Below are 65,531 nucleotides of genomic sequence, written 5' to 3'. Positions count from 1 at the left end.
AGATCTGAGTGGTGACTTTGTCAATCTTAAAATTTGGCGATCCAATTTTTTAGACATCCATAGATACGGGTGAGTGTTGTGATACTCCATCCGTTCCAAATTATAAGTCTTTTATTTTTGTACTAAGTCAAATTTATCCAGCTTCGACTATATTTTTATCACTTCATACAGTGATTAAAATTATAGCAGTTTAACTTAGGGGGCGTTTGGTTCCCTTTGCTTATTTTTAAGCAAGTGTCACATCAATATTTAGATACTAATTAGGAGTATTAAACGTGGGCTATTTACAAAACTCATTACATAAGTGGAGGCTAAACAGCGAGACGAACCTATTAAGCCTAATTAATCCATCATTAGCAAATGTTTACTGTAGCAACACATTGTCAAATCATGGACTAATTAGGTCTAATAGATTCGTCTCGCCGTTTAGCCTCCATTTATGTAATGGATTTTGTAAATAGTCTACGTTTAATACTCATAATTAGTATATAAACATTCGATGTGACGGGTAAGTAAACGAACCAAACCAGGCCTTAGTACAATACAAAACTAGAATGATGAACCTGCAAATCTGCAATCGAGATGTGCATCCATTTTTTAAGTATACACTGTATGTTTCCTCTAGTTTTTAAATAATTATTATTTCAGACAGCGAAACAATCACTGAGACACTACTTTAATCATTAGTAGTCTTAGACACATTCAAAATATAACGATAACGAACTACTATAAAGACGGACCTAATAAACGGCTAAACCGCGGACCCGCTCCCCAGCCGGCGCGCCGCAGCAGCTATTTTCTCCCCCGATTTCACCCCTTCCTCTCCGATCCGACCGTTGCGAAGCTACCCGCCTACCCCCGATTTAAAGCTCTACCCCCGATTCAACCCCCTTCCTCTCCGACCCGGAATCAAAAGTAGCCGTTGCCCGCTCCCCCTGCGCCGTGCACCTCGCGTCCCATGGACTCCGCCACCGTGGCTCTCGCCAGCCCCGCCTCCGACGACCGGCGGTTCTGGGACCGCCTCCGCAACCGCGTCGACACCATCCTCGAGGACCGCGGCGTGCTCCCACAACCCGCCGCTGCCGCCACTACGGTGATTGCTTATCTCTGATGACTCCTCTGTCGCTTTGTCTGTTATCGAATCGGATCTTGAGTTTCTCTGTATCGTGACTGGGGATCGGCGCAGCGCGGGGTGGAATCCGAGCGGGGGAAGCGCCTCCGGGAGGACTCGCTGATGCTCGTCCGTGGTCTGGACTCCGTCGCCGCGTCGCTGGCGCAGCTCTCCGACACCCTCACCGCCGCGCAGAAGGTCCGGATCCCATCCAGCTTCCTGACCTGAGAAATTGAGAATGTATTTTTAGATATCTGATGGTGCCCTGTGATCCTTGCCAGGGAGTGAGTGCTCTGGCCACGTGCTCTTCTCAGGCGAGGGAATGCGAGCGCCGCGCCGAATTAGATGAGGAAGAAGAGGAGCCAAAGGCAAAGCGGCTGTGTGGCGACTCGTTGGAGGCCGCGGGCCTGGATGGCGATTCTCCAGTCGCCGGAAAGGAAGCGTCTGCGGCTGCGGCTGCTGGTTCTGATGTAGAGGAAACAGCGGGCGTCAAACTGCGGCAGGGGACGGGGGGTGGGCAGGCCTCCGCGGAGGTCGCGCAGAGCACTAACCTGAAGCGGGCCAGAAATGTAGGTTGCCTGCAATAAAATTTTTCCTTTTTCTCATGTGGTTTCTACTTTCTATGGCTGATTGTTGCTCGATTTTGTAATTCAATCTGCAGCTGGCGGTTTCAATGGCAAGCAGAGCAGCTGCGCTCGCAAGGGAGCTCAAGAACATCAAGTCGGAGTTGCACTTCATGCAGGAGAGGTGTGGTTTGCTTGAGGAGGAGAATAAGAGACTCAGAGAGGGAAATGACAGCGGAGTCAGCCCTGAAGAAGATGACCTGGTAATGATGGAGTGATGCTGACTCAGTTCTTGATCTCTCTCTCGTTCACGAGCTTATCCACCAATTTCTTCATTTGAGCATCAAATAAATAGGCAGGCTAATTGCAACATCTTGTGCCACATTTCGTCTTATGATGGACTTGTTAGTCTTTTTGGATGGTATCTGTGGCTTTTCTTGCTTGTCTAGTAACTCACTTGCATAAACCTTGTACAGGTGAGACTACAATTGGAGGCTCTACTGGCAGAGAAGTCGCGGCTGGCGCAGGAGAACGCCAACCTGACGAGGGAGAACCAGAGCCTGATGCAGCTGGTGGAGTATCACCAGTTGACCTCCCAGGATCTGGAGGAGTCCTACGAGGATGTTATGCAGGGGATGCGGCTTGACTTCTCGTCGCCGTTGGGGAAGATTAGTGATGACGAAAAAGGCGAGTACGATGATGGAGTTCCGGTCACCCCGGCTGAGGTGTCGAGCTCCCCTGATGAGTAGATGGATGGATGGCAAAATAAGATGGGTTTTCCAATGGTGGAATTTTCCTGTGTACCAGGTGCCACAGCAGTATTCCATTATTACTGCTTTTGTATGTGCTCCTAACTGACCACTCTTGGTGGTGGTTTTGATTTTTTTTTTACTGGCAATAATACTTTATTTATTCCATTCAGTTTACACTTTAGATGCTTAAGCCTGCGTTTTTCAGACATGTTAGAAATCAATACATCCAGCGCTTGCAAATTAAGACTATGATGTGCATCTTGCATTAAGAGAAAATGCATGTTTCTGTGCTTTTATGAAGCCACGTCTATAGGAACAAATTTTTGGATAGTTGGATTGCAAATTAACTTTTGAGAGTGTATAAGGTCGATGCATTTGCATTTTTCATACATAAACCTTTAATCAGATGCTACCTCCTATCTCTAGAATTTGTCGTTACAAACAAGCAGTACAGTTTGTTTTGTGCTAATTCTCATTGTTTCAATGTCATCTTTTTCTGACGGGAGTTTGATGGAGAGAGAGGGTTATCATAACCTTACAATTGAATTTTTTTTCCATCCAATATTTTTCCTTTCTAGATCCAACACCAGACGAAGACAAGTCATGAAATTTTCTAGAAAAAGACAATGTACTTGTACTCAATTCAATGTTTATCATTTTCAGAAAAAAATGACAAGCATACAAAGAGCTTGAATTGACTTGGATTTACAGTTTTACACTGATACATAGCTGCAATTACACTGGAGAAATAATTATATAAATTTCAGACGACATCTTCAGTTTAAAGTAAACAACTAAACATGGCTATAACAAATATCCTGGCTCATAACTGCATATCTAGTTACTAAGTTCTTAGTCAGAAACTTTGATTGCTCTTGCTTTTGACCCTCTTTTTTTTGGCATCACATCTGGTATTTTCTCTCATTTTTTTTGTCTTGATTAGTTCAGTAACAAAATTAACAAAAAAACAAATTTTTTGCACTCCTTGTTCCAAGGAGTTTAAATAACCAATTGATGGTTACTTTCTGAACTCTAGACCAGCAAAGGTTCTGAAAACTGGGCAGCTTAGTGACCATAAACAGCAAATTTTCAAGGAGATCAAGCCTGTGTTTTTCCAGTTTTTCAGTTACAATGGGGGATGAAATATCTTCTGCCCAAGAAGAGAAAAATTCCAGAAGCGAACAACTGAATTCCAACTTCCTAGAGCATCGTAACGAAACATACACGGGATGAAACCGAAGCATACCATGCAGTTCATAATTCGTGCCTTACTGGCAGGCTGCCACAGTGTTCCTCTTGCTGTGTGATGGCTGTGTCGTGGAAAATGGGCTGCTGTATCAGTGGAAATTGTGCGCGCATGCACTGAGCTTTCGCTTAGCTTAGCTCAGCTGTCTGGTTGTTGGCGTTCGGCGCGGCGGCTTTGTTCTGCACCGGGGGATTTCTGGACAGTGGCGCGATGCGCGTCCGTATCTGCAACAGCGACGTGCCGCGTGCGTCGTCAGGAAGCAGATTCCTTGCACGCTGCGTTTTCCTTTGTCTCCGCGGCGGTTCGTGATTGATCAACGAGTATCTTCTCTGGCTGCTAAGCGAACGCCTGTGTGCCATTGTTCGTCTTGCTTTTAGTTTCCCATTTTTCAGGAGCTTCTACACGCACAAGAATGCCGTTCCGGCAAAAGAAATCGCTGCAGAAGCTGATACCAAGGTTGTGCACGTTTTAGTTATTCCATACCAGTTGAGATCAATGAACTAACACAAATTTCCTTTCGTAAACTATAGGGAAAAAAAGAAAAATGGAACCGTAGTGATGTGTTTCGTTGACGCCCCGCCGGGAGCAGCGCGCAGGAGTCGACAGCTTTCGCGGTCGCCTCCCGGTCCTAGACTCCTAGTCATTGCTCGGTCGCAGTCGTTGGCTCGTTGCCAGTGCCACTTGTCGGAGACTCGGAGCACGCGCAGGGTGGCCGAGCCGATCGACTCTCCCCAGCTCCGGAAGTGCTCGGCCGCATCTAATCCTGTCCGGACCTGACGAACTCGAGCGTGCCGAGGCCCGAGGGCTGTGCCGCCGCCGTCGAGAGGGACGGCACGGTGGGTGTCGTCGCCGTTCTTTTCCACGGCCGGGAACACCTCCTCCGTGCACGCGGTGCGTGCGACGGGTGGCGCATGCCGCGACACATATGTACAATCCGCAGTACATCCTACCATCCACCCTATTGCAATAATTGCCTCAAGGAAATCGTTAGGGTCGTTTTTTCAAAAAGAAATCTTCAGGGTCCACGACGAGGCCGGGCGCCATTTTGCAACTTTGAAATTTGAACACGCAGTAGCAGCAGGTGGTGAAAATGCAACACGTCCGCCGCCATAAAATCAGAAAAACAAAACGGGCTCACGGCCATTTCCCGCGGAGGGAGGCGGCGCCCAAGCCCAACCCAATGAAGAGGCCCACCATCCGGCCCTCTGGCATGCGGGCCCAACCCAGGAGGGCAGGATGAACAGCTCGGGAGCGCTGGTGGTTTGCCGAAACAAAACGAACCAAAAAAAGAGAGCGCGAAAAATCGTTTAAAAGTTGATTAATTTTAGGCAGCCGTTGCATGCTAAACATGCCATGAATAGGTATATAAGATTCGCGTAGGAGGCAGCCGTTGCGGTCCGCTTCGTCGCCTCCTGTTGTTTGTGGCCAACCCTTCACCTCTCATCCCGGGGGAAATTTTGCCCCAGAAACTCTAGCGCCTCGGATCTCAAGCAAGGGCAAAATTTTCTGCGACTCCGCCTGAAGGAAACTGCGATATCATGTCGGTGAGTGCAAGTCTCCTTTGCATAATGGAACCTTGCTGCTTTAAGCATCCGTCTAACTTTTCTTGTAGCAATTTGACAGTAATCATCTAGTTGCCACTTGCAATGATATGTACTCATCATATTTGCCAAATGGATAATTAATGATTATAACAACGCTTGTTCATAGGCCATCGATCCATCAACGAAACCAAATTGTTAAACATGTCATGATAAAACAAACAATACTGCCTGATCCCTCGAGTTTTTACATGAGCAATCCATGACAAACGATGCATACGGATGAGAAACTCAGAAACAGATGTTCGCATTGGGGGTGAACATGTGATCATCAAGCATCTGGATTTCTGCAAATTTTAGCCGCACAATTTGTTTCTCATTTACAATGGTGAATTTGTAATCAGGAGAGAGTAGCATTAGACATTCACATTAGCATCAACAGCGGTACTGATCAGCTGCCATGGTGTTTGTGAAGGACGACACCGGCCGCACTCTACCCAAGTTCGGCGAATGGGACGTCAACAACCCGGCGTCCGCCGACGGGTTCACGGTTATCTTCAGCAAAGCCAGGGATGAGAAGAAAGCCCCGACCAAAGGCCACATCAGCAACAGGTCGGCAGACAGCAAGGACAACAGCAGGGTCGACAACAAGGTGACCTCCTACAACTCCAGGAACAACGCATCGGTACGCATACCCATCTCCTAAAAATCTGGGCATTCCTTCCTTAGCTAGTCACCAACAATCATGGCGGTGTGATCTCTCCAATCTGCAGAAGAAATGGTTCTGCTGCGTCTCGCCCAGTCCCACACAATCCTGAGGAAGCCAAGCGCTGCGCAATGCAGGAGAGGAAGGCAAACGCTGCAGCCTGGTGTTGTTCTGTGATGGTTATGTGTAGCTCTGTTGCTGCCAGCCAGCGACACGGGCGCTATGTGTAGCCGTTTCATATAAGAAAATTACTCTGGTGGTGGGTATCTGCTTATGACGTTCTTAGATCTGTGTAACATCAGTTCAAGTTGATGTCTGCTTGTAATTTTCTTTTCTCGACCCTTTTCTATGGTGTAACCCCTTCCTCGACGTTATCAGTTGAATTACTCATAAAAAATGTCATGACCAATCCGGTCTCGGATTTGACACCGGACCAGGCCAACGAATTCTCAGACCACCCTGACAAACAAAATACACCGGCATTTTCAGAGATGCAGAGGAGCATATTGTTACATTTGACAATTGACCAACTTCATATCTGCATATTAGTGTATTTGTTACATTTGATCAACTTCATATCTCATATTGGTTGGCAGTATACAGAGTGGTAATACAACGCAGAATGAAACTAGACCGACAGAAGCTGGCAATCTGCCACTGTCCTTGCGAAGGAAGAGCGCTTCATAGACAGGGAAATTGATGACTACTACTAGCACACAGAGAACAACCTGCAGGAACAAAGCTCCCAAGCCTGTTGTGCCTTCATATAACAAAACTCTTGCCACTCCGAACACCATGCATGCCAGGTTGAGCAATGCGACTGTTGCAATGATCACAAACATCACGGAGAAGGATCCAAACTCCATCACCCCCTTCTTGTACCTCTCTGAGGCCTCCGAATCAGTCACCTTCGCTGTCAGGGCAAATCCTGACTCGGAGATGCCCATCATTCTGCGGATTGTGTCGATGGCTGCCAGGAGGTATGAGGAAATTCTTCTGAAAAGCCACATCCTTTGTGCATTCCACCACTCTACAGCAGTGTCACCACACTGCAATGACTCCACTAAGCTGCAGGAGTATGCAGCCACAACGATGTATGCAAATGGTAGAAACCAAGGGCTAGTCATCTGAGTTGAGTTGATTGCAGATGCAAATTTGTTTCAAAGTTAGCGCAAGTTAAAGTGCATATAATTATATAAATAAGCAACGGAATATACTTTAACGTACCTCAGGGAAAAGGGACATGCCATTGAGGAAACAAAGTGAAGGGATGGTGACGTAGTATAAGGTGGGGAAGCTGTTCAGAGCCCAAAACCCGCAGACAGAATAACCCATTTGAAGGCCTAGCTTGATCTTCCTGTGACCTAATAGAAAGGGGCTGTATTTTGAGAGGGAGATCTGGAGGAACCCTTCTGTCCATCTCTTGTGCTGAACCAGAATCTGTCCTAGTGAGGTGGGGGCCATCCCTAAGAAGCCCTTTCTTGCTGGATTGTAGTACACAGATTTCCATCCGCGACATTGGATTTGCAACCCTGTAATGACATCCTCCAGTGGGCAACCATATCTCACCCCCTTCTGCAATTCAGCAACTCGAATTCAGTAAAATACACGCATAAAATGAAGAAAATTTTGTAATCATATAAAGTCAGTGTAACACGGACAATTTTCAGGTATTTGTTCAAGGATGGAGACCTCGATTCCCCAAAGGGTGTTATGCTCATGTGTGCAAGTCGCAAGTGACTTGGCCAATCTTTCCAACTCATCGACTTCTTCTGTTTTCCTCACCATCCTCCAATCTTTGTTGTAGTCTTGACTATATATTCGCCCACATAGAGCCTCTCTACTATGGAAGCATCCTGTGCCATAGTAACACATTCCACCCCATCCGTCCAAGCAAGGATGATCCAGCTGGAGACCAATTCAGTCGAAAGGAAAACAGGGTTAGGCTTGGTGGTTCATGTAACACATTCCACCCCATCCGCCCAAGCAAGGATGATCCAGCTGGAGACCAATTCATTCGAAAGGAAAACAGGGTTAGGCTTAGTGGTTCATGTTTCAGCTCATCACATAGGTACGTCGTCCATTGAAATTCCAAGAAATGCATTGTCAAATTTTTAATTACCTCATTCACGGTGTTGATGGGATTGCCGTAGATGTCATCGTGCACCACATTTTCAAAGTTCTGAGGATACTGAACAAAAGCAATATCTTGGCCTTGCTCTTCATCTAGGAAGAAGCACAATGCATCTCTGATAGACCCTGAATTGTTGGAGTACATATCGCAGTCCACATTCATTATGATTGGGCTGTTGCTTATCACTGATGATACCCTAATCTGTGCAATCAACCTTAGTTAAGGAATTATGTAAACAAAGGGAAATTGGTTCTAGGACATAGGTGAAAATCGTGGACCATACTAAAGAGAAGCCAAAATACCCACCAAAGCATTCAGTGATCCAGCTTTGAAGTGATGATGTTCGTGAAGTCTCTTCTCACGTGCCATATACACAAGTGTTGGTAATGCATTTCCATCGATATCAGCTGTCTTTCGTTGGTTTCCATCAATTAAAATCTAGTGATCAAGAACCCTTTGGTCAGAACAAACCATAAAAAAGATGAAGACAGGAAAGACAAATTTCATACTACTTTCTTAATGGGTGTTTCATTATCAGCCATGCCAGGCTTGTCTTGCTAGACCCAAATATTTTAGATAATGGAATAAAACATTTTCCGAAGGGTGATCTACAGAAGTTGTTGGAAAATTAATCAATAGGTTAAATATAGTTTTGACATGAGTATTTCCAACTTCCCAAATATATCACATCAATTTATTGTTGTATTCAAACACCACATCCTCCTAGAAGTATGACTCTGATCAGACCACTTATGCCAAAACATTACCTGCACTATTGAAGGGTGATCTCTATAAGTTGTATCCTCATTCCACTGGGTGAAGCCCCTAACTTTGCATTCTGGAGCCTCCGGGATCTTGCCTGAATCTACAACTGAATTCACCCGATCAGTTAAATCTTTATGCATCTCCTGCAAAACATATAGATGGGGAAAAATAAGAAAGATAGTAAGCACGAGTTTGCTGGTTTGACAGTCTCAAAGAAGATATATGAAAGCCCATCACAGCAGAAAGTCAATGCGCCAGGTACTAGGAAAATAAAAATTAGGTTGAGATGAGCTACATAGAATTTTTTCACTCTACCTTCAAGGCGAACCACTCTTTCGGGTCGCACGTATCAGGAGGGCTATCTGCTCTGGCAAAGTAGGCAGCTGGTGACCTGGGCTCAACCTTGTACTTCTTGCAAAAAGGAATCCAGTGCTTTGCAAACTCAGATGCTTCATACAGTGCATATAATGTTGTAACGGAACCGGCATCGTCAGATAAATAGATGTTCAGCTTCTCGGGCGGGTAGCCATAAGCCATAACAGATAGGACAGTGGAGATGACGAGCATTGGTGGCTCAAGAGTTGGGTCTGCTGTGCACACAAATATGTCCACCCCGGGAAGCTCCTCCTCCTTATACCTGCTTGAAGTCAATGCTTTAGCGAAAATTTCACCATTGGCATAGATGCCATTTCAACGTCATGGAAAACATTACCATTGGCATTTCTACATAAGTGAGGGAGGATGCATAGTTAGCTTGATTGCCTGTATGGATATGGCAATCAAAATTCTAGCAGGTAAGCATCATATCCTACTCCCTCCGTCCCAAATTACTAATCGTTTTTAACTTTTCTAGATACATAGTTTGACTTTTCTAGATACATAGTTTTTGCTACGTATCTAGACAGACATAATATATATATAGGTGCATAGCAAAAGCTACGTACCTAGAAAACCTAAAATGAATAATAATTTGGGACGGAGGGAGTACTAAGTGGTTACTTCGTCTCCACAGCTCCAAAGTACCAACACATCAAACGAAGAGCATGTAGGCTACTACGGAGCGACTGAAATTGCACTAATTCAGTTTTTACTTTTTAGCCGCATGGCAAACAGCCGCTCCAGGTTGAGTACCTTCGGGTGAGCCGGTCGGGGAAGGCGCGGCGGTAGACGGGGCTCCACCGCACGGACAGCGTCAGCACCCAGTAGAAACCGAACCAGAGCTCGGCGGCGGAGAGCCCGATCCACGCCCACCACCGCGCGCCGCTGCTCCTCGGCGGCAGGTGCGTGGCCCTGTACAGCCATACCAGAAGGAGCCCCGCGAGGACCGTGCCCGCGAACAGCCGGTACGCGTACGCCGCCACCCGAGCTGGTTTCTCCGTCGCGAACAGCGGCGGCCGGCCGCCGCTGGATACGCTGCTCCCGGCCATGGCCACCGCTTGCTCCCTCGATTGCCTGCGCAGCGCCGGGAATGGAAGTATGTAACGTCTGGGCAGCAGGTAGATGGTCAACGGAGCTGGAGTTCAGTTCCGGAGTGATTGGCTAGCACCGTACCAGTGGTCAACAGAGCTGGAGTTCAGCCGCCTCTGCGGCGGCCGGCGGCGGCTAAAAATTTTGACATCTAGAGTGATCAGGAGTCGTCGTCTCCACTTCGTGTGCATGCTCTGCCATCTGACGTGCCGGACAGCAAACCATCATTTGTAGGCAGGCACAACTATTTTCAGCAGTTGCATATCACCATGGATTTACAGTTTGTACACGCATAACGCATAAACATCATATATGGACTAAAATAGCTGGGGCCAGCCGGCCAGGGGCAGAATATGACTGGCTAGCTCCTCTCGTAAACGCTACCTTACATACTAGTATATGACAAGCTCTGGGCTGTTCAATTACAATTCACAACTCTTTGTTGAACCTGCTCCCTTCTAGCATACAGACGCTGCTCCAGTCTCCAGATGAGAAATTTTCGGCTGAGACTGCAATGTGATTTGGTAAGAAACACATGAAGCTCCTGATGCAAGGTCAAAGCACCTGAAACTGAATGCTCAGTAAAAAACACCATTTCAGCAATTCAAAAGTGGTGCAAAAGATATTGTAAATTACCATGTTATCAGAGAAATCAAAACTATCCGATAGGATCCATTCCACCTAGAAATGTAGCCCATCCATTTATTTGAAGAGCTTTCTTAGCCCATTGAACAATGACAGAGCTCTAAGTTCGCCACCTCTCATGTCCCTCAATCTTCTACGCAATATCTGCGCAAGACAAATTGAGGACATGTAAGACGTTAAGAGTTGAAACATGGTGGACATGCAAAAGCAACAGCAGCACAAGCTTTGCTAACTTACATATTGTGTACGATACAAGATTCTCCGTTCACTGATGCATAGCTTGTTCGCTAGCTGTTTTAACAGTAATGTCCTGTTTGCTTGCTTAGCATTTATTGAAACTTGTGGAGAGCCATTGCCACCCTGAAATATTATGGATCCACTAACTGACATTGTCAACAAATACTCAGGATGGACAATATTATTTTGGCAAACCACATAATAGAGATTTGTGTATAAAAGAACTAATCACAGGGCAATAAAATTAATAGGATGGCACGGTGTTATAATCTCATGAGATTAAATAGTGTGTTCTGCAAGAAATGCCATGAAAAGGGTGTGTCACCTCTAGGTACTTCGTATACTTTGCTATATTAGATTCGCAGCAGTCCAGGATAAACTGAAGAGCCTGTTCTTCCAATTCAGGATAATTGAATCCAGGTTTGGATGAATTTTTATTCGACGCAGCAATAGCCATCTGCAAGAAACATTTGGATCATTACTAATACCTAACATAACCTCAATTTGTCTTGACTATCCTCCTAGCTCTATTGACAATTTTTTTTAACATTGGGTGAAAAATAACAGCAACAAACCTCCTCAAAGCGTTGACTCATGTCAGGAGGACTGACCACAAGGAAGGCATAAGCCATCAGCTCAACTGGCCATCCTGTAACCCGCAATGGGAAACTTTCAGATCTGTAAATGGTGACCAGAATCCACTTTTGTCAATACCAAGTATATAGATCTGATAGTATCAGAAATGTACACAGAATGATGATCATGTGGGAGTTAAATAAACAGAAAAGAGCGATATACATCGAACTGAACTGATGGTAGGTTCAGTTCCCCCAAAGAAAACAAAATGGCATGAATGGCGAATCATGCACAGGTCTATGGCAAGCTGTGCTTAACTATGAACTTATTTTATTCTGGTAAAAGATCTCGTTTCAGTCTCAATAAAATGCATTTTACACACAATATGCTATCATGATTTGTTTCCGCAATTTGTTCTCGGTAGTACTATATCGAAGTAACAATAATAAACCAAATGATGCCAAGGAATGTTCTAACCCAATCAGTAGTCATTTAGCAAGATTACAACAAGGGATGCAACAATTCAAAAAAAACATTTCTTGTCTTGACAGAATGATAATTGCATGTGAAGTTCCACACAGACGTAATAGGTAAGGTACACTTTTGCCCAGAAGTATAATGAGCACTTACGCTGACAAACCATTTCGCTTTAGGGCTTGTAGTTTCTCTTTGTAGCACTTATCAGATTTGTCAAGAGACACCAGCAACTCAACTGAATCATTTGGGTTTGTTCCCTCTTTTGGAACAAAACCATATGAAAGCAACAGCTCACCACTGGATTTCTTCCCATAAGATATAAAAACCTGAAGATTTTCCGAATTGAAACAGGCAGTTTAATAGAGTTGCCCCCAGACTAGAGTTTTCAAATAAAGAAGGATGGCCATTCATGTAAGTTTGCAGGAGCCAACTATGTGATTTATGTACTAAAGAAAATAGATAAATCGATGGGAGTGCTGACACAGCCTGAACTTATTATCAAGATTCAAGACTATAGATAACCCAACCCTTAAAATGCCAGTATATTGCTAGACAGGAATGTGCCCAATATGATAAAACAGTAACTGGATTTCAGCAAACCACGAATAACCATGCAGACTTTACTTTTGAAAACAGCAATAGCATACTAGTGCCACTGTGCCAGTGCAATTATCATCACTACCAGTAGAATTTTGATGATTAACTTGACTGATAAGATAACTGAGAATAGAGCTAAAAAGCATAAATGAAAAATGTTACCTGCTCACCTGGTTGATATGAGCGGTCAGTGGTGAAAACTATTCCTTGTGATGACTTATCGAAGTCCAAGAATGTTTCCACCTGGAAAATTTAATAAGTAACAAGTAGATGTCATGAGCAATGTAATGTTAGGAAGACATACAAGAGTGTAAAAAATAAATAATCTGGGAATAAGGGTCCTTAATTTTGAGCAGTATCAAGGATGGTTCTTAGTAAAAATATAATGCTGTACCTCAGGACTATGGTTAAGCATATCTGCCCAAGGAACTAATGCAACCCTTCCATCCATTGATGGCAAACGGACCTGCAAAATAGACCATGCACATTATTGTAGGCGAAAATGACAGCAATATCAAGCAAAGGAATTCGTACTCATCATGAAAAGGGCTACTAGAGATCTACGAGCTTAACAAGGTTTGAATCATATTAACTAGATCCAGCCTTACCAGGCGCGAGAAGAGAATGCCGAAGGACCATAGAAATGTCTCTATGTTATACACCTAAAACAAAGATTGAGATGTACCGATCAGGTTCAAGTATAAATGAAGAACTAATAAAAAGACTCAAATCGACATTCAAGGTGTAATCATATAAATATATGTAGTCAGTGACAGAGCTAGGGGGCCCTCATGTTCCAAAATTTTCCATTGGAGCCTAGAATCAGAGGAATTCTAGTTCATATTACCGTACTATAGGATGTGGTCCCTGCTATAAGGTCAATCACATGAATTAACTTTTCTGGCCCCCCTAATCTTCCGATCCTGGCTCCATCACTGTATATAGTTGTTAATATGTGACCCAGTACCACGACTTTGTTTCAATACCCAAAAGCCAAACACTAAGGTTTGAAGAATTGTATAACACTAAGCCAAACATACTCTTAATCCTCCTTTCTGGTATACTATAACCTCAAGGTTTGAAGAATTGTATCTATCTGTGCATAGGATTGAAATTGGCTAAGCAATCTTGTACTCTTAAAGTTGTAAGAGTAAACAAATAATATATAAATGTTTGCACAACATACCTCTTCAGGGAATAAATCTGAATGTTTAGAAAATATACGGTCTCGAAGGTCGTTGTATCTGCCAAAAACAAAAAAAGCAAAGTACCAGTGTGAGCTCCAACAATAGAGTAACATGATTTTGCTAAATTAACACTAGTAGAAGTATAGGTAGACAATCTTACGTCCCAATCACATCGGTTATCCTCTGAATTGCACGTTCCCTGATTGGCGAAGCCACCAGGTATGCATCTAGCTCTGCACGAGTCCTGCAATAACACATAAAGGCTGTACAAGATTGAGAATGCTAGGTCATAGCCTCTCTCTCCCTTCCACTCAATACAGCAATACACCTACTACAATCATGGGCCATACCAGTACAAAAGGGAGTAAGGCTGCCTTGGCAACGCTGCTATGTAGTTGCTCCACTTCGAGGAGCCCTCTAAACTGGCTTCACTTATGAGGTAAGTGGCGATAAGCGGCCAGTCCGGCACTGCGTTCTTCTTCATCACATCCCCCACCTCTGGGCGGCTCCATTCCTAGTAAACACGAAGTCACGAACACAATAGAGTACCAATTGTAACAGGATTTCTTGAACGAAGATAAACGCCCTCCGTGGGTAGTGAGAGGATAATGGTTTTGTTACCGAATCGGCGGTGATGACGAGGGAAGGCGGGACGAAGAGCAGCTTCTCCCCCTTGCGGATGTTCTTGAGCGCGACAAGGCCGCGCTCGCCGACGTCCACGCGCTGGATGGCCAGGCGTTGCTCTGGGAGGCCCGAGTCTATGAGCCATCGCTCCAGCGACGCCGCGCTCTCCAGGGACTCGATCTCGCAGCCCCACGGGACCCCCGCGACGGCCTCCTGCTGCACCGGCGCGGACGCGGACGCCGCTGAGGCCCGGACGGGAGTGCGAGGGCGAGCGCGGGCGAACGAGGAATACGAGGAGTGTGGAAGCGGGCGGAGACGGCCGGGAGCGCGCAGCGGCGGCCGGAATTGCGGGTGGAGCGCGGTGGTGGAGGTGGCCATGGCGGAGCCGCGAAACTGGCGTGGTCAGTGCGCCGTGTGCGTGCGCCGGGCGACGGCTCGGCTTATCCGCTTGCGTCGTGTGGCCCCAATCTCCAGTCTCCATGGGTCGTGGCGGGCTTGCATTTTTTTCGTTCGCGGATCTTTCATGTTGGGCTTCGAAGACTTTTGCTTAGCGGGCTGCACTGGGTGGTGGTGGTGTTGGCGATATGGGCCTGGGCCAAGATTCTCTTGTTCCTTTGAGAAGAGGGAGACTCTAATGACAATAGTGAGTCACTGACAGCTGCCTTTCAATTTCTCAAAAAAAAAAAACCCTGCCTTTCAAAAACATACCAAATCAAACCGAGTCACTGACTTTCAAAGCTACACTAAATCAAACTGAATCACTGACAGGTGCGCCCACTAATAACCACGAACCAATGCATCATTCTCCATGTCTCTGGCTTCCACAATTCACCCTCTCTAGTTGACGTCACCCTCTCGGTTGGGTCCCCATCAACAATTAATACTAAGGGTTGTTTATTTCTTCAGATGAAATGTTTAGATACTAATTAGATGTATTAAATATAAACTAATTACAAAACCAATTGCACAGATGGAGACTAATTTGCGAGATGAATCTATTAAGCCTAATCAGTCCATGATTTGACAATGTGATGCTACAGCAAACATGTGCTAATGATGGATTAATTAGGCTTAATAGATTTATCTCGTGAATTAGCCTCCATCTATGTAATTAGTTTTATAATTAGCTCATGTTTAATCCTCATAATTAGTCTCTGAATATTTGACATGACATGAATTTTTCCAAACACCCCCTGCAAAATCAAAATCAAAATCTCCCTGACAAGTGGGCTCACAAGTCACAGCTACGACGTGGTCCCGTGGCCGTGACTTTTCCCCTTGAGCAAGAACAACTCCCACCTCCTGCTGCCATAAAACCCCCGAGATGCTGGGCATTTTCCCCAAACTCCCCAAGCAATTTCCATTTCCACCACCACTCCGCTCCTCCTCGCAGCGCGCACCAACCCGCCGCCGTCTGCTACCACCCCGCCTCCTCATGGCCTCCCCGACGGCCGGCGACGCCTCCCTCGCGGCGCACGCGCCGGCGGCCGACGCGACGGACGCGGCCCCCGCCGCCGCGGCCGCGATGCCGGATCCGGACGCGGAGTTCGGGTTCCAGCGCCCGGAGCTCGGGAAGGAGAAGCTGGCCGGGACGGTGGGGTTCCACGAGCGCCAGGTGTTCCTCTGCTACAAGGGCCCGGAGGTGTGGCCGTCCCACCTCGAGGCCGCCGAGTCCGACCGCCTCCCCCGCCTCCTCGCCGCCGCAATCAAGGCCCGCAAGCCCAACCTGAAGAAGACCGTAAGCATCCGTCTATTTCCTCGCGTGTTTTTCGTTCGGCTCTGAAATTAGCTGGTTAGGTACTGTGATGTTGGTGTTTGGTACGCTTTTGGTTGGATTTTTGGTAGTCGATTTGTGTGAAGTGTGAACTGGAAGCTGGTGATTTCGATTTTCGAGCTTAGTGTTTTTTTCTTAAGTATTCAACTAGCTCGGGCTATCAGGTGATTCAGTGTGGTTTGTTTGTCACCTCATCTGCATACGGCGAGGCTAGTTTCATGTGGGGTTTTACAATCCTTGCTCACTAATGCGTCGATTTGATGAGTGCTTTGGCTGATGTGTTGTTTGCTTGTTATTATGATTTTCGTAGAATCTAGATGGATCTATCTCCAGGTAGTTTAGGGATGCTGATGTTTTGGCTCTTTATGCCAGTTATAAGTGCTACTTGTTGTCTGCATCTAGAAGGCCTCATATATAGCTAGTTAACTAGTGAAGATTGACTCTTATTGATGTTTCAGTATATTCTGTTTGATATCTGAATCGTGGCTTGGGGTTTAGACTTGGCACAGGATTCACGTTGTGCTATTGGGCTCTGCGAGTCTAGCTTTAGTTGCAGTTTGGCGTTTTTGTTTTAGATGTATATGTTCTAGTTTTGGTTTACTGGACACAAGTGCCCATGAATTAATTGATTTAATACATTATTTGTCTGGATCTCATATGCTATGCAATTTGGATTGTGCTTACATTCGTGTATCCATGTTTCAATTCAGATGCTAAAGTTAAATGTGCATTTGCACATGAAATTTATATGACTCCTCTGCTTGTTGTTAGGGTTGTGTATGGCTATTTGCTGATGTTATGGTTCCTTCTGGATCCTTTTCATGAATCGTGTTTTAGTAGTTTCTGTAGGACACCTGAATTATGTTTTGGGGATTTATGGACATGGCCCAGGAATTCACTGTGCACTATTGGCCTTTGTGAGTCTAGATTTTGTTCTGGTTTAGTGTTTATTCTTTAACTGTATATGTTCTGATTATGTTTGACTGGACTGAGCCCAAGTGCCCATGAATTTGGTACTGTAATTTAGTTTTTTGTATGGGTCCTCTCTTCCATGTAACTTACATTTTGCTTGCAAGTTCCGCAACCCTGATCCATTTCCGTGCTTAAGTTTAGGGGGTAGTTATACGGATGTTATATGTTTTTTTCTCCTTTTTTTAAGGTTCGCACACAGATACATGCACTCAACACAACACATCATGCACACATTTACATGTGATAATTATTCATATGCAATATTCTATTCTATGTCTGATGATACATGTGCACATGCTGATATGCCATCTATCTATGTGATGACTTACTTTAGTTGGTTTAAAAGCCACGCTCATTTTCTTTTGTGGGCATTGTTGATATTCCAAATTTTCTGTCCTAAACTGTTAATATGTTTCTATCCATGGTTTGAATGGGTTAACATATATTGGTTGAAAGCTAGGTTTTATTTTTTCCCTGATTGAATGCTGTTTTCACGTTCCCATTTAATTTGCTATGCCCTCTGCCTTTTTGTACTTGGTAGAATTTGTAACGTTCATATGAAACTTCACGATGTCTATGCATCAGGGTCTTTTTCATATTTCTTAGGATGTTACTCCTTGTGTGTCTATCAGTTTAGTCCAAACTATAAACATTCCTGTTATTGTTTTACAAAGTGTTACCATTGATCATATGACATGATGTACGTAGCTGATGTTTGGGAAAAAAAGGTAACAAACAAGTTTCATGTCTCTATAAGATGTTGCCGAATCCATTGTTACTGTGAAGGTGTTTAGGTTTCTGCTCTGTTATCCAATGTGAATGGTAGCATCTGAACTGTTTTAACTATGCAAGAAATTCATTGAAGTTTGTATCACTCCATATAATGATATAGGCACGTTTCATGTGATTGACATGTTATTGATAAGTGAACCAAAATGATTTTGACTATTGTTGTATCCCAAATAAGCAAATATTCCTTTTCCTATATAGGCTCCTTGAGTGGGTATTACTTAACTTATTGTTCTGAGCTAGTATCGCCCTTTGAAAGCATGTTATTCTTGAATAGTTGCAACTTTTGGGAGATATTATTCAATATTAAGAATATTGCTTTGCTTACTGTGTGTGGCTTGCTTATGTAAGTTGGGTAGGTTTTTACTAATTGATCCTTTTTATTGCTAATGACTGGTATATTTTACCATACTACAGACCAAATTGACCATCTGTGAAGGAGAAGATGGCACTGAGTCATCTAATGGAGATGTGTTGATCTTTCCAGATATGATCAGATACAAGTAAGCTGCAAGCCTGCTAACTAATAAGCTTGTCTAGGCTTTAAAGCCAACTGCTTCTTATTTTTCAATCTGTAACGTAATTTTTGCAGAGGTCTGACCCATTTTGACGTCGACAACTTTGTTGAAGAAGTACTTGTGAAAGATACTGAGTGGCTTCCTGGATCTCCTGAGGCTATCAGCGGTTCCTACGTCTTTGTTTGCAGCCATGGAAGCAGGGACAAAAGATGTGGTGTTTGTGGACCTGCTTTGATTAAAAGGTTCAAGGAAGAGATAAATGGTCTGGGACTTGATGGTAAGGTGGCTGTCAGTGCATGCTCACACGTGGGAGGTCACAAGTACGCAGGAAACGTCATCATTTTCAGATCTGATGACAAGGGAGAAGTAACTGGTCATTGGTAAGAACTGCTACTAAAGTAACATTAAATCCTTGTACCCTCTGCGTTGTGCAACTATTTGGTTTTACTTTTGTAGATGCACATTCTCGCTTTCTTATAAACCAATTTATACTTACTACAATGCTATCCTGATTCTAACTTCCAAACTTATAACTTTCTAGGTATGGTTATGTTGTTCCTGATGATGTGCCTGTCTTGCTGCATAAACATATTGCAGAAGGAGAAATTGTGGACCATCTATGGAGGTATGCTCCTTGAACTCTTGTTGTACACTTGTACTCCTTTCCGTACACCATGGGTTGAGAACTTGAATGGCTGTTATGTTTTACCCATCATTTATATCTTATGATGTATAGAGCCTTGAATGACTAGAAACATGTCAGTTCCCAGCCTATTATGTAGCTCTTTTTTTTATCCCGGGAAATACATGCTTTATGCAAACATGTGTTACAGATTAGTGTTCTAGTTTAATTGCAATCTTAAAGTTGTATTGTTAATAGTCTAATAGATATCATAGTAAGCCTTACTATTGAGTCTTCATTTGATTCATTTTTCTTGTGCATTAAACTAAAGTTGTTCAGCACAACTATCATTGCATGAAGAAGTTGTGTTCTTCTATAGTGGATTTTTTGTTCAGCCATGCTCATGGACAGGAATATGATTTTCTATATCATCTCGTTTGTATTTCAAGGCCTTACTAAATTATCCTTCCTTCTTAGTGTGAGTTTGTCAAGAATTCCAATATTTAATTTGTCTGCACTATGTCTAAGAACGCACTTTGTATGAGTTAATCTGCTCATGAGGATAGTGGTCAAGAATGATATTTCGCTAGTGCTTAACTGGAATTTCCCAATTGTGTGGTATATTGTAGCAAGTTTAGTTTCACGTTGAATTTATTGCATATGTAAATATCCTTGTACATCTAGTTGCAACAACTTAAGAATTTAAGAATGACCCTTACGTGGCATCTGTTCACATCTGTTGTTGCAATAGAATGGTGGTGTCTTCTGATTTCATTTATGCAAATTCCAAATCCCTGATATATCAACTTCAATGAATCTATATAATCCTGTAGTGTGTGATAACCCTGATTTCATTGACTGGAACTAAATTTGGCACGCATGCTAGGCGAGTATTCTTGAAACATTTGTCCTAACATATTCTTCTCTTGGTTCAGATTTGAACTAATTTCCTTGCAAATACACACAACCTAAACATTTTAGTTATATACCTTTTGACTCTTTGTACTTGTGCCACAAGGCATAGGGGTCACCAAACTGATGCTTTCTGCCTCAGTTGCTATGTTCAAGTGATCCTACAATGTATGGTTGAATGATAGCTGAATGGCCCTCCTTGACCTGGGGTTCTTATGTGTGCTATGGTTCCTTACAGAGGGCAGATGGGTTTATCTGAGGAGCAGCAGAAGCAAGCTCTCGAGCTTAGGAACATGACAAATGGTGCCAAAGAATCCCTTGAAGAAACTGGAACAGATGGTGCTTCTTGCATCCCACCTGCAACAGGTGGTGGATGCTGCCAGGGCAATGGTGGCTTTACTTGCTGCCAAACTGACCTGCCAAAGGAAAAGCAGGACAAGAGCGTTGCAGCTGAGCAGAACCAGAAGGGCTCTGAGAAGGAGAATGACAAGGAGAGCGGCGCCGGCAGCAAGAAGGGGCACACAAAGACATGCCCGATGCCCACCTGGTTCGAGACCTGGGAGAGGGCTGACACTTATGCCGCTCTTGCTGTTGTTGCAGCTGCTGCCTCGGTGTTTGTCGCTTTCAGAATCTACAAGAACCTCAACTGAACTTGAGATCCTTGAAGAAGTACCTGAAACAAGTCTACTGCGGTAAAACAGTCTGCGATGAGAATAATATACTTGTGCATAGTAATGCGAGGATTAGAACCTTAAAGTAGCATATCAGGGGATGGTGATGAAAAGGTGTTGCACCTACTGTTCTCGTGAAAACTCCAATGTGAAACTCCATTGCGACCAAAGTTTCGATTGCCTTAGCTGCCGTTTATCTTAAGCAAGGCAAGGCCTGGGTATCAAACATTTACTCTGATGTTATATTTTGTTTGGATTTTGGATGTTCTGGAGCATATGGGTTGCTAAAACTATTTGTCAGGTTGATTGGCAGATATGTTCGTCTTAATCTGAAGTTAACGACTTTCTTAACCTGTAGGCGTCAGGAACTTCTTTATCTGCGACCTTTGTGTGCATGTTTGATGTTTTCAATTTTCTATGGTGAACCCGGTGTTGTTGCTGCTCTGTTGCCTCTCTGGTGTGAGCTTTTCCGACTCAAAAGTATTCTCTTTATTATGCTTAATCGTGGTGATTTTGATGCGCATGGCTTGGATTCTTAAGAGTGAACAATCACGCAGGTCCAGAGAAGCTAAGGGGGTGTTTTTAGTACCCGGATGTTTGGATACTAATTAGAAGTATTAAATATAGATTATTTACAAAAGTCATTGCACAGATGGAGTCTAATTCGCGAGACGAATCTATTAAGCCTAATTAGTCCATGATTTGATAATGTGCTGCTACAGTAAACATGTGCTAATCATGGATTAATTAGGCTCAATAGATTCGTCTCGTGAATTAGTATAGGGGTTCTGCAATTAGTTTTATAATTAGCTCATGTTTAATCCTTCTAAAGCATCCGAATATCCGATGTGACACTTCTAAACCTCGTATCAAGCACCTGGTAACGTTTCGGAGCGAGGAGGCATAATCCACTTGTCAGACAAGCTGCACATGCTCAATGACGGCCAAACCATTGAAGGACATGACTTTTTGGAATCTTTGATGCACCCAGAGACTTCATTGGACTAGGCAAGTTGGCTTGAAGCCACGGAGGCACCAAGTGCTGATTCAGATTCAAGATTGACATGCTTGTAAGTAGCCTAGCCTTTCGCTGTTGACAATAATCAGCAGCTTTTGATTACTAGTCAGTCGCCTATAGTATAGCACAGCTATGATTCAGTTGCAATGTGATCACCAAACCAATGACCCTTGGGATGACTATCCAGGCTACCAATGACATGGCATCATTAGAAAGAACAACATACTTTGAGTTGAAGAATCAATAGGTCATAGTAACTACGAAAAATGATGATGTTTGGTGCAAAAAAAAAAGACAATGCAGAAGATCAGCACAATCAGAACTTGTTGAATTACAAATGTAAACTTTAAGAAAAGGTAGCAGAGAAGAGAAGCGGGTTGAGGAGACAAATCTACAGCACCAACCATCTGCTGAAAACATAACATCTGAAAACCCTACATCCAATGGCAGAAACAATATAGTACACCCACATGTTTGCTAGAAGAAATCAAACTCCAAGTAGCCGTCAGAACCTTTCTGTGGTGCACCACTGGAACCATCAGCAGCTCCCGAGGGTGATGGAGGCAGCTTCGATGGCCTCTCGATCTCGACGGGCTTTGGTACCTCCGGTGGGCTTGCACACCGGATCAGTGCCCAATTCACGCCCTCGAAGAAAGGATGCTGCTTGATCTCCGTGGCACCACGCTTGTAAGCTAACCGTTGCTGGGGCTCCTTTACAAGTAGACCCCTGATCAGATCTCTTGCCGAGAAGCTCACAACTGGGTATTCGGGAAAGCGCAATGGCTGGCCGATGACATTGAACAGTGTAGCCCTGTTACCAGATCCCTTGAAAGGTGTCTTCCCAAACAGCAACTCGTACAAGAATATCCCAAAGGTCCACCAGTCAACAGCGCTGCCATGGCCCTCACCTTTGATAATCTCAGGGGCTAGGTACTCATGTGTTCCGACAAATGACATTGATCGCGCATCGCTGGGCTCTGCTATGAGCTCAGGCCAAGGGTTGATCTGAGTGGCAACTTCAGGTTTCGGTTTACGATCCTTCTTGGACTTGGAGGAGAAGAAGCGTGGACCAAAGCAGGTGGTTGGGGCTGCACATGATGGTTGAATTATGCAGGACGGCTCGACACAAGCTGGCTGGACACAGTAGCCTTGGCTGTTCTTCCTGAGTGCGTCTGCATCAGGGTTTGAAGATTTGATCAGTGTGGGACTGACTGCACAGCGAAGGGAGAGGTCGAAGTCCGAGAGCATGATGTGCCCGTCCTCCCGAACAAGGACATTTTCAGGCTTTAGATCACGGTATATGATCCCGAGCATGTGCAGGTATTCTAGTGCCAGGAGGATTTCTGCTACGTAGAATCTGCAATGTGAGAACATTTTATTTGTGAAGCACCTATTTAGATAGTGGAACAAGGCAGCAACCTATAAACTTTATTCAGTCATGATGACTTCAAACTAATGAACTAAGGTAGTTGAAGAAATTCCTCAACTCTATTAGGTAGTGAAATGTGATATATACGGCAAGTAAAATGCAGATGAGACATACTTGACAGCTTGCTCTGGAAAATGTTTGCCAGGCTGCCTCTGTCGAAGAGTGTGCAGGTCTCCTCCTGGGCAGAACTCCATAACTAGGCAGGAGAACTTGTCGGTCTCAAAGTGAGTGTAGAGTGTAGGAAGGAAGGGGTGATCCAGGCATTGCAGAATCTCTTTCTCCGTTTGAGCTCGAAGCAATTTTTTACGGCTTGCTAGTGATGCCTTATCCATAACCTTCATTGCGAAATAGCTCTTTGTCCCATTCAATTCAGAGAGATACACACTGCCAATATCACCGCAGCCTAGCCTCTTCAACAGCCTGAAATGACTCAACCCAAGCATCCCATCTCTTGTCCTGACCATCTGAATCGCCTCCCATCGTGAATCGTTCGCTTTATGAGGCTTCGTGCTGCTACTCATACTGCTACATGAGCTTTCATCGCTGACATCACTGCTTGTGCTAGGCCTGCATCTGCTGCTATTGCCTCTGTCACCAATCTCTGATGGATCGGTCAACCTAGCACTTGCACTGACCTTTGCTTGACTACTTCCTTCACATGTCTGAAATGAAGTGGAACTTCCATTCACATTCCCGAGCTCCCCAACAGATTCCTTGATGTGGTGGTCTGGTTTCTGCTCATTTGAGTTCAGTTTATGACTCAATTTGCTCAGGTTAGCTGTTTCTGGTAACACCGTTGGTGCTGAAACGCATGCATTGTTTGTCTGGGGGATCTCCAAAGGAGAAGCGCTCTTAGAACAGTGCTTCAGGTCTAGGGCGCTTGAGATTTCTGGGGGAGTTTGAGGCATTGCCTTGGAAGTCATTGCTGCTACAACTGTCTGTTTATCAGACAAGACCAGAGACCGCAACAATCTGAATCTAGTCAGTCAGGAAGCAAACTTGGCATCGTGATGGACTACTGAATTGTAGGTTTCATTCACGGTCTGCAAAAGAGAAAAAACTTCTATCAGTTGCAGTCATGAACGAGGCCTCACTAAGTGACTGAACTTACGACTTACAACAAATATTTACCCACCAAAAAGAAAACAGAAGAACTGAAATGCCCAAACAACAAAGAACTAATAACCTGATTGTGACATAGTAAAGTAAATAATAAATCAAGAAAACGGCCTCCACGTTCAGCTCCATCAACCTCCCACCATGGATGCTCATCATTGGGCGCTCAATGTGCGGCGCACTTGGGGATATCATCTATTCATCTGTCCAGCTAGGAAGCTAAAGGTGAGGAGGTCTCCTTCCGATGACCATCAACTGTGTCCAAGTCCAACCCCCCACTAAGCCTAATCATGCAACGCTACAGATCTAGCATCCTCTTTGGCAATAAACAAGTGTTTGATCAGCAGAGAGAGCTAGCGAAAGGCGCCATCATTGCCGCTCGAAAAAGAGAAAGTCGCCCTCAAAAATGAAGGCATTTCCTTTCTCGCAAAAAAAAACATGTCTACCGATCAAAGGTGTGCCGCGTGCGCAAAGCTCGCCAGTTGAAATCGGAGCACATTTCCAGCAGTTCATCATTTCAACGATACCAAAATGCCAAAAAAAATTGCTATTTCTTCTTTTTGTGCTGGCTGCAGAAAGCTGAGGGGAGAAGGAATCAATAACCGCCAAAAGCAAGAACTTTCTCATCTTTCTGCGAAATGCAGAAAAGCAGAAGATGGGGAAAATAATTCTGCAATCCAGGCAAGACAGATCTGTCGAGAGCACAACCTCACGAAAGGCAACCAAATCAGGAGCCAGGGAAATCAAAACAGCGGGGAAATGTGCTGCGACAGAAATCTCACCAGATTGCGCAGAGCCTGGAAGCCCTGAAAAGCTGAATCTTTCTGCTCCCAAGAACCAAACAAGCAAGAAGACGGCGAGGAGACCGGGATGCCGAAGCCAGCGCTTCTGTCTAGTTCCCCCGAGCTCTGGCGTGTGGGGGCTGCGCGACGTGTACTTGTGGAGCAATGGCGGAGGCGGGGAGGGAGGAGGAGAAGAGGGCAGGAAACGGGAGGCGTCAAGTATTAATGGCCTGCCTTTCTGCTCCCCGGCCCGTCAATTCGCCTTCTTTTTCTATCGTTTTTGGTAATTCTTTTCGCAGGCGCAATGATCCTGTCTCGTTGTTCAGGGTCCCTGGAAGTGATGCCTCCTAAAATGACATGGCCGCCTCAATTTTCCGTTGATCCCTCTCAATTATAAGGCGGGATTAACTGAAATACTCCTTCCATAAGAACATAACCATTTTCTGTCAAAATTCAGAATAAGTTAAACGAACGTTGGATCGTGAACAGATTGCAGAAATCAATTGGCTCCCAACCGAATAGCTGCACCTTCTCGCAATGATGTGAATCTAGGCTGCTGTACCTGTACGTGGTAGTACAAGATCGTTTTAACCCTGTACAAGCTGTCCTGTAGCGAACGTTGCAACTTTACCATAACTTGCAGTAGCAGTCCGTTTTCAGTTACCCCACCACAGTAAAGAAATCAAATCTGCAATCAATTGGACGTGACAAATCAGTCCTCTCTCGAGTCACTTCAGTAGAGAGCGAGCCCCCGGTCAACTTTCCCTTGCTTTCCGAGAAGGAATCGGTGCCAGAAAAAGAAAAAAAAATAATCTACTGCTGCTACCTGCCCTGGTCCAGTCAGCACCGCATAATCTGTTTCGGAGTCTGGATAAATTGGCCATTTTTTTTTTCTGAATCTTCGTTAAACTTTGTCTGTAAGAGGCTGGCGGCATTGGTTTTTCCACGGCTACATTGTGATTAGATTAAGGCCTAATACGCAAGAGTCTTCGTTAGGCTCTACAGATAGGATTTAGGAGGCTGATTGGCCGGCTGCCACAACATGAAATGATGAATACGCCACAAACGGTTAATGAGCTAGTAGACACCAACAACATTGACTTTGTACATAAAAGTACTGGCTCAAAATTCATGGCATATACTGTCACTAACACTTTTCTTATGAGAAAAAGTAGTCTCTTCAATCTTCATTGATCCTACTCCTACGCGTACGGTGCTTTTCGGATCGTGTAGGACGGTGAGGCAGCTCAAATACGATCAAAGCCTTTATGCCCCCATCCCAACCGTTCTGAAACGTAGCAGTACAGCTAACGGCTGAAGAAGAGCTCCGATGCAGAAATTTGAAACTGCTGCAACTACATGTTACAACACTCGTAAATGATGGTACAGACATCGGTTCAGTTTCAGACAATTCCCGTTCAGAGTTGTTACTGAATTTCAGTGGATTTTATCGATCTCGTCCCAAAGCGGGTGTGATAGTGATGCTAGCTGCTCCTACATGCGTACGTGAAAACGGGGCGCGGCTTCTAGGAGGTGGTGGTCCGTCATCCGTTGGGGGGGACGGCGCGTGGACCTGCGGGACGAACGCAAGGCTGGACGCGGCCGGTTCGGCGTCGGCGTCTGTCATGCAGAGCCATCGCCGTCCTGCACAGCTGCGGCGGAGGGCCAGTCCATCAGTTATGGGACGCCATGAAGGGTGCCCGTCTGCCTCGCTGTCCCCAGCGTCCTCTCCTCTCCGAGCAAGAGAGGTGAAGTGCATCGGCATCAATCGCAGCAGCCTCGCAGGTCACCAAATCGCTTTGTGTGTGCGTTACTGTCATCTCGTCCCAAATCGCCTACAGCGCAAACATGCGCTACCTGCACGTCTTCTTTATTTTTTTTTAAAAAAAAGAAGGAACAAAGAAGACAACAAGAAAAGAGAACGATGCAGTGGAGACTCCGACTACGAACGAAGAACGGAAGAAGGTGTGTGTGCGTGCCACGAAGTCAAGGCGTGTGTCCACGAACGGACACTGGCATTAGGAAAATCGGAACGCATTAGGGCCTGAGATCATTATCGGCGCGGCGCGCCATGGATGCTGATCTGATCACCTCGGGATTCGGGAATCCAAGGCAAACGACTCGCGATTAGCATACTAGACGGCAATCGCGCTAGCTTACTAGTAGATGTATGTCTAGCCTCTCTTAACACACTCACTCTGCGAGTCTGTTCTGCCGATGGCATCTTCAGAACCTTCCAAGATCTCAGCGATGCAACGCGATTTCTCCGCCATTGAATAAGCTGTGCTCGCCGAGAGGAAGCATGTGCGTGGCACATGGCGCGCCGCTCAGGAGTCAGGAACAGCCGAACAGGAAGCATCCATCGCGCGGGGCAACAAAGACCCGCCGCACTGCTCCCCCGTCACGGCGAAGATCTCGACGAGGTTCCAGGTCCAGGGTTACGTGGTCTGGCGTGAGGCACGTGCTCCAAGCCTCCAACGAAGCTCTCGCTCGCAGCGGCGCCATCGCGTGCCAGGAGGAATGGAGGATCAGCAGACATGGCCGTGGGCTGTCGAGGCGTCACTCTCTCGTTCACTCTCGCCGCCGTTGCTGTCGAGGCGTCACTCTCTCTCGTTCACTCTCGCCGCCGTTGCTGTCGAGGCGTTCGAGCTGAAATGGTCGTCGTCTTACCCATCCGCAATGATCGCGGCTACAACAAGCTGTAACCATCTCTCATGCGGCGGTAATCGAGTAGAGTATTGCTAATCATGTCGAGCTCCAGTGGGTCGTCGCTGGATGGAATGCCTGCCCGGGAGGACAATTATCGCGGCAATCATTGGGCATGACGAGTGTACCTAGACGCTACTACGCGGATGGTTGGCAGTTTTGTTGCTCCTGTCTGTCTGAACTAGTCCATCTTCAGGGGTGTTTGGATCCATGGACTAATTTTCAGTTCAGGTCACATTGGACGTTGGGTACCAATTAGAAGAATTAAATATGAACTAATTATAAAACTAATTGCATAAATCGTGGTTAATTCGTGAGATGAATCTATTAAGCCTAATTAATCCATGATTAGAAAATATTTACTGTGGCATCACATGGTCAAATTATGAACTAATTAGACTTAATAGATTCGTCTTGCGAATTAGTCTTCATTCATGCAATTAGTTTTATAATTAACCTATATTTAATACTCCTAATTAGTATCTAAACATTCGACTAAATCTAACCCAACACCCCCGGAAGCTTGGCTTGTGTAAACTGCCGGACTGTGCGCGTCAGCAGCAGCATGATACTTGTCTGTAGCTATAATTGGCATGGGAACTTGCACGGATTTGCAGGGGAAAGTTTTGTGCTCGCTGAAATTTTGAGTAGGTTGTGTGATTTCTGTTGATTTTTCCTGCTTGGCATCCGATTGGATTAGAGATTTTTTTCCTCCTATCTCAGAGGTTAATGAAGAAGAAAGAGATAGCTAAAACGTAGTTCATCGGCTTGTTATGTCTGAAGGATGATGGATAAGGGGACTGTCGACGTTTCAGAAGGGGGGAAACTGCGCCTCCGGGGTGGTCAGGGCCGGCAATGGCGGAGGTGGAGCAGAGAAGAGGAGCTAGGGCGGTCAGGCCAATCGACCATGGTGATGGGGACACCATACTGAAAGGAAGGCGCGCTGCTTCCTTCCTCCAATGGATTCTCGTTGCCTTCTTCCTCTCCACGATCTTGTCCATGGCGGTGTCGCGGCGGGGATGGCTCCAGTTGGACGCGGCGGATTGGACAGCGGTCGCGCCGGCGCTCGTGGGGACGATAGTTCAGGACTGCCGAGTAGAGTTGACGAAATTTTGCGGGGATGTACGGCGACGTGCCCCTAGGGGATCGCCGCCGGAAGCGCGCGACCTCGTTGGCCGCCATGGCGCCGGCGTAATATTTTACATATTACCTAGCCCCTAATTTGGATCGCGATTATCGATCCGATAATTTTCATATAATTAGGATCTCGCGATCCGATATTTAAAAAAAACACCTCTAATTTGGATCGTGATAAGCCCTCTTCTTCCTTCACTATTTCTGGGAGATTACCCCACCATTGGGTTTCTTGAGCTGCTCCGCCAACGCCGACGGCCGCGCACCTTCCCGTCCACTGGGAGTAGCACGAGGTCGAGGCCATCCACCTCCGCAACCGACAGTATGCCGCAGAGCTGAGCGCGCAGCGAAATGCTTTCGCCGCGCGCCGGGCCGCCGCCGCCATGCCCGCGCACCCACTCCACCTACGCGCTCGCGCAGCTGCACGCCGCGCTCGCCAAGTCGGGGCTCTCCACCAGCTCCGCGACGCCGGCCTCCGCCGCGGCCGCGGCCCGAGCGTGCGCGCGCCTGCGGCACATCCGCGCCGGCCGCGCCGTCCACGGAGCCTCCACCAAGCTCGCGCTCCTCTCTGGCTCCACTCTGCTCCCCAATGCCCTCCTCCACCTGTACGCCTCGTCTCCAGGGGAGCACCACCTCCGGCTCGCCCGCCTGCTCTTCGACACCATGCCGGCAAGGGACGCCGCGTCCTACAACATCCTCCTCACCGCGCTCGCCGCCCGTGGCCGCGTCGCCGAAGCGCTCGAGTTGTTCGACGAAATGCCCGAGCCCAGTGTCCGCTCCTGGACGGCGCTCGTCGCCGGGTTCGCGCAGTCCGGCAGGCCAGCTGACGCCTTGCGCGTGTTCAGAGACATGGAGGGCGCCGGGGTGGCGCCTAACGAGGTGACCGTCGTGGCCGTGCTCGCCGCATGCGCCGACGTCGGTGACCTGGACCTAGGCCGAAAGGTGCACGGCTACGCCAAACGGCAGGGCTACTCTCGCAACGTGCTGGTCTGCAACGCGGCCATCGACATGTACGTCAAGTGCGGGTGCGTCGACGCGGCAAGGGGGGTGTTCGACGCAATGGACGGCCGGACAGTGGTCTCCTGGTCGGCCATGATCTGCGGGCACGCCATGCACGGCGAGGGAGATAAAGCGTTGGAGCTCTTTGCGGCGATGAGGTGGCGTGGCATACTGCCGAACGGCGTCACTTTCGTCGGGCTTCTTCACGCTTGCAGCCACATGGGTCTTGTGGACGAAGGCCGCGCCTTCTTCGAAAGCATGGAGAAGGACCACGGCATCGCTCCGGAGATCGAGCACTGCGGCTGCATGGTCGACCTCCTCAGCCGCGCCGGCCACCTCCAGGAAGCGCTCGAGTTCATCAACGGCATGCCCGTGGAGCCCAACAGCGTGGTATGGGGAGCGCTCCTGGGAGGCGCGCGGCTGCACAGGAACGTCGAGGTGGGCGAGGAGGCGACCCGGCGGCTCGCCGTGCTGGACCCGGGGAACGACGGCTACTACGTCGTGCTGTCCAACATCTACGCGGCCGCCGGCCGCTGGGAGGACGTGGCGCGCGTTCGGCGCGCCATGAAGCTGCGCGGGGTGAAGAAGACGACGGGCTGGAGCGCGATCTCGGTGGGCGGCACGGTCCACGAGTTCGCCGCCGGCGACTGCGCGCACCCGCAGGCGGCGGCGATATGCGAGACCTTGGATGGGTTGCTGGAGGAGGCGCGGCGGCGAGGGTACGCGCCGGACACGTCGGTCGTGCTGCTGGACATGGACGACGGCGAGAAGGAGCGCGTCCTGGCCAGGCACAGCGAGAAGCTGGCCGTGGCGTTTGGGCTGATGGCCACGCCGCCGGGGACCACGCTCCGGGTGATGAAGAACCTGCGAGTTTGCAGCGATTGCCACGCCGCGATGAAGCTGATCTCGGAGATTACCCGGAGGGAGATCGTCGTACGGGACAGGAACCGGTTCCATTGCTTCAAGAATGGCGTTTGCTCTTGTAGAGATTATTGGTAGTGTCAGACTTGCTACTGCTGATTGGTTTCATAGACCTAGAGTTCCAGAGGCAGGCCAAGGGTAAAATCGTTCAGAGCTAAAGACTACTTATACAATGCCAGTTCGCAGCTCTTTCCAAGAAAACTTTTGAACATAAAACACAAGAAAACATTGAGCGAACTTTTTAGCGCCAAGTGACCCACTCAAGCAGCAGGATTCACTCCGCTTACACAGCATTCATAACGGTAATTTGCTCACTCGGCTTACGCAGCATTCATCTCGGTAATTCGCTTGGGTTTCACTCCAGCCTAGTTCATTTAAAAAAAGTCGCTTCGGTTTTGCTTAAGGTCGGGTTCGGTTGCTTATTTTTAGCACCCGTCACATCGAATATTTAGATACTAATTAAGAGTATTAAACGTAAACTATTTACAAAACTCATTACATAAGTGGAGACTAAACGGCAAGACGAATCTATTAAAACTAATTAGTCCATGATTTGACAATGTGTTACTACAGTAAATATTTGCTAATGATGGATTAATTAGGCTTAATAGATTCGTACGCCGTTTAGCCTCCACTTAAGTAATGGATTTTATAAATAGTCTACGTTTAATACTCCTAATTAGTATCTAAACATTCGATGTGACACGTGCTGATGTGACACGTGCTAAAAATAAGCAAAGGTAACCAAATACCCCCTCAGTTTCCATGCCAGATGTCACTGGTTCCAGATAAAAGGATGCCTATGCGTACATTGAATCAGGATTAGAAAATAACAAATTACAATCGCTACTTTTACTGGTAGCGTCAGACGAGCTACTGTTGCCTGCCTCCCTCTACCTGGTTTTCAGCCTGGTTTCATGAACCTCGGGGCTCCAGGAGGCAGGGAAGGGTACAAGAACAACCGTTCAGAGGTCGGAACTAAGCTCTTTACAATGACAGTTCGCCGCTCTATGCTAAGTAAATTTTCAGCTCTCGGTTCTACAAAGCCAGTTCGCAGCTCTCTGCTAGGAAAACAAGATTTGCACTCAAAAACAAATGCTTTCAGCTAATGGCATAGCATTCATCACGATATTCGCTTTAGTTTCCATGCCAGATGTTCATTCGTTACTCATTACAGATAAAAGGATGCCTAGGAGTAAACTGAATCAAGATTAAGAGCAACAAATTACAATAGCTACTCGTACATCAAAACTTGCCCTGGCGGCAAACTTGTGCTCGCTCAAAATTTTAGCGTATGGAGTTTCTGTTGCCTTGTATGGCGCATCAAATCTCACTGGGATTTGTGGACATCTGGTTTTCTGAATCTCTTTCATACTTTCCTCCTCTTGTCAGATTTCTCTTTCATATTTTCCCTGCAAGTAAAATGCCACATCATATATAAAAAAATAATCGAGATAAAACACACATAGGAAGTAAACAATGTCAAGTTTTTCTTACCAGTCTCGCCTCAGCTTGAATTGCCACTTCCTTTTTCGCTTCTTGTCACTCACCGGTTTCTTCTCTTTGATACCTGAGGTGCTCTTAGGGCCAAATTTCTTGGTTCTATCAGAAGCAAACTTCTTCTTGTGGCCTGCCTGCTTGGTCTGCTCCTGGTGCACTTCTTTCCCATCTCCATTTTTTTCCGTGCTTTCAGGGCCATCAGTTTCCATTGCATCCTTCTTTTGTTTCTTAAGATGCTTTGCTGGCCTATCAGGTACATGTGTAGTCTCTTTGGGGACGCTTCTTTCTTTATTAGACTTCTTAGTCTCTTTGTGATTTTTCATCCGAACAGCTTTCTCATCTTTATCAGGAACACCTTTCTCTTGTTCTTGTTCTTCAGGAACAGCTTTCTTATCTTCATCATCCCCGCTAGGATCAGCTTTCTCAGCTGCTACTTCAGATGCTTTGGACGACTCAGATGTAACAGGAATTGTATTGCTCAACTTTTTCAGCTGTATGAAATGGCATAACCCCATCACAAAACGTCCAGATCAAGCATTGCATATGAAGACTTGTAAATTCTTGTCTTCAGTAATATTTACTATTTGGTCAGGATATGGAGTTCTCCCTATGCACAACTTTGGCATTACTTTTCAAAAATATATATTAATAACATATATAAATCACAATGTTATAGATATACTTTGCGATGATTTTATCAATATTTTCTATACAATGCCAGTCCAAGTTCTATACATGCATTATTTCTAGGATGGAAATTATTTTGGATCAGCAGTACCAATTGGAGTCCATGTGAGAGACTGAGACTCAATGCATTGTAACCAATCCAACAGGCATGTACCATTTGAATTATTTGCCAAGATAATACACCAAAAGAAAATGATATTTCAACCAGAATTTTCCAATTCTAACTCACTAGATTTGCAATATAGTGACAGGAACAAACTTCAAGAGGTCAACAGAATGTTAGGCATCAGAAATTACTATGATTTTTGTCCTGGACAGAAGTAAAATGGAAAGTACCTTAGCCACGAAAAATCCATCCATGTTGTTGACATGAGGATAAAACCTTCTTGTTTTGTCTAACGAAGTATGGAACCGATGTTCCCGGAACCGGATGAATCTGAGAGATTAACAGAAAAAGCATAAGAAAGTAACTAAAACACTCTTGATTGGTGAAATATAAAATTGACATACCCTGGGCGTCCAAAATCCAACCCGCAAGGCACAAGCTTTACGTTTCTCTTTTTAAGTGCATAGTCAATTACTGCCTCGTTCTGCAAGAGTGGAGAGGCTCAGGAACTCACGTGGATACAGCATTGACCAAACAGGAGAAATTTACATACCTCCGGGATCATTATTGAACAAGTTGAGTAAACAATGTAACCACCGGTTTTGGAGTTGGCATCAACCAAGTCAATAGCAGCTAGCAACAATTGCTGTAAAACAGATTGATCTGTTACTTAGTACAGAAATATGCAAGGGCATTAACAAAACCAGTTTCTATAACCTCTCTAATGTGAGAATCACAAAGGTTTAAGGCCCAAACTATATTATATGCAAGCAGGGATATGAATTTAGCACAAAGTAGGGGAGGATTATCTTTCTTTTTTAAATTAGTTGTTACTGGGTCAAGGTTCAATTAGATAAATAGGCAAGAGTTTGTCAAATTACAGGGCTACATGCTAACAGGCATGCTCAATTCAAACAAGATTTCATAGAGTGAAAGAAATTAACCTTTTGAACAAAGGCACAGTTCCTAATGTCATCAATGTCCTTTGATGTTTTTATTTGTGGATCCTTCCAAATGGTCTGCAGGAAAAAAAAAAAAGGAGCCACACGTTCAAGCGATATAACCAAGAGAACATAATATTCAAGCAGCTTATACATGATAGCCAAGCAGCTTATATGAATTTGATCATACTAACCCCAGTTCCTGTGCAGGGAGCATCCAGCAATACTCTGTCAACCGAATTCATCCCGAGAACTTTGGGTAACTGAAATAACATGGACATATTATGGAATGACATTTTTTTTCTGGGGACATGATATGCCCACCTGAAAAGCTAACTACCAGGACTCAAAAAATACTTTGTTTGATTGAAAATGACAAACTATTAGTCATGTTTTCCTCTATATAAACAACAGTGGCTTAGTATTTAGTTTCGAATGATTCAAGCTGAAAAAACAGTTGCAACATATTTTCACATTCAGTATTTAGTTTCCCAGAAATAATGACTTATCAAGCTAACAGCACACTTGACAAGTCCAGCAAATTATGACACTAAGTTTTTTTTTCGAGATGAGGATCACCCCATTTCCATTAACCAACAGAAATTCCAGAAGTTTGGGTACACAGCAAAGTATCTAGAAACTGACTACACCACAAGACTATCTAACCTGATTCAGATCTAGACAGACTACAGTGATCACCCCAGGCCTCCCGGGGCCGTGCTAAAATATTGGATTGCGGTATTTTGGTTAAAGTACCAATCCGAAGGATTTAAGCACTCAGGAATGGTATGTTATCTTATTACCTCTTTACCATCATAGTTACAAACTATGGTATTTGTCACACCCATGCGATGGATGTTGCCCAACAGTCCATGCAACCTTTTCTCATTGAACTCATTTGCATAGATGATTCCTGTATATGACATATGAAGAAACCAGTACCTTTGTTTAATTTATTGATGATGCAAATCAAAATCAGATAGGCAAAATTACTCTACGCGAATGATCATACAGTACTCAAGTCAGGTTCAATGAACTAACCAGTATTCTTCATAAGAGCACCGATGTAAGTAGTCTTGCCACCTGGGGCAGCTCTGTAAAGATGAAAACAATCAATTCTTAATATTGGATATGACGGCATAACCTATAACAGTAATTCCTAGTGAACAATTTCATCAAAGATTAACATTAAATCTGAAACAAGTACGATATCTTAGGATTGTAGCATGGCAAGGCTTACATATGTTAATTTTGATGTCTTAAAAGAAATGAACTCTCGCAAAAGAAAATATTAAACAGCTTACGCCATATCAACAATTCGCTCCTTCTCCTGGGGAGCAAGTGCCATCACCGGTAAGAAAGAACTTGCACCTTGTTTCTGTGAGACCATATTATTAGTCCGAAGTGATAAAGGATAGAAATAACAAACAAAATATCTCAACATAATGAAAAAGTAGAGAGGCTACCATGTAATGTCCAGCCATATATTCAGTAGTAGCACCAGCTGAAATGGTGGAGTCATAGACAACTAATCCTACCTGCCATTTTCAACAGCAGGGAAGTTCCAAGTTTTTGGTGGTTAGCCATTATCATGATGTACGGGAAACATTAATTGAAGTATACCTTTGACCATTTGCCTATTGGGTCTAGATTAAATCCTCTTGGTATAAGAGCAGCAGCAAGATCTCTCCTCCTGGTCTGCGAAGTGCAAATATTTCCAATTTAAATACAATAACAAAGCCTTTGGGTCCCAAGAAAGTGGGGTAGGCCACAAATAACGTAAACAAATAAGGTATACAGTAAATTTTATCAAGTAGAGCAGTCTAGGCAGATATGAAATAAACTGACAACAACAGTAAGCCAATAACTGTGGTGCTGGTACCATTCATACACTTTCAGATTGACCACAGGCAGCATACCTTTAATGTATTTGTCCGCAAGCACTCAGGTGGTCTTTTCTCAAAAGCTTCCAATAGCTCAACAAGCTCAACAGCAGGGAACATCTGCACGGTTTTAGCAGGAAATATGTTAGCAACTAGAACAGTATTAAATGGTGATCTTTCTGAACAAGCATGTCAAACATCAAATTTGCAACAACTAAGCTGACCTCAATCAATGCTTCAACGAGAAAATCGTTATACCCATAGTATGATATGATGTCAGTTTTGAGTTGATTGACATAATCTTTCCGTGGGACATCTTTCTGCCTCAGCTTGGTGAAGTTTGAGAGGACTCGAACAACTAGAGAAGAAAATCAGTATATATGAAAACAGTCAGAAAGGTAAATAGACTGCTGTCCATGAAGAATGCAAAATATCAGCTCAATGTGCATAGGATAATAGTACGATACATCATGGATTTTACAAATCTGATAGTGCAAGGGTGGTAAGTAAATAGTAGAAAGCCATGGAACCTGGTAAATACAAAAGGTTAGAAGCACATACTTTCTGATATCCTCCTTTTGAGATTTGGTAGGTTAGGAGGTAAATGTGCCTCTTCCTCCAGTTCCTGCAGCGTGTTAAGCAATGGTGTAAGTGTTCAAGGCAATTAACACACAGAGAGAATGGGAACCTAAGGCAGACAAGCAACCTCGGCTGTTGGTAATCTGAACTCATCAGATTCTGATCTTATGTTGGTTGTAAGTTCGTCATCTGCCTCTTCTTCCACCTTCCGCTTCCGTTCATCAATTGCTCTTGACTTGGCCTCGAGGTCATCAGAATCGTCAGACTCCACTCCAGAGTCACCACCCTCTGTGAACCCAGCACATTGCAATCAGTAGAGGAAAGCAAGGTGCGAATTCAAGCATTACACTTGTATAAAAGCGCATGGACAAGCTCAGCTCACATAAACAAATTCTACGAAATACTGGATTGATGGGGAAAACTGAAACTGCTGAAGCTAACTCAATTCAGTGCATATGCATATCTAGTAGCCTAGTGATCTGAGCAAATTACCGCTTCCTTCGTCACTATCAGCGAGGAAGTCGTCCGCAAGGGGGTCATCATCGCTTTCATCATCTCCCTCCTCCTCCTCATTCTCTTCCACCTCGTCGCCGCTGCTGGAGCCTCCGTCGGCATCGGCGTCCGAGCCAGAGAGCTCATCGGCCTCAGCGTCCGACCCGGATAGCTCCTCGGCGTCGGAATCGGAGGGGACGTCGAGGTCGGAGTCCTCCTCCTGGAGCTGCTGCGGCTCCGTATCTGAGTCGTCGGAGGACTCGAGAAGCTCCTGCTTCTTCGGCACCCTCTTCGCCGCCTTCGGTGGGGGCGCCGCCTTGCTCCCCTTCTTCGCCGCGGTAACCGGCGGCGGCGGCTGCTTGCTCTTCGGCCCCTTCTTCGCCATGGATACCGTCGATTGCTGCGTGGGGACAGGGGGCGGGCGAATGGGGGAGGCGGGGAGCGGAGAAGAAAACCCTAAAACCCTAGCCGCGAGGGAGAGGGGAGAGGGAGGGGAGGAGACCCGGAGGTTATAACCCTGGGCCTGGGCGAGAGCAACCCAGAAGTGGCGCTTCGGCTGGGCTGGACCGGTAAGGACCTGTAGACATTAGATGGGCCTTCCCGCTCCAGCACGTGAGCCCGTTGGGCTGTTTTCTTTGTTTCTTTGAGGGCGTTGGGCTGTTTTCTTGCCGCGCTGCAAGTTCTCTCTCCGGCAAAATCGGCACACGATCGTCGGAGCTGCTTGGTTATGAACTGACGCATTTGAAATTCTGACAGATCACTGCAAGTTCTTGCGTAAATACACTGGGGGACCAGAAGCAGTAACCCAACCTAATTGTCACTAATGTAGTAGACAATCCGTAAACCTTCAAGAATGATCCTACATGTTTGGCTTCTATGTACAATGGATACAGTCACCGACAATTACAACAAGCCGAACTTTAACCGAGCACAGATCAGGGACACTGACGAAATCACCTAGATGACAGTTTCCCACCCTACACGGTACCTTCTTTATCTGAATCCGCATTGTCATTGTCTGCAGCGGTTTTGGGCTTCGACATGAAGGAGTTCTGTCTCGACGGCGCTTTCTTGCCGCTGGTCGCTGAGTCTTTCTTCAGACCCAGGTAGGTGTAGAACGACATGCCGCCGAGCGCAACCACGGCTCCGCAAATGCTGGTGATCCCAGGGTCGGAGCCGAAGATCAGGTAACCGGAGAGCACGATGACGATGGTCTTGAACTGGCCCAGCACAACGTGAGACAAAGCTGACGTCGCGCTGAAGCAATACAGTATGAATTAGTAACTTAGACTTTGTTACATGGCAAGGCAGAAATGATTTTGTCGCATAGATTTCCTTATCTCCTGATGGAAAGGTTGCAGGTTAATTGATCCTTAGATTGTGAATTTCTGATGGCTTGTGCCTCAGCAATTTTCATTTCATCCAGTAATGACTTGTGAAATCTTGGATAGAAAAATGGCAAGTGAAATAAGCAAAACAAAGCAATGCCTTAACTCACCCGAGTGCCAAAGCGCCAGACCACTGAAGAAGGAAACCAAACAAAGCAGAGATGATTATAGCACAACTGTTTCTGAAGTTCCAACTGAACAACAACAAGCCCGGGGGATCCAGCAAAGGCATCAATGTCAGTAAGAAAAATATCGTAATTGGAGTAGTCTTCCACATCAGCCTGGATCAACAATGTACTATCTGAGTTAACAGGAAAACTGTAGAGCATGCCCCTTTAATGTAGCGAATAATCTGAGTGAAGGGAATAAAAGGCAGAACTTACGCAAGTGCGGTCCAATTTCCACTTTGTTGCAAACTAGACCAAAGGATTTTATTCACAGCACTAGGGACAATCCATGCTAATGCTACACAGGCACCAAAAAAGTTGAACTCTAAATCGGTAACCGTTGCTATAGCCACTCCAAATGATACAACTGCCAGTGTCATAGCCTGTAATAATGTTAAAAAGCACAGTTATGAATCCCATAAGAAAATACACCCACACAGATTATGTGAGTGGTCATCCGGTAGAGGGAGAAAAAAGCATGCACACTGCAATTTATCATATTTTCTCAAATTTATGCTTGCCTATTGGAGACACTGGGTATTCTGGGACCATGTTAGATAGTTGGGTCAAGCACAAAAACAAAAACATGCGAAACGCATTTTGTTGCAGCAAACCTACCTTCTGAGTGGAAACCTTCTTCTGGAAAAGCATGAATTCTGCTACAACAATTGTTGGGGTTACAGCAATCTTAGCCATTTGATAGAAACCTACACTGAATAGCAAAAATACTGAGAATATATGGAAGAAATATTACAAGACTCCACAAGTAGACCTCGCTGTAAATTTCAAATAGAATCTGGTTTACCTATTATGTTTCAAGCTCACGTTAGCTAGCCCGGTGGAGAGGGACATTACAGCACCCAAAGCAAATATAGATGAGAAAGGAGTGGATTTCAAAGGCGGGGCAACCGGTAACAAGGAGAATGTCTTAAGAGTGGCCATTAGAAGAAATGCAACCGCATAATGAATTAATGAAAGCGCAATTGGGAACTTAAATCCAACACTCCCCATCACCTGCAAGGCAATAGATAACCAGTAAAACTACTTGAAAGCTAACCAAGGCACAGCTATTGTACAATCGCTTATCTTGAGAAAAAGCCTTACCATTTTGTTTGCCATGATGATCCCAACGGCAACAGCGAAATTGAATGTCAACGCAACACTTGGTCCACAGAATCGCTGCTGCTGGCGCTTCGCGATTTCTGAACTATGCATTTCATTGTACAAGGAGCTCCGCAACTCCTCTAGTGCCCGGCCTGGTAAGTTCAAGGGAATGGCTGACAATTCAGTCACTCACACGAAATAAGTAGTCATAAACATATTAATATAAGAAATGGTCAAAATGTCTTCAAACGAAATAATATTTTCTTTTAATCACCTAAAGGGTTGTGAATTATATTTTTGGAACAGTGAGCAGCAGACACCAAAGCACAGAGCCAGTTTATGATCCTTAATTTTCTGGGATGCAAGTTCTAGTCTTGTTTATGATCACCACTTGATGTCAGTGTTTTAGAGGAAAAGTATCCATATCATCCTAAACCATTACAAGGCAAGCGATGAGTTCATATTTCCGTTCTGGCGTGTCACATTCACAAGTTCACATGTCAAACACTACTGCTGTTTGTCCTTTCCTTGCAGGAAAACCATTCATCATGTCTCAGACTTCAGGGGAGTGACAGCATGCAGAAGTACAGCAGATTCCTGAACATGTGGCAGCAGAGGTTGGAAGCAACACTGACAAACTATGAGATACGGATCAGTATGGCATGTGCTAGTTCCTTGTCCTATTGATAACATCCATCGAAGATGATGAGTTATCTAAGAAGTGTGTTGAGACCTGGAGTCGATGTGGGAAACACACAACAAGAAGAGAATATTCAGCTTCAGCTGACACCCAATTCCTAGTTTTGTTCACCTACGTCACTACGTGAAACATAGCAAATGGAGTTCTTCAAATCCCAAACATGGGAGGAATCTGATTATCAAAAACAAGAAAACATCACTCGTCCATGTATCACACGAAAAAAAGGCAGCAAGTATGATGCCGACGAACCCGGCGTTCGAACTGAAGAATCCAAACAGAACATGTCAAGCAACAACTTTGCCGTTCGCAAGAAACGATAGGAAAAGGAGAGGATCTTTCATGCCATTTCCCGCACCAAAAAGGCCGCGACAGCTGGGAGCAAATGAAGCGAGTAAGGTGGTAACTGCAAGTGCAAAAAAGCGGGAGTAGTTTTACACCGCATTTTCAGCCAACTGACCTAAAAGATTTCTTCAAACGCGGAGAAAAAGGACCGGGAAACCGAATTGGCAGGAACACCAACCGCGACGAACCGAATGAAGGAAGAATTTTTCTTTCCCTACCATATCAACCCAACAAACCCACTAAAAAAATTGAAGAATTTAAAAACAAGAGGAGGAAGAAGAGGGCCGATGGAGATGCGAACGAACCTGTCTCGCCGGCGTCGCTGTCCTTGCGCTTGATGAACCTCCTCCCGCCGCCGGCGAGCACTGCCTCCCACACGCCCATGGCCGTAACCGCCATCACCTCCGACGCGTCGGCGCGCCACCACCGCAGCTTCATCATCCCGCCCGCCCGCCGGCCGGCCTTTCCCCTCCACCGCCTCCCGGTCGCGGTAGAGAGAAAAAGGGGCCGGGGATCTTGCAACCAGACGCCAAGAACGGAGACAGCAGAAGCACCACCAGCTACAACACAAGCCGGGAGAGAGAGGCCAGGAGCGGGTGGTGCCTGCGCGGGCGCGCGGGGGCGGTACGTGCCGTGCCGGGCTATTTTAAGGGCGCGCCCCGCCTCGTTTGAGCCGCTCGCTCCAGTTGTGCCGCCGTGGTGCGGGCCAGCGGTGGCGACGACGGCCGGTGAGTTGAGTGGAGTGGCGGACGAGGTGGCGCTCGGGAGGGGACGGAGCCGGGTTAGTGGCCGTGCCGTCGTGGACTCGTGGGCACATGAGAGGTTTTCAGAGTTTCGGGTGGGTGGTTGCTGGCTCCTGCTTTCCGCTCACAGGATTTCTTTCAGGAGCGCCGGTCCTGAATCCTGATGGGTTCGTTTCAGAAATTATTCAGAGTGAGGATTTGCCACTTGCCAGGAACAAAACAAAGAAAGAAGCTGTTAATCAAAAAGGAAGTTGTTAATGAAAAAAGGAAGTTGATGATTAGCTGCCGTTTCTGTTAGGGTAAGCGCACTGTTCACCAAAGCATGCACGTAGCTATAACTTCGGGTAGGTACTCCAATAGTCCCTTTGGTATTGCACGTATTACAAAGCGCTGCATTCATTCCGGGCTTCCGGCGTACCCTGGCCGTACAAAAGGGAAACGGATCCGGGGGCTTTTTGGACCAAGATCGTGCACGATGACTTTTTTCGCCTACAGCTCTACCGTAACTGGCATTTAGTGTGGTCGTAGCAGAAGGATAATGGGAGGGCTGACACGACGTGGCAGTATGAATTCGACGGCGAGATGCCTCGAGATCGCGGCTAGGTTTCGTAGACCGTGACGTCGAGTAGTTTCTACGACAAGTAGTAGCTGCTGAGCTAGGTCTCTTGGTGCCCGCCTCCCTGCCGGCTGCCTGCGCTGAGCTGGTCTCTTGGTCTCATCGTGATACTCACCGGAACTCAATCCGTAGCAGACGGCCCACCTGCGGCCGTACGTAGTTTTTCTGCTGCATCACTCTCAGCAAGGCCGAGAACTGTGGGCTGGTTGCTGATAGACTGGCTTGGCCCAAATCATTCGAGTACGGCCGAGGATGACCATACGGCCAGTCATCTAAATTTCGATTGCACCATAATATTCTCTTATGATAAGATCTTTAAAACAAAATCACACTTGACTATATTTCAATAATATTTATTTACGAACTTTTTTAAGTAGTCACGAACATTTTTTAACACTGCGAACAATACTGGCTCAACATGAACAAATGATGGTTTTCTGCGGAAAAAGACAAAACATAACGCACAAATAATTTTACATCGTGAAAAAATGAGTCTACAAAATTGAACAAATGGCTCCACTCAGAGGAAAGGTGTCCACGAACTCGAATGAATCCACACAAGTACACACAGGCCAGGAAACAGAGCATGCATCATATTGTATCAAACTGCAGCACTAACACAGCACATGTACTTGGAACGAATGCAAGCTCAATCAGTACAAATTCAACTCAAATATCTCAATCTAAACATTTCTGGACGCCAAATCTAGCAAGAAGAAGCCGATACAATTTTCACTACGAATGACAAGGTAGATTACAGCTTCACTACCCAGGACAAGGTAGCTCCACAAATGTTGTGAGTTGTGACAACTAGCAATCTTCCATTTTTGTTCGAGTTGAAAACACGACTTTGATGTATAATTGCACATCCTTCTTTGAAAGGAGCTGCCTCATCATCTATTAAATCATGGTCACGCAATAATAATATTTCTGAGAAATGACCACAGACTCTTTCATCCTTGCAAACATGAGCTACAAGGGTGCTCTTGCCAACTTTACCGGGACCTACAATTGGCAGAACCTCCAATTCCTTAGGACAATGAAGTTGTGTGCAATAGAAAGTTGAGGACAAGCTATGTTTTCATTTGGCGGCCAAACATGCTGTTGTCCTGCAGTATATGCATGTTATAAGGTTGGGGGTATAGGCGAGGATAGCTCGTCAAGAACACAACCAGCTCTTCCATATCAAGGAGCATAGAGCTCAAATTATCAAGGGCCTCTTGCAGTTGTTCTAAAAGCAGTGTCTTTCTATTGGAGGAACAGAAACCTTTCAAAGAATTTAGTTTGGAGAGAGTCAAAGAATGGCTCACAATCACAACCTGATTTTTGGCGTCCTCATCATCATAAGATATGTATCAGAAGTTGTCTGATACATAACAGCCTCGGTGTATGGCGTCTCTCAGCACGTTCAGCTCCTGGAGCATAGCTTGATTTGTGATGTGCCATCCCATTGCCTCGTCAACAATGACCTGTGCTCGGAGCAGGACCCTCCAGAGACAGTCCTCCATGCCCAACACCTGCAGCTTGGAACTTTTGTTGATGAAGAAATTTATGTATCTAGTGAACACTTCACCAAATACTGCAGAAAGGAGTACTTCCATTTGGATGATCACACAGCGGGTGGAGAGAATGACCAAGTGGGATGTGGAATGGCCTGAGATGTCTCCCGAGTGAGGAGTGCAAGGAGAGCAAATAATGTATTTAGAACAACACCCTCCTGCTCTAGATGCAGAAGTCAGTCCAGTCTAATAGTCCATGCATATGTTGTTTGAGAGTTTGACCTTCGGACTTACTTGAGCCTTTGCCTTTTCTACTGTCTCAACTCCCATATGCTCTTCAACCAGATAATATATTTGCTAGCTTTTCTAACTGTTGGACATTGTGTCCGACATCAAAACAAGTAGCTACACTGATATGGTATAGGTACAAACTACATAGGTAACTGAGATTCCCAACTATTACATCCAATTTCCCATGTATCCGAAGTTCCAAATGCAGAAATACTGGTAGGAAGTTTGTAACTGAGGCTTTATCCTGAGCAAGAGAAGTTCTCTGACAGTGAACAGCGAATGAAGTAGTCAGCAGCATATTTTTGGTGTCTGAAATGCATTGTGATTCTGTTCAGCTACCATATCCCAAATTGGGGAATTTAAATGAGCTGAAACGAATTAAAGATGGGAGTATACTTATTGACACAAAAAGGCATAGTTGTGCTTCAAATTGGGGTTCGGAGTCTTCAGAGTTCAGAGTAATGGCAAACCGGAGAGGATTGGAGTTCAGCGTATGGACGGGATACCTGAAGGTGGAATGCACGACCTGTTCTTGCGGGGCGGCGGCGAGCGGAGCCGGCCTTCCGGGTGAAGAGGAAACGATGCGACGGCCGACGGCCACGGCGGCGCAGCTCGATCCGTGCCTTGGCCGACCTCCCGCTCCCGGACTGCGGCTGGGAATGATGCGCTTGGAAGCTAAGCATTCGGAGCGCGGGAGGCTTAGCGGCGGGGCTAGCGGAGGCCACCGGCGGCAGCGCGCGCCGCCGGATGCCCATGTCCCCGGCCCGGGGATTTGCAAAATGCCCCCTGGTTCCGAATACTTGCAAAATACCCCCTGGTTTGGATCGCGACTATTAATCACGATCCGAATGTTTGCGCTTAGACCCCTAGTTCGGATAAGAATTTACAAAGTGGTCCCTACATCGGCGCGCCCACTCGCTCTGTTCCCCTCGGCGGCTCGTCCTCCGGCCCTCCTCCGGCCCCCCGTCGACGGTCGCAGTCGCCGCCGTCCGCCCCGTCCAGAAGCGGCCCTCCCCCTAGTCCAACCGAGGCCGGGGAAGAAGACGGCAGCTGTTGCGCCATTGGATTTTCTTAGCTATTTATACTAGTACTTAACAATAACAGTGTAGGTATTACTTTGCGAGAGTTCATTGTTATTCGAATCAGTCGTATGGACAGAGCCGAACAAAAGCTTAAAAAGAACAGATAATTTCATAGAGTATTAGAGTGCGCTTGCCATGAAGCTGTCGGAGAGGCCGGTGCTTACATATTAAACTTGGAGATTTACACTGGTACTTACTTCCCTATGTTCCAAATTGTATGTCGTTTTAGATTTTTTATTAGATATAGTATTAGATATAGTATATATCTAGGTGCATAATAATATTTATCTAAAAAATTAGAACGATCTACAATTTAGAATGGAGAAAGTAGTACTGAATGTTAACATCATGTGAATTTGAATTTGTGTGAACTTTAGCATCTTCCACCTATGAAAACGATTAAACGGACTCCCAGATGAAAGGATTCTATAAATTCTTATGAACCACACAATCAAAGTAAACAGAGGCTAGGAAACAGAGCAAGCATCATATTGTATCAAAGGGCAGCACTAGCACAGTGCATGCACTTGAAATAATGCAAGATCAATAAGTGCAGCTACAGTCATAGAAAAATGAAATCATTCAGGATTTCAGGTCACCCCAGTTCAAATATCTCTATCTAAACATTTCTGGACGCCAAATCTAGCAAGAAGCTGATACAAGTCTCACTACGAATGACAAGGTAGCTTTACTCTAGAAAGGCAAATCTCCATTTGAGGCTCTCTCTCACCTTAGGGAAGTGACACAGAGGATGGGCGGAATAACGAACAGTAAATTTCATCTGAATCCCCGTGCTATAAAATTGTATTTTTAGTTCCCTAAACTATTAAGTGGGTCACCTGGGTCCAAATTAGCCACGCCGCATCCTAAGTGCTGACGTGGCACGCTGACTAGGGAGCAAACGTCGATGATGATATCGGGGCCACGTGTCATTCTTCCTTCCCCTCTCTTCTTCCTCCACTGCTCCTCATCTCTCCTACCTGCGCGGCGCTGCCACTAGCTCGCCTATCCCAGCACCTCGCACTCGAGTAGCATATCCCCGTGGCAAATCCTGGTAGCTCGCCGCCATCGCCACGCGACCTCCAGCCGCGCGCACTCCTCCATCGCATGCGCACGACCCTCCTCTCTAGCTTCTGCGGCCCCACACACGCACAAATCGCATGGCTAGCGGCCGAGGCCCTGCTCCTTTTCCACATACGCGCAGTGCACATGACACACGCTTAGCTCACCGGTGCTACCCCATCCACGCGACCTCGCCTGCCTGTGCCCGCTTAGCTCGCCGTTGCCACTCGCCTATCCAGCACGCCGCTACCAGCTCCCATCGCAACCTCGCCTGCCTGCCCAAATCGCCCTCGGTCCCTCCGGCCGTGGCTCAAATCCCTCAACCGACGGGAGAGGAGCGCCCGTGCTCCGTGCTCATGGGGCGTGGGGCAGGGAAGATTGGCGGCGGCTCAAGCCCTAATCCGGCGCGGGGTAGCAGCATCGGTGGTGAGAGAGGCTGGGTGGGCGAGCGCCGCCGCTGCCACCCAGACGGGCGAGATGAGGACCGACAGAAGAGGAGGAAGAAGGAGAGATAATGATATGTGGGTCCCATATACTGGCGTCCACATTTGCTACTTGTCAGTATGTCATGTCAGCACTTCGGATTTGGTGTGGCTAATTTGGAACCAGACGACCCAATTGGAATAGTTTAGAAACTCAGGCCTTGTTTAGTTGCCCGATTTTGGACAACCAAAATTACTGTACCAGCACTGTAGCATACTGTAGCGTTTCGTTTGTATTTGTGAATTATTTTCCAAATATTGACTAATTAGGCTCAAAAGATTCGTCTCGCAAAGTACAACCAAATTGTGCAATTAGTTTTTGATTTCGTCTACATTCAGTAATCCGTGCATGTACCGTAAGTTTGATGTGATGGGGAATCTTCTTTTTGCATAGTGCCAAAGTTAGGATTTTGGGGTAACTAAACAAGGCCTCAAAATGCAATTTCATAGTATAGGAATAGGGACCGACCATGAAATCTACTCTTTCTGAAACTATATGTGTCCTATGTTTCTTATCAAAACTACAAGGAGAGGTAGGACATATAAGAACAACTGAGCTCAAGGATAAACTGAGAGAGAGTCAAAAATCTGAACTTTGTGGCTGCTTTAGCATTCGACCGAATGTTGTGATTGCCACTTATGATTCGTGCAATTAGGCTGCCCTTCAACATACTCCATCCGTCCCAAATTATATGTCTAGATGTATAATGATATTTATAAATCTAAAAAAGTCAAAACTACCTACAGTTTGGAAACAGAGGAGCATACGTCGGTTCCAATATTCTACCCTGTTTCTAGTCTTTACTCTTGAACCTCAGATGCAGTACAGATCTTGATCAAATACTACTTCAGTGTTCACATGATGAGAAGCACTTGCAGTACATTCGTGTGAGGAGTTATAAGACTCCAATATATATACGGAGATGCCGCTGTCTGCCAATTACAGAGAACTTGCCATGAATAGTGGCAATTCTTCCTGATTAGCAAGTAGTCAAAACTTGGCCTTTTGACAGTAATACCTGAAAGATAAGGGTTTTGACAGCAGGCAGTGAGCTCTTACCGACATCCATGCGTGTTGCTGATCATACTCTGATCGATAACCCTTTGCCGTATTGTGCGGAGATGCCATTTGCAGACGAACAGACAGGCGCACCGCGCGGCGAGCGTGCCAGTCAAGTTAGAGCAGTTGCTCAGGCTGAGCTCACGCGCTGTGATAGACAAGGGCATGGCGGAGGCCGCGGTCACCGCGAGGCGCCAAAACCGCGGGCGGTTACCTCGGAGGAGAACGGGATGGAGGGCCACGGCGACGAGTCGGCGGCGACACGAGCGCCACGGGCATTCCGCGGCGAGTAGGTGCGAATGTGCCGCGCGGGAAATTAAGGAGGCACTTGGCCATAGGTTCGGCGTCCGTGGGACACCCAAAGCGTCGGCCGCGGAGAAGACGAAGCTGTGATCTCCGACGGCGGCGGCGAGCAAGCTGCACACCCAGGGTGGACGGTACCGTCCACCCCGGACTAGAGTTGGGACTTGGGTCGTGCCATGCCGGCTCGACCCGGCCCTCTTGTGCCTCGTGCCACGTCGTGCTTAGACTTTTAGGCACGTCGTGCCTAGACTTTTTAGGCACGTCGTGCCGTATCGGCATGGTATGACAGGTCTTTTACTAGGTACAAACACGACCCGTGACACGCCGGTACAATTTCGTGCCATGCCAGCTCAAACACGGCTCTCGCGATACATGTGCTTGTATTTTATTGGTGCTCATTTTACCTGCACATAGTTTTGCTCTCAATTTTAAAATTAATAGAGGAAAACAAACATTATTATATAGATAGTGTGGCCATACGAGAAATGCAATATTATTATGTTATGAATGATCGTTATCATGATTCCACGCTTGAAAGATAGATTTTGCGGTTTTCTTCATGGTAGTAGCTATGTTAGGCTACATGACACATAGAACCAATGGTATTTGGACGATACAGTCTATAAATGTGCTAATGGGCCATTTCGTGCCGTGCTGGCTCAAGCACAGCCCAAAATACATGACGTGTCGTGTCGAGATCCTAAGCACGGCACGACCCTCGCGTTCGTGCCGTGCCGGCACGGCCCAAAATTTATCGTACCGTAGCGTGTTTTGGGCCGTGCCAAAATGTCATGCGGCCCACGGATAGCACGGCCCAAGTCCCGACGGTATTTCATTCACCGTCCGGGCTCAAGGTCACCTAGACCGTTGGATCCCATTCCCGCGGCCAGGAGCTCAATACCAGGTCAAAGCGGATCGCCCCACCTTCTGCGCTTCTCGCCCGCCGAGCGCTGGTGCCGCCGCGTCACGGCCGCCGGTCCCGCGAGCTTCACCGCGCGCCGCCCATGCTCAGCCGTGGCCATGAACGCCGACTGAGTCGTGGAATCGATGATGCTGGATTGCCCATGGACGTTCAGCGATGCGATATCCTGACGAGCACGAAGGGGTGGGCAGTGAGGGTGAGCACGAGCTATCCTCTGCCCGGCGTCGCAGGCGGCGAGCAACTTCTGCATGAGGTAGTTGCCGAATAGGTCCACCATGGCACCATCATCTGCGCGGCGTGGCACGACACGCTGGCGAAGATGAGGTCGACCTCGCGCCTGCCGTCGTCGAGCCGCTGCTGCAGGAACCGCTTGCGATGTGGTACACGAACCCGCGCGCGGCTATGCCGCCGCCGCCGACCCGCACTTCTTGGGGCTCGCCTTCATCGCGTTCTTCATCCTGGAGTTCTTGCACCGGGTCCTCACTCCTCAGCGTGGCCACCGCGGCGGGGAGCACCGGATGTCCCAGACGTCGGCGGCGGCGGCGAAGGGGACGGGAGAACAGAGACGGCATGAGCGCGACCCATGCTCATGCTCGTGCTCGACTGTGGCCATGAACGCCGACTCACCCGACGGCATCAGCAATTCAGCATCATCCACGACAGGACCAGGGAACCAATCCGCTGCGGTATCGCCCAATATAGTCACCGATGAGTGCTCACTCCGTCGGGTACCATGCATCGTCCAACAACCAAATTCCCAAGCCCTCCTCCTGCCCTGATCCAAATTTGAACAATATATCTGAAAATCTCAATTCATTAATATATTTTGAGTGTCCTCCCTTGCTTGTTCTGGCACTGCTGCTAGAGAGTAAAGACTGCAACAATGTTTCTCTACCTGACATTCATACAGAACAGGAACGGTATACGTTTCAAATGCTCATAGATGTTTTAGTTTTTACACGAGGGGAACCATATATATGCATTCAACCATTCAGGTGTTTCATGGCAAGCTCATGTTCAGGAGTACATGTAGAGTAGAATAATACAGGGTTGCTTGTCAGCTTGATGGAGAAGCCCAAGCAAAGTTTACAGCGATGATAAGGTAACAAACATAAGAGACGAGATCTTTAGCACGAAACGCAGAACCTCTAAAGGCCAACAAACTAAGACCATAAGTAACTTCATTCATGCTAAAGAGTTGTTTCACCACAAAGCTTGTATTATTAACAACTACCATGATCCAGTTTGACCTTGACCGAGAAACCTGCAATTTCAATTTAGAACCTCATGTTCATCAGGTGTTTGAGGTGCCTATTCTTGGTCCCACAATTGTAGAGGCTGCTTCCAATGCTGCAGAAATGCAAAGTTTTGAAATAAACATCAGCTCACTGATTTCCCCTCAGTGAACATTTGTTATTAACCATCATTATTACACGTTAAAGAAAAATAAACAAGACGTATGCGTTTTTTATTTTACCTGGAGTGTAGAAGCTCACATAGGGGTAATTGCCTTAGTACCAACCTTCTCTGCAAACTCTTGTGACATGGCTAGACTTGATCAATAGTGAAAAGCCCCTCATCTGTACGCACAAAGATGACAGCAACGCCGTCCGCAAAGCCAGCTACATCAAGTGAATCTGAGAGGGCATCATTAGGAAGTAATGCTTTGTGCCCATCCTACATTCCCATCAGGACCATCCACCCTCAACCACAGATGCAGTCTAAAGTCCTCCATGTAGGCGAGTCCCAGCCCACCGTCTTCTGTAGTCATGAGAACAACTCATCAAAAGGAACATTCTGGTGGCACTTGAATCACAGCCATTTCCCTTGTGCCTAAACCATACTACATGATACTTCCGCTATTGTTTTGAAGTAGAGTGCATTCCCCACAAGACGCTCGGCATCAGAACTATTTCATCACTTGGGTACTCTGTGGAGGCCCGTTCGCTCCATACAGTAGACTCTGATGAGTAGACATGACAAACATCCGCTCTTGGTCTGTGCCCACAAGGACTACTAGGAAAGGTCCACGACGGTAGTTGAGGTGATCGCAGGTATTGGCGAAGGCGCAGAGCACGGCAGCGTTCCAGCTATAAGGGTTGAAGGATCATGGCAGTAAGGGCAGCCCCCTCCGCTCACCCGTGATGGGTCCCAGACCACGAAGGGATTGTCCAAGGGGTTTCCCCCTAGCTCCCAAGGCACACCGTGGAGGAGGACGCGGCTGTGGTGTGGCGAGCGTCAATCACGTGAAAGTTGCGGCTAGCGGCCCGAGGCGGACTGAAGGAGGAAGTGGGTACGAAGGATGATACCGTCCCGTGGTTCCTGAGGAAGCCAAGCATCGCGGGCGTGCGATGGAGCTCACGGTATCGGTGGTGGAAGCCGGGGTCAGAGATGATGCGGCACCACCGCTTGCAGACTAAGGCAGCGCGGACGAGGCTCGCAGGATCAGGGGCGTGCGGAGGAGGATTGCCTCCACGAGCTCTCCCATCAGCGCTGCCGCCACCCGCCATACTGCTCACTGGAGATCGGATTTGGCTGGGGAAGGTGTGTGGTGGGGAGCGAGGGGAAGGGAAAGGAATAGGGCACGCCACCCGGTGAATTGAGATCCTCTAACTCGCTGCACCGACTCTAACATTAAGGACATCTTTAGATGGCGTCCAAAGGTTACCACACCATAATTCAGCGTGCTACACACAATTTAGGTTGTTGTTTTAATTTGCGATCCGTACTTTTTTGATGTGCCGTGCTCAGTTAGACGTCTTCTTAGTGCTTTGCAGTTTTATTTCTTACCAAAAATTTGTTGCTCGTTTCGTTTGCCGCACCCGCACTTTCGGTGCGGCGAGGTTGGGGGTGAGCCCTTTATTGCACGCCTTACACTTAAGTGATAAGTGATCATGTCACGGTGCGCAGTAATTCAGAGAATGTGCACTCCCACATGGTCCGGTTCAACTAGGCTGAGGGCCGGCTCTACCAGGTGGGATCAGCAAACCAGCCACCGAGTGGCGATTACTAATCTACAGTACGTACATTATAGAGAAACAACTTATCATAACATAGTATTTTCAGACGACAATATGCACAAGAAGGTTATCGTGGCACAAAAAGGAAAACCTTTAACAGGGGTTCAGTGTCCAGAACTTTACAATCACCAGGGCATTTTTCTTTACAGTGTTAGGTCAATCTACAAACATACACGACCGAAGAACAATCTCCTCACAGCAGAAGATTGTGCTTCGCAAAATAATATTACAGGAGGAAACTTGAGAGGTACAGTGTATCCTGTTAGGCTGTTACTCAGAATGTATACAACCTGGCAGCTCACCGCAGAACACCATAGCAGAAGCAGGTATGGTCGCCATGCATGGAGCGGTGGGGCTGGAGGACGATCGCCCATGGCTGCATCCGATCAATGCACAGAGGGCAGAGCGCGATTCAGACCACTCATCCACAAGCAACTGAAGATGCATGTTCCGCCAAAGAAAATGGAGCAGTAGCAGCATCCACTGACTTCCAGCATGTATGCATCTTTCTTTCTTTTTTGTGTCATTTTCATCCCAACATTTGGTATCTCTTTTTAACCCTTTCCCCGTATTTCAATTGCAGGCTCTGCTGCATGCAATTGCTTGCGCTCTCCAGTGATCTTGTCGCGCAACCTACAACAGATGAGCAGTTGAAGGTTGCAAGCCTGACACTGGAAGATAGCCAGTCGCATCCAGGGATCAGTAGCTCCTTGTTTGGCTTAGCGGATCGTAGTCATACGCTTCGCCAGCCTTTATAAACCGTCCCTTGACCCTTTTCCTCACGTCTGCCCTAGCCTTGCGAGAAGCATATCTGATCTTCTTGTCAAACCTATTGACCAAATTCGTGAAAATAAAGGTCAATTCACAACTTTTGAAAGGAAATACAATAGTGAAATTAAAAGGAGACACCAAAAGCGGGAGGCATTTTCCTAAACCATTAAGCATGATCTATAAGTTCTAAGCACAGAAAAAAAACTATTTTTATCGCAATTTTCCTGAGTAGCTGACAATTAGATGTGCTTACTTTCGTCTCTTCTTCTTCTCCTTGTATCGTGTGAGAGCACTATCTCTGCTGCCTCCAGCAACTGAACCTTCAGGACCAGGAGGATGCCACGGTGGCTCACCCATGAGGAGCATTGGTGATACCCCACAATCTTGGTGATCTCCAGCACTGCTCTCACCAGTCAAACCAGAGAAGGATTGAGATATACTGGATCTGACTTGCCTAACAGGAATACAAAGGCTGGAATCAGCCCTTGCACCTTGGTTTGACATCGCGGAATCTGCTGATACCACATTGCTACATTCCAGCTGCATATATTTGGGCTCCTGAAAAAATAAAGATGGCCCCAAAAATTTAGCAAAGCAGCATCAATTTGACTTCCCTATGTATATCAATGAATTCAATAAAATAGAGTAATTGTCCACTATAAAACCCTTTTAATGCAAGAGCAAGACGCAGGATATCCATCATACATGGGTTGAAAGTTGAAACTTGCAAAAAATATGTAGTGAAAGAACGTGAAGTTCTTATTAATTTAACAAACAAGCATTGTATTTCATGGATGGATAACAAATTTAACCAATTTAAACACCAAATGTCCCTGAACTGAAACAGAGTGAAATAAGAAACAAGTTGTAGACAACAACTAAGGTAGGAAAATAAACTCATCATAGCTAACTAGCAGCTTATGAGGAAATATGGGAAGCCTTCAGCAGAGTAGTTCCTTTCCCACAAGAAAGGTTACAAATAAAAATATATACTCTAACCATCAGTATCTGATAATTGTGTGAAATGACATTGTAAGATAAATGTTTCTAGATTTATCATGCATGAAGAGTACTTTCATAATATTTAGTTATCTTTGTTTCAAATGTCATATTTTCATAGAAATTCATTGCAAATTATCACCTTGTAGACTCTGTCGATGTCCTAACATCATATACTTTGAACCATTGGGAGTATACAAGAAAAGTACAAACCTCATTAGAGTCAAAAGGCGGCATTTCCTTCATTTCAAAGTAACTGTCAATTCCAGCATCATCAAAGAGTTGCTCTGTTTGAATGTGAGAGGTACCAAAGAGTTCTTCGTAATTCTCAAATGTCAGGTCAGTATCATCCACACATAAGTCTTCATACATGCTGCCATCATTGAACTTATCATCGTCTGTAGCATAGGGTACCTGCGAGATGTGACCAGTGTTTCATAAGCATACAACAATGACAGATTATTTCCTTTTTTTAAAAAAGATGCTGATGATAAACAAGCAGATCCGAACTGATTCAGCTTGCAATTGTTCAACCATCCTCATTAGGAAGTCATCGATACAAATGCATCGAATAACTTGTTGCAGGAATGAACTTTTAATTGTAAGGTGAAATTATTAGAGCAGTGATAGCCCTTCAGGAAAAGAAAATAAGAGAGAGAACTTTGGATAGCCACACAGCGATAATAGGGACAAAAGGATCATCACTACGGAATAATGTGTGTACAGTATCTTCCAAAGATAAGCAGTACAGGAATTGAGCTGCTGCGCAACTGAAACTGTAATGCGACGTGACTATTGCTATGCTATATTCATATGAGAGTACTCTTTATTATAGGTGTTAAGTAACTTTGCATGCAATAAGCAAAAAGCCTCATGACACGCAGAAACTTGGAAGAAAATTCAAGTGCATTTTTTGAGGAAAATATGAAACCACATAGCACCTTTGGTGTCATTGAATCTGATCCGGCAGGCTGATCGGTGGCTAGTGGCAGAATATTGAACCCATCACCTGAAGGAGATCCTATGAGAGGTTTAAGCTTGTCACCAGTGGGTGGATCACTCATGAGTGTTGTGTTAGCTATTTCCAACAATCTTTTATCATCTGAAGCATCACAATGATTTGTAACATCACTGTCATCAATTGTCATCATGCTTATTCCATCCTCACAGTTGGGCTCAGCAGCTACAGTTGGGATATCCATAACAAATGACCAGATTCTCGAAAGTTCTGACGATGATGGGCACCCGGAGTAACAGTTTATGGCCTGCCTTTTATGCCCAGTAGCCCCTGATGTAGCATCATGCCCATTCCAATCACAATTTTGGCAAAGTGATGTGTTCTCTTCAATACAGTGGGCAGCTGCAGGCTGTGAACCACAACGATCACAAAGAAGGGTCCTTGTGTGACGCCGGGACAGCGCATTAGCTGAATGAACATTACGATCACATGATAAACACAAGGATGCTGCATCTGATCTGCAGTAGATCATTGACCTTTGTTTCCCACAGAAATCACAAAGAGCAGCCATTGTCCTGGACAGTATTTGGGAAATTCCACAAGCTGGTCAGTCCCACTACCAAAGCCACCTTACTTGGCTTTCTTCAGCAGTTGAATTCAGTGGAATCCTATGTGATACTGCATATATATGTAAAAAGTCAGTAACAATACAGCAAACTTACAGTTATATCTGACAGTATGGCATATAGATAAAGGATTGAGTGCCTGAAAACCTAGCAACTTTCCCCTGAGATCATGAAAACACAAACATGTGCTGCTCCACCAATAAGTAATTTAAAACATGTACACCAAGCAGCAAAAGTATGCATCTATACTCCCATCCTGTCATCAGCTAGTGACAATCTAGGATAACATATGAACACTTTCTGATGTGGCTACATAGAATGCTTCCGCTTAGAGAAAAATTGAGGTTTCAACAGAATCTTCCTAGATCTGCCAGCTAGGGCATAGATAACTCAAAGTTTCAATACAAAAGTACAGAACACTAATTTAGGAACCTACACCCAGAACAAACTGGAATTTGAGAATTGAGACTATACCCCTGTTGCAATCATGTTGCCTCTGTAAAGCATAAGGGGGGAAGAAAACAGAACAGATTCAAAAGACTTCAGCTAGAGTGACCATAATGCATTTGATACCACCAAAAGATGCAGGGAATAGTCAACTTGAGGCTACACAAACTCTAATTGCAATTGGCAACATTGCTTTGAAGAAGTAAAAAGCCTCCTGTTGCGCCAGCTTAGCGAAGCATATCAGCACACAAGCGTGAGAGACAAAAAGGATGAAGTGCAACCGAAACTTTAGCAACCGCCAGTGCAAATGGCTACCTAGTTATCGTTTCGTTGGCAAGCTCGTATCTTTGCATATCCAGAAGACACCTTTCTAAGCACTTGACGAGTAAGCGCCGCGTCGTACTAAGTTGCCACATGCCAAACTTCCATTAGAACAAACACAGGTGTTAAGCAGCACTAACCGTCACATTTTCTTTTTTTTTCCTGGTCGCTAGCGCACATATGCGTGGATAAAGCCAGGGGACTTTCTGCGCCACTAAAATAAACGTGGCAAATTTCGCTCTTATCTTTCAAAACAGACAAATTCACGCTGCAAAAGGTTCTCCTTTTGACACCAATGAATAGTTGCGGCTAAGAAGAGAAAAAAGAGCCGCGCAGAAGCAAAGCGGCAAATATATGATCACTAATTCACTATGCATCAGTATGCTAAAGTAACTTTTCAAAAAAGGGAAAAGGAAAAAAAAAGAAAGTTCTTTGCTGGCAGAATTGGCTGCGGATACAAGCAAAGCCTCGGTGCTTCGGTGATTAGACGGGGTGTAATCAAGACTAGCAACTGAGCCCGCAGGCTCAAGTACAGAAATCAAACGAAACAAACCATTCGCGTACGCTCTACGCGACACGGAACAAAACGTGAAGTGTCCGCAAAGAGGAAAGAAAAAAATTACAGTTCAGACATGTCAGTCCGGCACACATCGAACTCCATGGAACACCGGGGGGCTAAAGCAAGCGGACGCGAAATCGAACACTCAAATCCCCAAAGTCGAAGAAACAAAATCCAAGCCAGCCCATGCAGGTACGGTACGGAATCCAATCGTACCCGAGAACGAACAGCAGCAAGAGCGACTCACCGAGGATCGCCGCGCGCCAAGCTCGGGGCTCGGATCCCACCGGCGCGGCGCGGAAACCGCCCGACGGGGGCGGGGCAGCGGCGGAGAGCTCGAGAAGCTTCCTTCCTCCCGCGCGACAGCAAACGGCCTTTCCTCTTTTTTTCTTGGTGGAGGACTAGGAGGAGGTTTTGCCAACACAGCGAGCAGGGGACGGGGGGGATAAGCGAGGAGAGAAGATGGGGGAGGAGGGGAATGGAGCGCAACAGGTGGAGGTGGGGAGAACGCGAGGGGAAGAAGCGGAAGGGATGAGGGCGGAGCGCGCGGGATGGGCCCACCCGGGATGCCTAAGTGACGCGGGGCCCGCGGGGGGAAAGGGTTGCCCTTTTTGTGCTTTTCGGGGGCAGGACCGTCATTTGGCCGCGGGGCAAGGATAAGGGGCCTCCCCGGCGGGCGCCACGTGCGCGGCGCTTTTCGCCAAGTGGCGGTGGACCCTCGCGGCCGCTGGCTGTGGACTTGTCCTACTACCTCCTACGCGCGCTCGCTTGGGTTTCCATTTGTGACTTGTCGCCGGTGACAGGTGGTTTGGCGCTGCCACGGCGGCCCGCCAAGCCGCCGACGCGCGGCGGCGGCGGTCTCGCCGGTACGGCGGCGCCGGCGACCACGCGTTGAAGATGGGATTCAGCATGCGAAAGGAAGTGCTGCTCTAATTTTTATTTCATTTTTTCCACCGTACGACAAATTTTGGAACAGGAATATTGAAGTGGCACTGGCAGCATCGCGAATTCGGCGACAGGCTAAGACGGAGATAGCCACTGCGGCATCGATTCAGGCAGGCACCGTCGGAGGACTGATTGTTCCTATCCTAAGAACGAGAAGCTCTGTGGATAGCTCGAGACTTTTCAACGAGTCTCATCAGTCCCCACTGTACAACTACAATCCCTGCTTACAAATCTGCCCCGGTGAGGCGACGACCTGATCACACACATGAGCTGCCATATCCAGGAGGAATCAACACGAGGGGAACAGGAACAGGGACTCTTTTTTTTCTATCCTGGCCCACTTGGAGTGGTGGAGCCTCGTGTCACGACCAGCGACCAACCAAAGTGGATCGTCGTTCCGACGGCACCCGGCCTAATTTCTACAAGTCAAGAGTAGTGCTGCTAGACCAGTAGTGGTACACTGGTACCACACCGCCGGCGGCACTACCGAGGTCGAGCGGATCAGAGCATCAGACGTTTTGTGCTGCTGGCCTTCTGCCTCGTCGCGGGCAGGCTAACACTACTCCCCGTTTGGATACAGGAGTAAAATTTTAGTTACTATCACAACGAATATTTACATACTAATTAGGTACTAAATATAAGTAAATATATGCTAATTATGAATTAATTAGGTTTAATAGATTCATCTCGCAAATTAGCCACGATTTATAAAATTAATTTTATAATTAGTTCACATTTAATACTTCTAATCGGTATCCAAACATCCAATATGATTCGGACTAAAAATTATTCCATGCATCCAAACACCTGAATAATAGTAATGATAAGGTGGCCAGGCGAGGACGAAGGAGCATGACGCGCCACGCAGGGTGATGCGGTGACGCCCTGTGGGCTATGGCCCTGATCCTCTGGCGCGCGTGAATGGCGTCCGGTCACACTCCGCCCGTGGCATGTTCGGCGAAACGGGGACGAAGGCTACGCGTCTGGACAGCCGCCGCTTTTTTCTCTACTGGCTGCTCGTGTTTCGTTCAGGATTTCAGACGGGGCGAGCGAGCGCGAAAAGGACGTGCGGCGACAGGTATTTCCCCAAGCCGTTTTGCCTCCACCGCCGGCTCCCAGTATTTTCCTCTGCCCGCCGTGTTTATCGTCTCCCGTTCACCCGTCGTACTCACCCGGGGGCGACGACCGGAGAAGCGATCGTAGTACACCGCATCATCGCGGCTTGGATGCGTGTCGTGTCGTGTCGTGTCGTGTGAGTCAGGAGACTTCAACTCCTGAGTCCTGAGCCCGAAAACGGCAGGGAGGCCGGAGGCATACCCGATAGGATCGCCAGCCGCGGCGCCGTGCGTGCGTGTCTCGCGACGTGTACTCAGGTAGCCCAACGAATCCGGCACTGGCAGTCTGGCACAGTGGCAATGTAGGAGTAGGCCTGCAGGGGCGTGGACGTTAGCGGCCGGCGTCGACGTGACCCGCCGCTGCCACTGCCAGCTAACGTTTCTGCGTCGCTGTTGTCCCGTTGGTATACACCGGCTGACCGGCCTACCGGGGACGAAAAAGGGGGAGATCGCCGTCAGCGTTCGCGAGAAAGGAAGGCATCGCTGTGTGTAATCGATTCGGCCGTAATGCGATCCGTATATGCAGGTGGAGGTGCCGATTCTCCCGTGGAACCTTGTGCCCTCGGCATATGGCCAGCTGCCTGGCCGTTTGGGCGTGGAATGGAATACATGCTCCGCTTTGAAGCTTGCTATCGCGAACGAACACGGCGCGGTCGGTAGGACGGTACGTGGACAGCACCCGTCTTTGTGGAGAGCCGAGAGTCCCTTTGAGATCTAGGAGTATGTTTTCAGGCACTGGGGATGGAGTATCTCTGAAGTTCTCGCCAAAACCTTCTTAAGCTGAGTTTTTGTTTTTTGTTTTTTGGATGGCATGTAAATTCGACAGAGCTAACTAACTTGTTCAAGCTCAGCTTTTGTATGACGATAGATACGATGATGGTAAGATCTGTCCATTAATATTTTCATAGAATTTGTATGTATTAGTGGTGATGGTAGTTGCCCCCACCGTTCCACATAGTATATAAAATAATGATACTTTGAAAATGAATCTGCTCAAACTTCAAACTTTGAAAATGATTGAGATGAAATCTCACTCGACCCCAAATATCCATCGAGAGCCTAGCACGTTGTGTTTGCTAATTATGATGATCCGTTTTTCTTTGAACCTTTTAGTTCTCTTGTGATAATACGGTGGGCAGAATACATAAGAAATGAACGGGAACAAAGAGACAATACAAAAGATTGGAAAAATAGGAAAATGAAGTAGACAACGGCGTTTGGAAGGTAGGAATTCATACCATATGAGTCATAAACATATAAATGATTAAAGTCCAACTGTACTTGATGCTAGATCAATTAGCTCTCTTACGCATGGACCCACGGTCCATGATCTCACTCCCGCCCAAAGTTGACCGTATCCTTACATGTCCCTGTCGTTCTCATCACCACCCATCCAGCCCTTTACACGCTGGTCAGTGTCTTTCTCCTACGCATCCCTAGCCCGAGAAGTTTAGCAGAGTGGATTGAGCTTACGGTGATCACTGATCAAGAAGGCAAGAAGCGGTGGGCAGCACGGCTGCAGGCAGCTGCATTTTCACCGGAGAGGGCTCATCGCTATTCGCTAGCCCGGAGTGGGCGGCAGGACCCACCGTTGTAGGCTGGACGCACCACGCACCCAAACCAAGCCCAACCGAGCTCATTTTCTTTCACCGGTCACCCGCCGACCGAGTCCACGGAGCGCCGTGCGTCCGGTCTGCTTCCTTCCGCACAGACTCTCCAGCGTCTCTCCCCACTCTCCAGTCTTCCCATCTCCCCTCCGTGCAGCGGAACTCCGCCCCTCGGCCCAAATCCCCGCCTCTCCCTCGTCCCCTCCTCCGGCGTCCTCCGGACGGACCGGGGCGGGGTGGGAGGCTCATATTTCCCGGGCTGACCTCTTCTTCCGCGGGTAAGGAAGCCCCACCTTTGTTTGGACAGATCGTTCAGTTGTTCTGCTGAATCTCACCAATCGCGATTTCCTGCGCGGCGGAGTGCTCGTAGGTGAGGCTACCCCCCCAACATTTTGTGGGGTTTTCAGAATCTTCACAGCCCTCTCGTTAGGTCCGCCCCTGATCGTGGATTAGGGTTTATCCGACGCGGGGGTGGGGTTTTGTGCCTGTCGTTCCTGGGCTTAGGACGATCATTAGGAGGGGTTTTCGGGACTGGAGGATATGATTTGATAATGCGAGGGCTTGCGATTTTGATTGTTCGTTTACTATGCTTTTTTTGTCGGAGTTGGGGTGGCTCGTTGGGCACACATTCTCTGTTGGTTTCCCGTGTTGCGGGAAAATGATGTTTTTCTCCCCTAGTGGGGTAAGGGAAAACAACCCATTTGATTAAACATTGTCAGAAAAAGCTATGGACTTTTGCTTCATCTGGAGCTTGGATGCAGGAGGTCATTGGGTTTCATCATGCATGTGGTGTATGAAAGAAAATCAGGAGTTTAGTTTCCAAAGGATTATAATTATAATTGACGAGAACTATACGAGTCTCTTGTTAATTTAGCAGTATGAATTGTGTAAAGATTTTTTATTCAACCTGAAAAGTAAACTAGACAGTGTATATTTGTGCGCACTCTAAAGTATCAGATGTGAGATGTCTGGTGTGTGCTCATGGTCATTTAGGGAAGCACCATGTCTGATGGGAAAGATTCTTCAACTGAAGGCTCTTGTGGTACACTATTTGCTTTGCAATTATGTGACGAATTTGAATATGAATGATGTAGGTCTTGACGAGTTTTGCCAATGGATCGACTACCAAATGGAAAGCACAAGGGTTCGATCAACCGGGCAGGAGTTGTGGTGCTTTCGGATTCTGACTCTGGCTCTGACTCTGAAGGTAACAGCGCGTTCGGTTTTCATGATACAAATTTTGACGTCTTATAACTCGTGAAACACTCCAACATCCTTTTAGCACATGAATTTATGATTGAACTCTTGCCATTCTGGACATGCCATGTAAGGCATGTTTGTTGTTCTCTAGAATAGCAGTTTTTTACATGTAAGGAAGCCTCTAGGACATTCAGTGGAGGAAAAAAAGTACCTTGCATGATTGTAATGATCAATTGTGTTTGGTTTTAGTCATTTGATTCCAAAATCATATGGCCCTACCCATCAGTTTTTTCTTGGCAGGCTTTATACAGTTGATATACATATACTACTAAAGAAAAATTAGCAGTAGACAAGTAGGAGATGTTGGTGTCTTATTATTTGCATTTCATACATTCATTGTCTAGCCATTGACACCGATTAAATGTGAATGCACATGTCACGTTGATTGCAATTGCACTCCAAATTATTCTTGAATCATGATTTGTGGGTGCACTGTGCGCAAAACAGCTGCCAGGTGGTGATAATTGAGCTGCATATATGCTGCATTTGATCTTCAGTATTTTGATAAGAGCAACTATGGGACACTGGGACCCCTATATTACATAAAAAGAAAATCAGAAATATATAGTATAGTTGAATGTTACGGCCTACGAATAATGTGATGCGTGGTTGGAAGTTGAAACCTGCAGCACTCATATAGCACTGCCTGTTTTTAGGTTTCGTTGAAGAGCTGACTCCTGTTCACTCCAAGTCAAATGGGAAGGCTTCATCTGAGAGCCTAAAAACTGGTGGAAAGGGTTCATCCTTCTCTAAAGGTACGCATGCACAATGTTAATACACACCATCCCCTTTGAAAGCTACTTACAGGTTTGTGCTGTTAGATCAGAATATTTACCTCTGTACTGCTGTTACGTTTGTTCCATTCTTTCACATGTTATGTTCTCATTGTTAATATTTCTCTCCCTTTTTAGGAGAAGCAAGCCAAGGAAAGGCATACAGTGGTGGCAAAGGTGGAAAGGGCACTTCATCAAATGTAGTTCCTACTAAGTCTGATGCAGAACTAAAGCTGGAGCTTGGTCAGTTCCCTTCATTGAAATTCTCAAAGCGCAGCTTATTTTATGCTTATTACTCAATCTTGTAATGCTGAAATAGACTACTAGTGATAGGGGGCTAATATTTTTGGCCTCATTTGAAGGACATTCTAGGTCAAACTTTAGCAGTTCATGTTGTGCAACAAAGGTCCACTTGTGTCTGGTGTGGCAATCCCCTAGGTTTGTTTTGTTATCTCAAGTTCTCACCCCTTGCTGCTTCTCGTCTTTGGGAGTTCTTCCCCACTTTATTGTCTGTTCTTCACCTTGAGAAAACTAGGATTAGGGAGGGTTTGTACAAGGGCTACTTGACTACACACTAGACGGTGCCTTTTTCCTCAAACATATCTTCACAATCAAGTTACTGATCATATGAGGATTAGAAAGTGGTTGTGAGAGCTCGGAACATGTCTTTATTTGTTGCCTACACTTGTATTTGTTATGAACTGGGGATTAATTGCTTTGTCTAGCCCTTGTGTTTTGTTCCGCCTAATTTTCCACTTAAAATCATTTTTTGCTCCTCCCATGTGTAAATCGTGTCGTTCTTCTCTTAAGTTTGTCAGCCTGCTCCGGTTCTTGCAAGTATCTGTTTGTAGAAATTAGAGATAGTTGGTGGGTGTTGTTATTAAGCAATCTTTTGCTTTTTGATGTTTGCACACGAGGTGTTTGGGAAAATGCATTAAAAATTTTAGCTATTTTGTGTTGTCCTGGTGTGAGTTGAGCTCCAATGTCATTTTAGTGGTATATGAGACATTCCTATGGTTATGTGGAATGTTTTGTGTAAAGGGGGTTGGTATGTTTTACACCATTCTGAATGTGCAGTAATCTGATTTCCATGAACCCTTATCTCTAAACAAAGTAACAAACTGTGAAGCTTATCCTGCTACCTTCCCATGTAATCACAAGAATGGGAATAATTTTTGTGTTGTTATTGGTTGCAGATATCCCTCCAAATTCTAGGATGCTAATGAATTGTGAAGCAGCTGAACTGTTGCAAGAAATTCACGAGCATATGGCTATCTTATCAGAGGATCCAAAGATCAAAATTCCTGAGTAAGAATATTGCAGTTTGTGTTTTGTTCTGCCCGACTTCTCATTCTCTGCGCTATGTTCCAAGTCTCTTAGCTGTTTGGTAACTCTTTTATTGTTGCTTGTGCAGGTCATTTGACAAAGCTTTCCAATATGCAAAAGATGGAAATCAGTTCACCACTGCAAGCTCTGTGAAACAAGCTCTGGAGTATCCTTTTTTTTTTTTTGTACAAGTCTATAGAACTATTACAACTTACATCTTATCATAGAGCTGTATCAACATAAAGCATGCATTTTAGCAGTTCAGTTCCTTGACTTGTTGCTGTAGACCTCTTAAAAAATGCGGTGTTAATGACGGCGAGGTTAGTTACTTAATTTCCTCTTCCTTTTCTGACTTTTCTGTATGTAGTATCACCCTCATCTCTCTCTACCACTTTGTGTGCTTGTAACAGATTTGCATGATAGCAAATATTGGGCCTGAGACCATTGAGGAGGTCTATGCACTGGTGCCATCTCTCAAGGTCAGCCTCTTTCTTGGCACTTTAGTACTTTTATAAATCTGAACCTACCAACATCTAACTTTTGTAAAATCCAAATTTGTTTGTATCCAGGCCAAGCGGACACTTAACGAAGGTCCAATCACTGAGATTCTTGCTGCTCTTGCTAACATAAAAGCAGCCAAGTGAATCTCCAATGGAGCTATGCAGGTAATCCCCTTGCAGATATTCGAAAAACACCTCTATCCTGGTTGTACACCTTTCTTATTGGCTCCCATTGCCTCCTGAATCTGAAGCAGCCATGTTGCTGATCAAGGAACACGGAAACTGCAAACCGTCCCCTTCGATGTTTTGTGTGTTCTGCATAATCAGGTTATTCTGTGTATGTAGAAACCGTAGCATGTGCTGCATGAACTCCTCTAGGATGTCTGACTGCTGGAGTGCATCAGAATCAGTTGAGTGGTTGAACTAGTCTACTCAGAACTGCTAAGATACTGTCTGCACTTGCTGCTACTAGCTTGAACAATGAAGCTGCTGGCTTGTTGCCATATGTTGCTTCGTGCCTCTCGATCTATCTGTTTGCATCCGAGTTTATGCGCAATTCTCTTTTTTACGAGGTTTGGTTTAGCGTTCTAGGTTTCAGTAGTGCATTCCGAAAGCTGAAGGATCCGTGGCTGTGGATCCGACTATCCGAGTGGTAAGCTGGTGTCGCACCTTAATGTTCAGCATTCTTATTGAGAAGCAGCTGCGAAGGCTACTGTGGTTATTTGTGTAATATCCCTCAAAATTGGGTGATATTAATTGTGTCAGTTTTTCCAAAAATATTAAACTTTTTTGTTTGAATGTGTGGATCATTTAAATGCATGGTCAAACTTGAGGTCAACCCTCATTTCTTTTCCATAAATTCAAAAGTTGGTAATTAAATTTGTGCATTTATTTTAAAATAATGTTTGCACGAGTGATTTGGATTTTATTGGTTTAATTTGGATCTTAAAGGTGAGTTTGTATTTTTGGATCTAATCCAAAATACAAACTAAAGCTAGTATGTAAATAGCATAATGAAAATCTAAAGTGACTAACTCTAACTTTGCACCACGAGCTAACACTAGCCAGTTAGCTCGGTTTGGCCGGTTAATAAACTGCTAATCTATCTATCTGTCTCTCTCTATCCATCTTCTGCTTCTATTTGGATCCTAAACCTCGAGCTAACTCGGCCTGCCAATCACCGGCCCCGATCCACTAACCCCCAGTCGATCCAAGCGACACACACAGACCGGAGTTTTTTTTTATTTTTTTATTTTTAATTTTAGTATTTTGCAAAAAATATATGGCATAAAAAAATTGCAAATCTATGCGTATACCGTCAGTTTTTAATCTGAAACTTGTGTCGATTATTTGAACACCAATAT

General features: G+C 46.0%; 10 protein-coding genes and 1 long non-coding RNA gene across 18 annotated transcripts; 4 read left to right on the top strand and 7 right to left on the bottom strand.

The window, feature by feature from the left end:
* Positions 1–831: 831 nt before the first annotated feature.
* Positions 832–2,591, top strand: LOC117841412 (uncharacterized). Its single transcript, XM_034721769.2, has 5 exons — positions 832–1,093; positions 1,187–1,309; positions 1,393–1,680; positions 1,773–1,937; positions 2,151–2,591. The coding sequence occupies exons 1-5, from the start codon at positions 959–961 to the stop codon at positions 2,421–2,423; spliced, it is 984 nt and encodes a 327-aa protein (XP_034577660.1). The 5' UTR covers positions 832–958; the 3' UTR covers positions 2,424–2,591.
* A 3,834-nt stretch (positions 2,592–6,425) lies between these two features.
* LOC117836265 (cellulose synthase-like protein E2) lies at positions 6,426–10,504 on the bottom strand. Its single transcript, XM_034715655.2, has 9 exons — positions 10,370–10,504; positions 9,950–10,270; positions 9,134–9,455; positions 8,821–8,961; positions 8,360–8,491; positions 8,042–8,254; positions 7,612–7,827; positions 7,147–7,494; positions 6,426–7,046 (listed from the first exon to the last, which is right to left on the bottom strand). Exons 1-9 carry the CDS (start codon positions 10,474–10,476, stop codon positions 6,477–6,479), a joined length of 2,370 nt encoding a protein of 789 aa, XP_034571546.1. The 5' UTR covers positions 10,477–10,504; the 3' UTR covers positions 6,426–6,476.
* An 8-nt stretch (positions 10,505–10,512) lies between these two features.
* Positions 10,513–15,049, bottom strand: LOC117836273 (ribulose-1,5 bisphosphate carboxylase/oxygenase large subunit N-methyltransferase, chloroplastic). Of its 4 annotated transcripts, none has more exons than XR_004636049.2 (13): positions 14,626–15,049; positions 14,355–14,518; positions 14,165–14,248; positions 14,004–14,061; positions 13,426–13,479; positions 13,212–13,283; positions 12,980–13,060; positions 12,374–12,546; positions 11,743–11,845; positions 11,493–11,624; positions 11,168–11,290; positions 10,922–11,074; positions 10,513–10,855 (listed from the first exon to the last, which is right to left on the bottom strand). XR_004636049.2 is itself a non-coding variant. In XM_034715678.2 (13 exons), the coding sequence occupies exons 1-12, from the start codon at positions 15,004–15,006 to the stop codon at positions 10,988–10,990; spliced, it is 1,512 nt and encodes a 503-aa protein (XP_034571569.1). In that variant the 5' UTR covers positions 15,007–15,049; the 3' UTR covers positions 10,513–10,855; positions 10,967–10,987. The 4 variants fall into 4 exon arrangements, 1 of the variants encoding a protein (XP_034571569.1); XR_004636048.2 differs by having other exon boundaries at positions 10,513–10,849; XR_004636052.2 differs by having other exon boundaries at positions 10,513–10,794.
* An 888-nt stretch (positions 15,050–15,937) lies between these two features.
* On the top strand, positions 15,938–21,237 carry LOC117836253 (uncharacterized). Its single transcript, XM_034715644.1, has 5 exons — positions 15,938–16,366; positions 18,581–18,666; positions 18,756–19,061; positions 19,223–19,306; positions 20,454–21,237. The coding sequence occupies exons 1-5, from the start codon at positions 15,953–15,955 to the stop codon at positions 20,863–20,865; spliced, it is 1,302 nt and encodes a 433-aa protein (XP_034571535.1). The 5' UTR covers positions 15,938–15,952; the 3' UTR covers positions 20,866–21,237.
* Positions 21,238–22,211: 974 nt separating this feature from the next.
* On the bottom strand, positions 22,212–25,479 carry LOC117836237 (protein kinase G11A). 2 transcript variants are annotated; one of them, XM_034715629.2, is made up of 3 exons: positions 25,232–25,479; positions 23,448–24,376; positions 22,212–23,261 (listed from the first exon to the last, which is right to left on the bottom strand). In XM_034715629.2, the coding sequence occupies exons 2-3, from the start codon at positions 24,254–24,256 to the stop codon at positions 22,382–22,384; spliced, it is 1,689 nt and encodes a 562-aa protein (XP_034571520.1). In that variant the 5' UTR covers positions 24,257–24,376; positions 25,232–25,479; the 3' UTR covers positions 22,212–22,381. The 2 variants fall into 2 exon arrangements, with proteins under 2 accessions (XP_034571520.1, XP_034571526.1); XM_034715635.2 differs by lacking the exon at positions 25,232–25,479 and adding an exon at positions 24,520–25,156.
* Positions 25,480–29,422: 3,943 nt separating this feature from the next.
* LOC117843567 (pentatricopeptide repeat-containing protein At5g66520) lies at positions 29,423–31,069 on the top strand. The gene has a single exon (XM_034724211.2). The coding sequence runs from the start codon at positions 29,423–29,425 to the stop codon at positions 31,067–31,069; it is 1,647 nt and encodes a 548-aa protein (XP_034580102.1).
* A 1,000-nt stretch (positions 31,070–32,069) lies between these two features.
* LOC117836220 (26S rRNA (cytosine-C(5))-methyltransferase NOP2B) lies at positions 32,070–37,663 on the bottom strand. Its single transcript, XM_034715605.2, has 17 exons — positions 37,180–37,663; positions 36,815–36,975; positions 36,670–36,733; positions 36,333–36,466; positions 36,145–36,228; positions 35,849–35,923; positions 35,692–35,763; positions 35,530–35,603; positions 35,267–35,319; positions 35,029–35,138; positions 34,420–34,488; positions 34,229–34,303; positions 33,838–33,930; positions 33,689–33,768; positions 33,515–33,614; positions 32,489–32,982; positions 32,070–32,403 (listed from the first exon to the last, which is right to left on the bottom strand). Exons 1-17 carry the CDS (start codon positions 37,562–37,564, stop codon positions 32,361–32,363), a joined length of 2,166 nt encoding a protein of 721 aa, XP_034571496.1. The 5' UTR covers positions 37,565–37,663; the 3' UTR covers positions 32,070–32,360.
* Positions 37,664–37,980: 317 nt separating this feature from the next.
* Positions 37,981–41,690, bottom strand: LOC117836227 (nucleotide-sugar uncharacterized transporter 2). Its single transcript, XM_034715617.2, has 7 exons — positions 41,186–41,690; positions 39,839–39,990; positions 39,540–39,748; positions 39,353–39,446; positions 38,951–39,117; positions 38,678–38,848; positions 37,981–38,436 (listed from the first exon to the last, which is right to left on the bottom strand). Exons 1-7 carry the CDS (start codon positions 41,319–41,321, stop codon positions 38,157–38,159), a joined length of 1,209 nt encoding a protein of 402 aa, XP_034571508.1. The 5' UTR covers positions 41,322–41,690; the 3' UTR covers positions 37,981–38,156.
* Positions 41,691–42,809: 1,119 nt separating this feature from the next.
* LOC117843275 (uncharacterized) lies at positions 42,810–45,220 on the bottom strand. Of its 2 annotated transcripts, none has more exons than XR_004637694.2 (2): positions 44,536–45,220; positions 42,810–44,291 (listed from the first exon to the last, which is right to left on the bottom strand). It is a non-coding gene; the product is annotated as an uncharacterized lncRNA (long non-coding RNA). The 2 variants fall into 2 exon arrangements; XR_011897290.1 differs by having other exon boundaries at positions 42,810–43,756.
* A 6,807-nt stretch (positions 45,221–52,027) lies between these two features.
* On the bottom strand, positions 52,028–57,137 carry LOC117836200 (zinc finger protein CONSTANS-LIKE 9). The gene is made up of 5 exons (XM_034715583.2): positions 56,889–57,137; positions 54,672–55,366; positions 53,944–54,144; positions 52,985–53,289; positions 52,028–52,789 (listed from the first exon to the last, which is right to left on the bottom strand). The coding sequence occupies exons 2-5, from the start codon at positions 55,257–55,259 to the stop codon at positions 52,660–52,662; spliced, it is 1,224 nt and encodes a 407-aa protein (XP_034571474.1). The 5' UTR covers positions 55,260–55,366; positions 56,889–57,137; the 3' UTR covers positions 52,028–52,659.
* A 3,204-nt stretch (positions 57,138–60,341) lies between these two features.
* LOC117840271 (DNA-directed RNA polymerase II subunit 4) lies at positions 60,342–64,672 on the top strand. Of its 3 annotated transcripts, none has more exons than XM_034720771.2 (10): positions 60,342–60,678; positions 61,403–61,515; positions 62,225–62,323; positions 62,480–62,584; positions 63,538–63,649; positions 63,756–63,833; positions 63,954–63,987; positions 64,078–64,146; positions 64,237–64,332; positions 64,422–64,672. In XM_034720771.2, the coding sequence occupies exons 2-9, from the start codon at positions 61,422–61,424 to the stop codon at positions 64,309–64,311; spliced, it is 666 nt and encodes a 221-aa protein (XP_034576662.1). In that variant the 5' UTR covers positions 60,342–60,678; positions 61,403–61,421; the 3' UTR covers positions 64,312–64,332; positions 64,422–64,672. The 3 variants fall into 3 exon arrangements, with proteins under 3 accessions (XP_034576662.1, XP_034576655.1, XP_034576647.1); XM_034720764.2 differs by having other exon boundaries at positions 60,343–60,586; positions 64,419–64,672; XM_034720756.2 differs by having other exon boundaries at positions 60,344–60,586.
* The last annotated feature ends 859 nt before the right edge of the window (positions 64,673–65,531 follow it).

This window comes from Setaria viridis, chromosome 1, assembly GCF_005286985.2.
Source record: "Setaria viridis chromosome 1, Setaria_viridis_v4.0, whole genome shotgun sequence".
Taxonomy (NCBI): Eukaryota; Viridiplantae; Streptophyta; class Magnoliopsida; order Poales; family Poaceae; genus Setaria; species Setaria viridis.
The sequence above is the reverse complement of the archived record's forward strand: the minus strand, read 5'-3'. Positions and strand labels throughout refer to the sequence as shown.

Coding starts and splice junctions, on each gene's coding strand:
- LOC117836265 (XM_034715655.2), bottom strand. CDS start 10,476: ATGCACACGAAGTGGAGACGACGACTCCTGATCACTCTAGATGTCAAA. Junction 9,456..9,949: donor CCCGACCGGCTCACCCGAAG/GTACTCAACCTG, acceptor GACTTCAAGCAG/GTATAAGGAGGAGGAGCTTC. Junction 7,495..7,611: donor ACACCCTTTGGGGAATCGAG/GTCTCCATCCTT, acceptor GCTGAATTGCAG/AAGGGGGTGAGATATGGTTG.
- LOC117836273 (XM_034715678.2), bottom strand. CDS start 15,006: ATGGCCACCTCCACCACCGCGCTCCACCCGCAATTCCGGCCGCCGCTG. Junction 13,284..13,425: donor GCATTCTCTTCTCGCGCCTG/GTAAGGCTGGAT, acceptor TCTATTTTGCAG/GTCCGTTTGCCATCAATGGA. Junction 11,625..11,742: donor TGAGTCAACGCTTTGAGGAG/GTTTGTTGCTGT, acceptor TGTTTCTTGCAG/ATGGCTATTGCTGCGTCGAA.
- LOC117840271 (XM_034720771.2), top strand. CDS start 61,422: ATGGATCGACTACCAAATGGAAAGCACAAGGGTTCGATCAACCGGGCA. Junction 61,516..62,224: donor CTCTGGCTCTGACTCTGAAG/GTAACAGCGCGT, acceptor GCCTGTTTTTAG/GTTTCGTTGAAGAGCTGACT. Junction 62,324..62,479: donor GGGTTCATCCTTCTCTAAAG/GTACGCATGCAC, acceptor CTCCCTTTTTAG/GAGAAGCAAGCCAAGGAAAG.
- LOC117836200 (XM_034715583.2), bottom strand. CDS start 55,259: ATGGCTGCTCTTTGTGATTTCTGTGGGAAACAAAGGTCAATGATCTAC. Junction 54,145..54,671: donor CAGATTCAATGACACCAAAG/GTGCTATGTGGT, acceptor CACATCTCGCAG/GTACCCTATGCTACAGACGA. Junction 53,290..53,943: donor CGCCTTTTGACTCTAATGAG/GTTTGTACTTTT, acceptor TTATTTTTTCAG/GAGCCCAAATATATGCAGCT.
- LOC117841412 (XM_034721769.2), top strand. CDS start 959: ATGGACTCCGCCACCGTGGCTCTCGCCAGCCCCGCCTCCGACGACCGG. Junction 1,310..1,392: donor CCCTCACCGCCGCGCAGAAG/GTCCGGATCCCA, acceptor GATCCTTGCCAG/GGAGTGAGTGCTCTGGCCAC. Junction 1,681..1,772: donor ACCTGAAGCGGGCCAGAAAT/GTAGGTTGCCTG, acceptor TTCAATCTGCAG/CTGGCGGTTTCAATGGCAAG.
- LOC117836220 (XM_034715605.2), bottom strand. CDS start 37,564: ATGGCGAAGAAGGGGCCGAAGAGCAAGCAGCCGCCGCCGCCGGTTACC. Junction 36,229..36,332: donor TCGTTGAAGCATTGATTGAG/GTCAGCTTAGTT, acceptor AAAACCGTGCAG/ATGTTCCCTGCTGTTGAGCT. Junction 32,983..33,514: donor ATGGATTTTTCGTGGCTAAG/GTACTTTCCATT, acceptor CATTTCATACAG/CTGAAAAAGTTGAGCAATAC.
- LOC117836237 (XM_034715629.2), bottom strand. CDS start 24,256: ATGACTTCCAAGGCAATGCCTCAAACTCCCCCAGAAATCTCAAGCGCC. Junction 23,262..23,447: donor TTTCCAGAGCAAGCTGTCAA/GTATGTCTCATC, acceptor CTCACATTGCAG/ATTCTACGTAGCAGAAATCC.
- LOC117836227 (XM_034715617.2), bottom strand. CDS start 41,321: ATGATGAAGCTGCGGTGGTGGCGCGCCGACGCGTCGGAGGTGATGGCG. Junction 39,991..41,185: donor CAGCGACGCCGGCGAGACAG/GTTCGTTCGCAT, acceptor TGAACTTACCAG/GCCGGGCACTAGAGGAGTTG. Junction 38,849..38,950: donor GGAAATTGGACCGCACTTGC/GTAAGTTCTGCC, acceptor TTGTTGATCCAG/GCTGATGTGGAAGACTACTC.
- LOC117836253 (XM_034715644.1), top strand. CDS start 15,953: ATGCTGGGCATTTTCCCCAAACTCCCCAAGCAATTTCCATTTCCACCA. Junction 18,667..18,755: donor CCAGATATGATCAGATACAA/GTAAGCTGCAAG, acceptor TAATTTTTGCAG/AGGTCTGACCCATTTTGACG. Junction 19,307..20,453: donor ATTGTGGACCATCTATGGAG/GTATGCTCCTTG, acceptor GGTTCCTTACAG/AGGGCAGATGGGTTTATCTG.
- LOC117843567 (XM_034724211.2), top strand. CDS start 29,423: ATGCTTTCGCCGCGCGCCGGGCCGCCGCCGCCATGCCCGCGCACCCAC.